General features: G+C 32.7%; 7 protein-coding genes and 1 pseudogene across 22 annotated transcripts in view; 5 read left to right on the forward strand and 3 right to left on the reverse strand.

Annotated features, from left to right (window-relative positions):
• Positions 1 to 5978: 5978 nt before the first annotated feature.
• On the forward strand, positions 5979 to 10809 carry LOC146909403 (uncharacterized). The gene is made up of 10 exons (XM_085730997.1): positions 5979 to 6133; positions 6698 to 6920; positions 7022 to 7179; positions 7290 to 7435; positions 7526 to 7588; positions 7688 to 7780; positions 8335 to 8499; positions 8881 to 8972; positions 9438 to 9619; positions 10280 to 10809. Exons 1-10 carry the CDS (start codon positions 6001 to 6003, stop codon positions 10591 to 10593), a joined length of 1569 nt encoding a protein of 522 aa, XP_085587123.1. The 5' UTR covers positions 5979 to 6000; the 3' UTR covers positions 10594 to 10809.
• Positions 10810 to 11592: 783 nt separating this feature from the next.
• On the forward strand, positions 11593 to 15282 carry LOC146909404 (Ribosomal protein L25/Gln-tRNA synthetase, anti-codon-binding domain-containing protein). The gene is made up of 3 exons (XM_085730998.1): positions 11593 to 12357; positions 12442 to 12571; positions 14752 to 15282. Exons 1-3 carry the CDS (start codon positions 11914 to 11916, stop codon positions 14976 to 14978), a joined length of 801 nt encoding a protein of 266 aa, XP_085587124.1. The 5' UTR covers positions 11593 to 11913; the 3' UTR covers positions 14979 to 15282.
• Positions 15283 to 24372: 9090 nt separating this feature from the next.
• Positions 24373 to 36320, forward strand: LOC146909405 (BTB/POZ and MATH domain-containing protein 4-like). Its single transcript, XM_085730999.1, has 4 exons — positions 24373 to 24830; positions 25789 to 26134; positions 26294 to 26573; positions 35642 to 36320. Exons 1-4 carry the CDS (start codon positions 24460 to 24462, stop codon positions 35911 to 35913), a joined length of 1269 nt encoding a protein of 422 aa, XP_085587125.1. The 5' UTR covers positions 24373 to 24459; the 3' UTR covers positions 35914 to 36320.
• Positions 36321 to 37330: 1010 nt separating this feature from the next.
• On the forward strand, positions 37331 to 44287 carry LOC146909406 (plasma membrane ATPase 2-like). Of its 8 annotated transcripts, none has more exons than XR_015020685.1 (11): positions 37331 to 39780; positions 39866 to 39976; positions 40101 to 40244; positions 40507 to 40900; positions 41025 to 41119; positions 41507 to 41621; positions 41806 to 41962; positions 42151 to 42290; positions 43061 to 43131; positions 43204 to 43278; positions 43977 to 44287. XR_015020685.1 is itself a non-coding variant. In XM_085731002.1 (11 exons), exons 8-10 carry the CDS (start codon positions 41842 to 41844, stop codon positions 43240 to 43242), a joined length of 300 nt encoding a protein of 99 aa, XP_085587128.1. In that variant the 5' UTR covers positions 37331 to 37888; positions 39717 to 39780; positions 39866 to 39976; positions 40101 to 40244; positions 40507 to 40900; positions 41025 to 41119; positions 41507 to 41621; positions 41806 to 41841; the 3' UTR covers positions 43243 to 43278; positions 43977 to 44287. The 8 variants fall into 8 exon arrangements, 4 of the variants coding, with proteins under 4 accessions (XP_085587128.1, XP_085587127.1, XP_085587126.1 ...); XR_015020686.1 differs by having other exon boundaries at positions 37331 to 37888; XM_085731002.1 differs by lacking the exon at positions 43061 to 43131 and having other exon boundaries at positions 37331 to 37888; positions 39717 to 39780.
• On the forward strand, positions 40024 to 40814 carry LOC146909407 (ATPase 2, plasma membrane-type pseudogene; annotated as a pseudogene).
• Positions 44288 to 46117: 1830 nt separating the features above from the next.
• LOC146909408 (uncharacterized) lies at positions 46118 to 51052 on the reverse strand. Of its 9 annotated transcripts, none has more exons than XM_085731010.1 (6): positions 50785 to 51052; positions 50525 to 50698; positions 48725 to 48772; positions 48437 to 48607; positions 46732 to 46806; positions 46118 to 46649 (listed from the first exon to the last, which is right to left on the reverse strand). In XM_085731010.1, exons 1-6 carry the CDS (start codon positions 50989 to 50991, stop codon positions 46356 to 46358), a joined length of 969 nt encoding a protein of 322 aa, XP_085587136.1. In that variant the 5' UTR covers positions 50992 to 51052; the 3' UTR covers positions 46118 to 46355. The 9 variants fall into 9 exon arrangements, with proteins under 9 accessions (XP_085587136.1, XP_085587135.1, XP_085587134.1 ...); XM_085731009.1 differs by having other exon boundaries at positions 48437 to 48610; XM_085731008.1 differs by having other exon boundaries at positions 48437 to 48616.
• A 10150-nt stretch (positions 51053 to 61202) lies between these two features.
• LOC146909409 (uncharacterized) lies at positions 61203 to 62621 on the reverse strand. The gene has a single exon (XM_085729351.1). It carries the CDS (start codon positions 62619 to 62621, stop codon positions 61203 to 61205), a length of 1419 nt encoding a protein of 472 aa, XP_085585477.1.
• A 7615-nt stretch (positions 62622 to 70236) lies between these two features.
• The window catches only part of LOC146909410 (uncharacterized), a 2372-nt gene continuing 1341 nt past the window's right edge, over positions 70237 to 71267 (reverse strand). Inside the window, exon 3 of the mRNA XM_085722968.1 lies at positions 70237 to 70559. The gene's annotated coding sequence lies outside the window, so the exon portion shown is untranslated. The remainder of the gene's footprint in view (positions 70560 to 71267) is intronic.

Genomic DNA, 71267 nt, shown 5'->3' on the forward strand with positions numbered 1-71267 from the left:
TTACTTTTTTAGACTTTGGATATTTTAAGATTAAACCATATCTAAGCAATCCTTCTCTCAAAAATTAATCAATCTTATAATAGTTAAATGCTGGAAAATTAGAAAAATATAATTAATATTGTATGAAGAATGAGAAAATACGAGTGATTTTACAAAAATAGGAAAAAAGATTGTATGATAAATAGTAAGGGTATAATATGAAGGAAAAAAAAACTTTAATGTATCATTGATATTGTATTAGACATATAATTTAAGACAAGCATATTTTGTTAAGATGACGTATATTTTGGAACATAAACAATATTATATTTGAATTGTGTGTGATTTATAAATAAACTATTTAAAAATATTTTATTCAAATCCACAAATCTTAGTACGTGTTTGGCCAAGCGGTGTGTTAAATGTTGCAGCCGACGATGCTACTTTTCACGATGACTGGTCGTACGCCACTCATCTTCTCTCTCACTTTTATGTTCATGACATGCAATAATGAACTAAACAATGAATGTATGTTCGTTTTAGCGCCTCTTGGATGTAAGAATGATGATACAATTGATACCAAATACTAAATTCATTAAAAAAACATAAAACCACGTTGAAAGAATGACAAGATCTTAAACAAAAACAACTTGCGCACAACTGAAAACAAAACTAAGAAACACAATTAGGTTTTGTGATATCATTCAGCAATTCTCATCATGGCTGAATCCTTGCATCAATTAATTTTTTGGATCGCATCATGATTGAATTGAGTCGGTCTTCACCTTGGAAACGGGGTCCAACAAATTTGCAGTTTTCATCATAACAATCTATTTCCTTGTCGCTCTTTCCTTTCATGAAGCTTAGTCGTACGATGAACATACACATACACGATGGTGAACAAAGTAGACAAGAATCAATGTCAGTAATATTTTGGCCGTCACGACAAATCATTTTAGCTGTATTAATATGTTTTTTGTCTTCATAGTAGAGTTGGACATTACAAGAAAATAGAACGCGTTTTCTCGTTATGAGGGAATAAAAAGCCTTGAATGACCTCCAACCGAAAGCAGCCATAATTCGTGATAAGACTATTTCTCTTTTACTAGATAAGGGAGTTTCTTTAGCAAAGGGTATTTTGATCATTTAACCATATTCTTGGGAGCGTGACTAGAAGAAGAAAAAAATGGAGGGGCGTGACTAGTTAACATAAATCTCAAAGGGTAAATAAGGATATAAAAGTAATCAAAAATTTATATATTTAAAGTTTTGTCAATTATTTTTAAAAGAAAACATTAATGAACTAGTCATTTTATTAGTTTTAAGAATACGAACTCTAGATCTCGTTTAAAATTTCTTGTGTGATTCTTGAAATGATTATGCTCGTTTCACTAGGAACTATATTCGAGCAGTAGTGATGCTGATCAAATTTAGGATTAGCGACCGTCCAAGTCTCCGTACTTGATGGACCAATCTTTTAGTAATATATTTAAAAATATTTAGATACTTTTTATAACATTAGTAAATAGTTGGAGAGTACCAACTTTTATTTTATTATTACTAGCAAGGTATCCGTGCATTTGGATAAGTGTTATTTATTTCTAGTGTTAATTAAGTAATGATCTCTATAAATATTAAAATTCTTTTTTTAATCCATACAAAAATAGCCCTTTTGGTTCTGTAAAATTTTCGGTCCAACATTTTTAATTTTTGTAAAAAATTTCATCACCATTTCTTGTTCCTGTAAAAGTCTTCGTCAACTTTTTTGGTCCCTAAATTGTTAAAGAAAAATGTCACATGGACTAAAAAGTTCAATTTTATTTTGTATGAATTAATTATTATTTTTTATATTCATAAGGATTATTTACTTAATTAATTTGTATTTTTATATATATGTGCAAAACAAAGAATGAAAGAAAAAGAAATACAGAATAATAGATGAAGATAAACGAGATCAAAGAAACAATTAATATTAATGATGTTTCTCATCTAAGTTTAAAGTTGTACTCCCTCCGTTTCAAAATGAGTGTCGTTTTAGGTGTTTACACACATATTAAGAAATGCAATGATTAAAAGAAAGAGAATGGTTATTTTACCAAATCATCCTTATTAACTATTGGTTAGTTTTAAAAGTAATACTTTGGAAGTAGCGTGCAGAGTATTAATTGGAGGGTACAATTGAAAAGAAAAAGTTATTATTGCATTGGAAACTCAAAGTGACATTCATTTTGAAACAAATTTTTTTGGCTAAAGCGACACTCATTTTGAAACAGATGGAGTAATTTATTAAATATATATTTTTCCATAGAACATTACAAAATTTATGTGATTATTTTAGAGAGAGAAAAAAAAGTTATTTGATAAATAATTGAAACATGATGCATAAATGCAACAAAGGTTAGAATTTACGACCACTTTTTATGTCTAACATATACCACTATAATATTAACTCTCATATGACATGAATGATTCTAAGAGTCATATTTAATAGATGAAAACGACGGATGTTCATGTATGTAGTTGGTGGTGTTCTTGGTGATAAATATTTATGAATCTAATAATCATTTTTAAAACATGAGAGTCAGAGAGAATAAATAGCCTATGATTTAACTAATATTTAACATTGATTTTTTAATTTAAAATTATTTATATATTTTTGAAGAGGCAAAATTAATTATATATTAATTGTGTTTTTATTCTTAATTATGTATTAATTGATGTACTTCCAAAGCTTGATACTTAAAGTTAAGGGACATCAATTGTTTATTGATATGTATAAATATTTAGGCGGACGTCAATTGATTTTAATAGTATATTAGTAAGAGCATAACTAGAGTACCAACCATCCCTCGAAAAAAACTAGAGTACCAACTTTTATTTTATCACTAACTAAGTACGTGTGCATTTTGACAGGTGCCATTTACTTGTATGCATACGTGCAAAGAGAAAAACAAAAGAAAAAGAGGAAAAAATACAAAAAATAAATGAAGAGAAATAAGTGATTAAAAAAATAATTAATGTTGACGATGTTTCTCGTCTAAGTTCAAAGTGATAACTTATTAAATTTATAATTTGTCCAAAAAAACGCAGCAAAATTTATGTGATAATTTTATAATTTTTGTTAGAAAGTTATTATCCTAAGTGAAAAAAATTAGTTAATTGATAGATAGTAGAAATATAAAACATAAATACAACAAATAATAAATTTTACAATCACTTGTTATGTCTTTACTTAAAAAAAATCATTTGTTTTGTCTAATATATATATATATATATATATATATATATATATATATATATATATATATATATATATAATATTCATCCTAGCAAAACATAACATGCATGATTTTAATAGTCATATTTAATATATGAAAATGAGAGAGAATCGTATATGTAGTTGATGGTGTGATTTCAATATCATGTTTAAAACATGAGAGTCATGAAAAATCTATGATTTAACTAATATTCAATATTGATTTTAATTTGAAATAATTCAATCTTAATTTTGCCTTTATCCTTTATTTAATTAAAATTAGTAAATCTTAAAATCTTATTTTAAATTAAAACTAAATTTTCAATTTTAGATTATGTTAAAGTTAAATTCTCTTTTAGGAGTGTTCAAGTTTGATGTTTAATTTGAATAATATTTGATAGGTTTTTTTTTTTTGGGGTAAATAGAGATGCATCGCATTAACCAAACCCGATATTACAAACTTCATGGCAACAAGAAACTAAAAAAATAAGGAATCTCACGCCAAGCTATAACAAAACAAGGATAGCCTAGAGCCTTACAAACTTAACACTAGGTTACATTATTAGATTGCAACCCTATAATGTAGACAATCAATTTGATTTAGTGAAGGAGCTCCTACATTGACTGATGCAAGTTTTGAAATTGCGATCGCTGCATACACAATTTGATTTTGAATCTCCTCACAGAGGTACAGCTTAAACCTTTAATCAAAAACCAATTGATTGTAAGAGAGTAAATTGATTGTAAGAGAGTAAACAAACAAAAAAAGATTGTCGTGTATTGTTATTGTGGGAATTTTCAAGAACAACGCAAGAGCGTCCTTCACCATTTGTACGAATACATCTAGTGGTTTTGAGGGAGGCAGAATAAACATTAGATCTGGTGGACAATCCGTCTTGACAGGGAAGCAAAAACAAGTGGTAAGTGGGTAAGGAGTCGCAACGATTGACAGTTGTAGAGAGAAGGGGAGCAGCGAGTATGGATCTAGATGACTGTTGGGGTGGAGTGATTTTCATCACTATCGTTGAGGGATGCCAAGGCACTAAGCCCCGCCGAATAGAGTGTTGGTGATTTTCAAAATAATGGAATCACTTTAGAACCAAAAGTTGTAACTCTTCACCAAGAGTTGTAAACTCTTCATGAGAATCTTTCATTTACATTGGAACCTTTGGCAAATGAGTGCTTAATGAACATTTGCATTGATTCAAGTATATATGATCATAACCTTTGGCAAAATGGTACTTAATGAACCATAACATTGATTCAAGTCAAAGGGGTGCTTTCTCTCATGTGAAGGGTTATATAATGCACTATAAATGCTTGGCATTTGGGCATTAATTTGGACAAAACAACAACAAGACACAGAACAAGAACTTTGTTGCATTAACAACATAGTTCTCCCTCATTCTCTTACTCTAAATCATCCATCAATTCTCTAATGCACGAGTGAACTGCTGGAACCATAAATCTGTAAAATACTATTAAGAGATACGCTTGGTGTGGTTGTGCAATACACGTCAAGGAACTCATAGTATCCTGAAGGGGATTCGCCGGTCATTCCTTATTGCATCCAATATACAGTTATTGGTGGAGGCGAATCAAACCAAAAGGTTAGTGTGACAACCCCATACGCTTTGAGTTTTACATGCACAACCATTAAACTTTTCAGGTTTCAAGTGCAACAGCTTATTCCCAGCAATCAAGATATACAACAACCTTTGGAATTTATGTGCACACTTCATCATATTCATCTTCGTCATCTTCTTGATCAAGTTATTGCAGCAGACCCCCAACACAAGTTCTAACATAGAGAGAAGTGATATCGTCAAGAGGGAGAACACAAATGACGATGGCGAGGCAAGGAGGCTAAGGATTTGAATAGATGTGTACTCGTAAAGTTAAGAAGAAATGAAGAAGCACACAAGAGAAAAACAAGTAACAAAGAACCGCTTGAAGGGGAGAGAAGCACATAAGATAAAAACGAGTAACAAACAACCGCTTGAAGGGGAGAGAAGCACCAAAATAGGGAATGAAATGCTCTATAAGCCGACAACTATACTAGGGTGAAGACACTAGCAGAGCGGCACAAGGAACTTTTTCACATTCCCCGTTTTATTATATTCTATTCTATCATTGTAGTGTCAATTTTTTATTTTAGACTAAAGATATAATTCGATCACTCGTAATTTTCTTTTAACTCAATTTAGTTTGGACAAAAAATAAATGTATATTAGTCCCCGACAGAATTATACTGGAATAAATAATCTTTAAATCATTATAAAAAATAGATAGATTAATTTATCCCGAATACAAAATATGGTGGATTGTCCCTGTGAGCTTAACTCACCTGGTAAGAGGATAATACATATTTTATGTAGGGGTCGGGGTTTGAACCCCGGACACCCTACTTATTTACCTTTAAAGTGAATTTCTCTAATTGTTAGACTACCTGACAAAAGGAAAAATAAGGTGGATTAACTTGAATTTAAAATAGTGAAAGAGCAAATTAAATGGAAAGAAATTGGATTTTGATTTCCTTATTTGTTGGTTTTGGCCGTTGCATGGGCAAATGAAACGAGTTGGAGAAAGATTGATTAACAATGATGGGGCCGCGTAAGAAAAGGAAAATGAAAATTTCATAAAAATGTTGCCTTAAAAAAACGCGACGCTGCGGAAAAAAAATAACAACAAAAATGAAATCGATCGCGTATATAAAGTAACAACTAGAGTGATGAGGTGGAGTAAAACAAAAAAAATCAAATTCGATGGGAAGAAGCGCCATCAGCAAATTCAAGGGTTGCTTCTCTCTCAACCTCAACCTTGTTCTTTTTCTCTTCTTTCTCTCCTTCACTTCTTCACTCGCCAACAATGATCAATCTTCTCCTATCACGCTCAAAGGTAACAACCTTCTTCTTCTTCTTCAATTTTCTCCAATGCATTTCTTCTTTTCACTGTCTTCTTTCTAGGGTACCGCTAATTCATTTTTCCTAGGGTTTCTTTCTCCATTTTTTTTTAAAATTGATTTGTTTCGTTGCACTTTAGGGTTTTCTTCACCAGCAAAAAGCTATAATTTTCGTATCTTCGTTTCTCACTTGTGAATTCTTTATTTTTATTTTTTTTTATTTTTTATGTTTTAGTTTCTTTATGTGATTCTATTGGGTTTGGTTTATGATTAATATTAAACATTTGAAGATTTATATGAGCTGGTTGATCTTCATTTGTCGGCTGGGAACTGCGACTATTTCAAGATTTATATGGAAATAGTAAATGTTGATATATGATTGTTTAGTGCAGTATAAAAAATTGTTGATTATGTTCTTGTTTCCTAGATAGTAATTGGTGTCACTAATCCTTTTGTCTTATTATGTTTTACTGATTTCCATCAATTATCCAAATGTGTGCAAGTTATGTTTCTTTCTTTTGCATTTGAAAATGATCTCAGTGCGTGCGTTACACAAGCAGGTGTTGATATTGAAAGTCCAACTTTGGGTCTATCTCCTTCCTTACTTTTGGGGCAGTCTGATACTCAAGGTGCTAAAAACATTATGCGATGTGAGCGCGTTCAAGTTTCTGGTATCTCAAGATTGAAGCTCGGAAGTTATGCTAATTCATTGCATGTTACTTTGGCTCCATCTGTTGCAATTCCTGAGAGATTGCATAACAAAATTAAGGTTTGTTTTCATAGGTAAGTGCATAACACCTTCCTATCGGCATCTGGGAGCATACACGCTTTTAGTTCTGACTTCTATTGAATTTTGTCAAAATTGCTCTGTTTCTTATGTGCAGGAATAATACTCTTGGATGGTGTCAGTGTGAAAAGGATGACTGGAGGGGTGTACAGAAAGGGATTTGGAGTGCAGTCATGTCACCTTATGAAACTAGATATGTTGATGTCAAGATCGATTGTGAAATACCGGGTTCAGTTACAGTTGCACTTAAAGAAGGTTTGTTTCTTCCGTGTCAGAAAATGGGAAATATTATTCTATTGTTTTCTCTTACTGTGATTTTTTAAATTTTAAGTGCTAATTTATCCGTTCTACAACAATTCGTGCAGATTTTCAGCAATGGCGCCTCATTAGTCTTGCAGTTGGATTGATACTGCTGCTGTTGGCTCCAATTGTTAGCAGTTGGGTTCCATTTTATTATAGCAGTTCAATGGCTATAGGAATCTTTCTTGTCATTATAATCATTCTTTTTCAGGTATATAATTACCTTTGTATTATACATGGATTTCATCTTTTCTTTGTTGCCTCCAATTTTTCTAACCAGTTTCTTCCTACTGTGATGCAGGGTATGAAATTATTGCCAACTGGAAGAAAAAATTTCCTGTACATTACCATATATGGATCAGTGGTGAGTTTGGTTCATTTTTGGCTGATGTTCATTTGCAGCTCTTCATGTTTCGTGCACATATCATTTCACTCCTAATATTACTATTGTGTTATGTTTTAGCTTGGAGCTGGGTCAATCCTTTTGCACCAATTCTCTATGATCGTAAATTCAATTCTTCAGAGTCTTGGGATGAGTGAAGAGATGCACAATCCGGTAAGTGTACCTGTCTATTTTTTTGTTAGATAAATTGTTGCATTTTTTATGGTGTCTTACAGTTACAATTAATGCTAAACTGCTTAAGATCTATTATGCACATCTGCCTTAACATCTATATTGAACATCTAGGTTCCCAATCCTTTTGGTTGGTTTTTTCTTCAGATCGATATATGTATATCTTATATACGGTGAGCTAAATTTTTGGGACACTTTTGAAACAATTTACGTTTGCAGTCAATGCGTCACTCTTCTAAGTTTTGTCCACCATGCGATCTTTGAAATATAATAAGGTTTTCTCTTTGGGTTAAAAAGAAAATTTTCCAGTCAGCAGAGAATAGCTGCTAAGGTGGTCGAAATGACTTCCCCTTTCAGTATATAATAATTTAATTTTGCGTATCAAACTCAACAATCTACATGTGCCCTGATGCTTGCTGGCCATATTTGCTTGTCCGCTAGGCAAGAATTGTCAACTGTCTTCCATCATATGGAATTTGGTGTGTCAACCAGCCGTCAATTCTTCTTATGAAATACTTTACCTCTATGATTTGCAGGTTGCTCTTTCTGTACTACTGGGTATCATCTTGGCTGGAGCTGCTTTAGGCTACTGGATTGTCAGGAGATTTGTTATTTCAAAAGAAGATGGCAGTGTAGATGCCGGGGTTGCTCAGTTTGTGAAATGGGCAATGCGCGTTATTGGAACTACTTTTGTTTTGCAGGTTTGCATTTTTGTTAACACTAAATGAAATGCAATGCAGCATAGCTGATATAACTAGTCCTGTCATATGTGACATGTTTTGCTAGGTCACTTGTATCATAATAGAATAAACTGTAAATCACAATAAAATAATTAAACAACTATTCTGAAAAAATAAAAAATAAAATGTAAATTAGTAAAAATAGCTTTTTAAAAATGTCTGCATTAATTGAAGTTAGAAAAAGACATATATTGGTATTGGTAATGATTCTGAAAGTGGCGTAGCTTGGTAATATTTTTGATGCAGCTGCACGGTGTTGTACAAATCCATTTCTTTATTTATTTGGTTGTATTGTGAAGTTGCCCCTATTTATTCTGATTTTTTTTTTTGTTTCTCTATCAGAGCACTCTTGATAATACTCTTGCAGTTGGAGCCTTGGTCTTTTGTGGAGCTGTTTGCAAGCTTATTTCTTCAATACAATTGCTTCATGAATGGTAACTATGACTTATCCTTTCAGCTTTATTAATACTTTACTTTAAGCAATGAAATTGTTCTGCATTTGCATAGTCATTTTAGGTTTTTCTTGTCCAAGGAAGCAGTAGATGAAATGGTTTTCATGGTGCTAACAACTTGCTACTAAGGGATGAATTGGTTTTATTTTTTCTTTTATAGAATTTAAAGCACAGAATCTTATTATAGGAAATCGCAATGATTAGCGTAATTTAAAATTATAACGATTTTTTTCATTTTTACATAATATAGGAACTAGAGTGTGATCTACCCATATGCTGTTTTTACTGTTTTGATGTCTGTCATGAAAGTGTGAAACTTTACCTGTGTTATTTTATCATTATTTTTTACCCTTTTGTCGTGACCCATCAAAGATCATTCATTCAAGGCATTCAAGGCTTCAAGTTGTTCGCTTCAAAATATGTTATTGAAGTTTGTAATTTATGCAGGTATGAAACTTCAGAGAATGATGATTATTCACTAGAATGGGTGAGAGGAACCCGTGGTCGGGCAGAATTCCTTAGCAAGTCACCTCCTAAAGGAAAAATGTGGAATAGCCCTAAAAGTGGCTCTAAAGCAACAATGTGGAACAACCCTAAAAGGACGTCATGGTCTGACTCTCCTGTGAGAGGTATGTCTTTCCAATCTTGTTGATATGTGATAATGTATACTGCATGTTATTGGCCAAGCAAGATTTTGTCTACCAAAATATGGGTATTCTGTCTTTTTCTTCCCGAAAATTATGCCTACTGAATGTAACCAGAATCATTTTTTATATTTTTCAACTGAAGTAAAAAAAAATTGTCAAAAAAAAAACTGAAGTGGTAAAATTTCTTCCAGTATGCATATGCCCTGAATTCTGATCCACTATAAAGCACTTTGATGTCCATAACTCAGCTTCTATAATTGCAAATCTTCCATTCAGATAGATGGATAAAGTGAGAAAAAGAAAAAAATAATTTAATCATAGTTAAAATTTTGTTGATTGTAATGGTGCCTATGATATTATTTGATTCTTCTGGATTTTGTTTGCTAGTTTTAAGATTTTTTAAAATTTCTTGGACATACTGTTTCTGATTTCTTGACCTCTGGGTCTGGCTTGTGGTGATTCATATGCTGAATTTTTTGCAGTTTCAGTTTTTTTTTTCATTTTTGTCACGTGAAATATTTATTTCATTCAGAGATTTATGTTTGTGCTATTACTGAAAACAAGTGGAAGTTTCTGAAGCATTACTTTACTCGCTGAAAAAATGCGTTGAATATTTTTTTTAATTCACTTTCTCTGTTTCAGGTGTTGTATCACCATCTTCTGGGTTTTCGCCACAAACTTCTGGGACTCAATTAGGGGAAAATTATTATTCAACATTCCACAAGACCGGCAACAGAAAGAAGTTCACAAAGGAAGAATGGGATGACTTCACAAGAGACTCCACAAAGCAAGCTTTAGCTGAATGGGCAGCATCTCCAGAATTCACTGACTGGATTGTTGACCATGCAGATCGGATAAAACTGCTTCCGAGCGAGAGTTCGGACGAGACAATGGAGAGTGAATCGGATTCCACAGAGGCAGGAAGTGGAAATGGATTTTGGCTTTTTAATTGGTAGTGAGTTGAGTATGATTGAGAATGTACTGACCAGCAGAAATTGATTTCTTTTCATAGGGTTAGGCAACAGTAACGAATGTAATTTAGGTAGAAATTCACGTTCTCTTGTTCTAAGTTCTAACCAACATGTAGATATTTTTCTTACTTAGCCTGGATTTTCCAAACTGTAAGCCTGAACAATCATGTCAAATCTATGGTTATTGAATCGTTTTCTTTTTGCCCCTTTTGTTGCTTTTCTTGTTCTACTTCGTCAATTTGTAGTAGTTTCAAATTCTTCTTCCACTCGTATGATGGGATTTCAATTTACAGTAGTTTTGTATTCTTCTTGCACTTGCACTTAAGTTATCCGTTGCATGTAATTCGTACTTGATAAAATAATAGAGTTAAGCAATTGTAATATTCGTCAAAAGCGTTCATGGCAGTCTTCTCAAGACTTTATTTAGCAATTGTAATATTCTTCTCTACATCAAAATAATGAAGAGACACGACAAAGCTAAACTCATGCTTGACCAGGACGGCTGCCATCTAATTTGCTTCCCTGAAAATATGATGCCGACGAATTTCGCAATTTACCCTTGATAAAGATAAAATACAAGAAAAAGGGATAATAAAGATGATCCAGTCCTTCACATTATGATGATATTCCAAAATAATCCCTAAAATTACATTTTTTTAAATCCCTTTATTATTGTTATTTGGTGGAACTAAAATGACATTAAATTGACAAGTGTGGTAGTATTTGCAAAAACACAAGCAATCTAGTCCATCCGTCTCACAATAATTGTCTTTTTACAATTTTTTCTTTTTCTCAAGATAATTGTCACTTTAGAATACTAATGCAGCATTTATTATTTTTTGGAAAATGTTAACTTGTGCCCTTAGGGCATAAAATAAGGATCTTAAAATAGAATTAAACAATAAATATTGTATTGAAAAGATAAATTTTTAAGCTTTTAAAGTTGTGAATGCACAATTTTCAAGGTTAAATTTCTTTATTTAGTTTCTTATCTTGTGACCTTTATTATACCCTTATTTATTGAATTTCATTCAACTTCACTACTCCACTAACTACAATTAATGAGGATGTTTTAGTAAATGATACTAATTTTATCATTAAAATCAACACAGTTAATCATTTTCTTAATAATCGTGCACAAACCTTAAACACTATTATTTATTTAGAGACAGGGAGTAAACAAATGATTCAGTTAACTCAAATCCTGAGCGTAGTATTGAAGAGCGCACATAACAGTGTAACATAACCCTCTCCTCTCAACTTTCCTCACTACCGCAAAACCCAAAACCCTTTCTCTTCACTACAATGCATCTCCCCCGCACACTCCTCCGCCCCTGCCTCCACCGCCGCCACTTCTCCGCCATCGCAACCGCCTTAATCCACACTCCAGAGCCAGACCACATACTACAACCCCTAACCTATCTCGACGGCTTTCCAAAACCTAACCCAAAGTACGACGAAACCATCCTCGCCATTCCCCGCAAAGATTCCGGCAAAAACATCTCCGCCAAGGAACGTAAAGTCGGCCGCGTTCCGAGCATCGTCTTCGAACAGGAAGACGGTCAGCACGGTGGCAACAAACGCCTCATTTCCGTTCGTTCCGATCAGATCAGGAAACTCGTTAACCATCTCGGCCGTTCCTTCTTCCTCTCACGCCTCTTCCATCTTCAAGTTCTTCACCAATTTGATTCAGATTCAAATCCTAATGAGGAAGACATCATCGAAAACGTTCGCGTTTTACCTCGCAGTGTATGCATTTGAGTTCAACCCTTTTGATTTGTGAGTTTAATCTTTGAATAATTGAATTGATGGATTGTATTGGAAATTTGACAGATTCATTTGAAAGCTGGAACAGATGCACCTTTGAATGTTACATTTATAAGGGCTCCTTCAGATGCTTGGTTGAAAGTGGACGTTCCTATTGTATTCAGAGGTGATGATATATCTCCTGGACTCAAGAAAGGTTAGATTTTTCCCCTAATTTTTGACATTTTTGGTGTAACAGTGTGCTGGTTAATATTCTGCTTGATTCGCATGATTAGGTGATTAGTTTTCTGTTTGTTGTTAGTTATTGATACAATTAGTAAGTTACTGGGTGTTAGTTAGTTGCTACCAACAATTTTCGTTTGTATTTTCTCTATCAGTGTCAACTGAAAATGAAACCTCTTTAGAGTTAAATACTCCTGCTTTTGGTCTTTCCTTCCGTTCACTATTGTGACAAACAAGAACAGTTAATCATAGCAGCTTGGGCGGTTGGATAGCTCAATTGGTTTGAGCTAATGAATTAAAGGAGTTGGGCAGTTAAAGTCCAGCTTTCAAGTCTGGCAGGGAGAAAAAAATTATTAATATAACAATTAACACCAACATTTGCCATTCAATAAAATAAAAAAATAAAAGAAATCATAGCGGTTGAATTATAGTAAACTAAGGTTAATGGTTTAAATTATTTTATATTAGCGACCATAATTGAGCTTTACTGAATTACAAAATCTAATATCCCTTTGGCAAACAAATAGGAGGGTCCCTCCTACCATGTTTACAATTTTTCCTTCTTATGATCGTTGCTTTAGGAAGTCATAGTTACAGCCGTTGAGAATGAAAAAAAATCAATTAATTATAATTTTATGGATGAAAGTTGTTGTCTAATATCGAAATACTATTTGCCAAATGCCAATGGATTCATTTGTAAGATTTGTCATGGCACTAGTAGATGATTGAATGAATACCATTGACGTATCATTTTGCGATGGTGGTGCTGAACCGCAATGCCCGATATTTTTTATAATGATGATTAGCATTTGGTAAATAGGTTTAAGACTTTGGATGTGTTTTGCTAAACAGCTTAATTAAGCTCTTATTCAATAACCATTTAATGTATGAGTGGTTATAGATAAGCTGTTTAATGCTTACAGGGTTTTATGCTAGGTGGTATGTGCAATGGGTTTTAATTTTTATGAGAAAGTTTCAAGTTCTCTGTTCCATATGGCTATTCATAGGAAAGCGTGGTACATGTACAATTCTATGCTCAATATTTTTTTATCATGATAGTTAGTATTTGGTAAATAAATAGGTCTAAGACTTTGGAGGTGTTTGGATAAACAACTTAATTAAGCTGATATTCAATAATCATTTAATGTTTGAATGGTTATAGATAAGCTGTTTCTACAAACGAAAATAAAAGTGAGAGAGATCTCCGCATGATCTTTGTATAAACTATTCTAGAGTTTGTGAAACTGAGGTGTAAACAGTGTATGGGGATATTATAAACAGTTTTTATAAGCTCTTCCAAACATATAAACAAGGACTTATATGATAACATATAGTATGTATTGTAGGATACAAAGTAAGATTTGTATCGGTGAAGGGTGTTTTCTTATCGTATCACGATACATATTGATATCGTATCGTAAGATACTTACTACACTGAGATAAACCTCAATAAGCTCTTCCGAACGCTCCTTTTGCGTTTTATTGACTAAATATAAAAGCTCAACTACTGTAAACAAGAATACTCCAGTCACCACTGTGGGGTTTAGTGAGAGTTTAATGTACATAACCTTACCATGAGCGTCAGGTTGTTTCTACAGCTGAAAAGCCATGACCGCTAGGTTACAAGGCATCAAATAACATTACTATCATTACACTCAATATTATTTCAGAAGAAAAGTCTCCACTATTAATGTTTTCATTATTAAATTGTATCCTCTGAATTTTAGAATGCTGCTCTGTATTGGGATGACAAGGTTAAGATGTTCAGCTCCATGCAATTTTGTTTGTTGTCTTATTAAGTGCCTGTTGTGCTAGTTATTGTTACAAGAATAGAAGATTAGTTCTGTTGAAAACCTGAGTTTATGTGATGGGGTAGACGGTAGTATGAAGATTCAAAAATTGATTTCCTTATGGAGTTTTTCACTATTCATGTTGTAAGATTTATGCCTATGTTGATGGTGCAAAGTGACTGGCCATTATTGAACATTTCTGACTTGTCTGTATGACCCCTGCTCTAACTGATATGGACGCCTTGGTATGGATATTAATATCTTGACAGTATTAACAATAACAAAGCATTTTATTTTAATCAATGTTTATGCTTACAATAGTCTTTACTTGGCTGAGTAGTACTCATCACCACAATTTTTGCAGGTGCTTCCTTGAATACCATCAAAAGGACTGTTAAGTATCTATGCCCTGCAGACATTATTCCCCCATATATTGATGTGGATTTAAGTGAGTTGGATGTGGGCCAGAAGGTGCTCATGGGTGATCTCAATGTTCATCCTGCATTAAAACTTCTTCACCCAAAAGATGAAGCTGTTTGTAAAATTATGGGCCAAAGGGTTTCTGAAACACAACCAAAGAAAACCAAGTAACTACTTATTGTATCTTTGGTGGTTGCTATTGCTGCACTGAAGCATTTTTTAACTCACATGTAACATTTGCAGCCATCTTATTAGTTGATTCTTGGCAGCAGTGAAGTGATTTGTAGTAATGCCTAGTTTTGTTCACAATAACTGTTTTGCATTTGACATTCGTGTCATGTAATTTACATTGCTAAGCCTGAGTTACACAAAGCTCTACATAAGTTATGTTATGAAATGTCTCTACCGACCTTGTATGTTTATCGGATATGTTCTTTTATAGCTTAGAAAATAAGCAGAAGCAAATTTAACTTAAGAGATAGCCAAACATTTATATTGAGCAAGTTTTTATATTGACTGTGATCATTTGTGATTTAACCTAAGAGATAGCCAAACATTTATTTTGATCAGGTTTTTATATTGTCTGTGATCGTTTGTGTCATGGTAATGTATGTTGGTGTGGTGTGTTCATTTGTTCGACCTCTTATCAATTAGGTAGCTCAAACATTGTCCCAAAATGCTCCCAAAAACTAGCTTTGCTACAAGTCGATCAAGCTTGGGCACACCCATTATGCCTACATGGATTTGCATGTCTTAAATTCATTGCATCAAACTCATTAAAGACAAACACATTACATTAAAACCAATCACAAGTCCTATTACCTAATTCTCCTCAAACATACATCATAATTACCCAATTCTCCTCAAGCATCATAAAATATGCAAAGAACATAAACCAAGACAGCATCAACAACACGGTGAACAATATCCCCTTCATCATCAACAACACGGTGAACAATATCTCCTTCATCTCGTCATTTGTCTGTGTCAAAGTCTTTCATGGTGTCAATTACAAGCTTATAACATTTACAACCACATGATGGTTGCAATATAACTTATTGTGAAGCATCAACGCTAGCATCAATAAATATGAACCGTGACAAAGAACATTCAACGTTTAACCTATTAATGTAGGTTAAATGTTTTTTTTTTTTAAGAATGTAGTTTAAATTTCAATTCAGCCATGATAAAAAAAATATAGTAGAATATATATACGTTAACATAATAGAAAAAGTAAACAGATGAGCAGAGGAGTGTTCGTCTGCATATATTATGAATATCAAAACAACAAAAAAATGAAAAAATTGTAAACCAATACACTCATATTTTAAATTAGTATGATTTTTTTGTTGTTCTTCAAGTAGCCTATTGGCTAAGAATTCACCTTTATAAAGTGAATAAGTGGGGTGTCCGGGACACAAACCTCTACATGTATTATGCAATATCCCCACCAACTGAGTTAGGCTAATGAGAACTGAAATTTATTTTTTAAATGTAAAGATATTTATTTTTATTTTTTTTGGGTACAAAAGAGGGTAAAGATATTTATTTAAATATATTTAATAAACATGCTATTCAAAATTAAATAATATTTTATGTTACATACCGTTAAAAAGTAGTATTACCTTTAGAATAGTTATATTACTTCGTTATTTTAAAATATTATTGAGACATATTCGTTTTTTATTTTCTTGCAAATGGTAAGAACTACTTTATGTAATGCCTAAGGTAGAACTACTTCGCATTTTGTTGAAATTACGTTACAATACTCTGTCTTTCTTCTACTCATTTGAAAGCCATACGTTTTTAAGACTTGTCTCCAAGTTTCCGACATCCCATTCAATTCCTCCCTCGACGCTTCTAAGGGGTATCACATCAAAGAGATTGTTGATGAAAATTATTTAAAATCTCTTGTTGGCTCTATTACAAATATTATAGATAAAAAAAATACTGACAAATAAAAAAACAAATACATCAATGAATAAAAGATAAGATAGGGTATGCGATCATTTTCTAAAAGAATTAAGAAAGAGCAAAATATTAGGAAGGAAATTTGCAACAATTCTTTTTGCTCCAAAAAAGTTGTCTAAGAGACTTAAAAACTTTTATATATAAATATGAGATGATTTTTTAAAAAACAAAAAAAAAAACAAAAAATTAGGAACGAAATTTACAACAACTTTTTTTGTTCCAAAAACTTGTCTAAAAGACTTAAAAACTTTTATATATAAGATAAGATATGCGATCATTTAAAAAATGGGTCTTGCTAACAAGTGGGCACTTGTTAAGGATCCAAAAATGAAAACAATTGATGAATTTCATGTAAATAAAGTTGTTTTTTTTTTATTGTTTCAAGGTGTTGAATGCATAAATTCTAAAATAAAATTTCTACTTTAAGCTTCTTATCAAGTGTCCTAAGGGCACTTGTTAGCATTTCCCTTAAAAAAATATATAAAGAAAGAGAAAAAAAAACTAATGACATGCAAGCTAACCTAATAAATATCAACATAGTGCAACACGTGACACAAGTGGTAGATGCATGAGTATTTTAACCACTAGTTTAGTTTAGGATTTTGATTTTATAGTTTTTTAGCAAATATGTGTTAAGAGAGATCACTCCATTAAATAAAAACTAATCTAACCATTAATTAACCAATTAATTAAGTTAGCTTCACATTATTTCACACCGGTCTGTGGCTAGTTTTTTTCCCACCTACCTACTCCTAGAAGGTTACAATGATCCATTTGTATTAAACTTATGACCACATTTCGCACATGTATATCCCAGTAAGATACCCTTAATATGGAGATAAGATCATCATAAAGTTCAATGATTGTCTACTTGGAGATTCACGTAATGATATAAGAGTGAAAGAGGTCCTTTATCAATTGGCTTATATTAGAATATTTGTATCATATAACTGAAGCTGCAACAATCTCATGCATACTTGATTCTCACTCTTACATAGGATATATGATATCTGCAACAATCTCATGCTTACTTGATTCTCACTCAGGTTGCAGCCGACAGTGCTACTTTTCACGATGACTGGTCGTACGCCACTCATCTTCTCTCTCACATTTATGTTCATGCAATAATGAATTAAACAATGCATATATGTTCGTTTAACCGCCTCTTGGATCACAGAAATAGTAATAATGATGTTACAATTGATACTCAAATACTTAAATTCATTAAAATAACAGTAAAACCACACAGAAAAAATGACAAAATCTCAAACAAACTAGTATTAGAAAACAAAACCAAAACAACTTGCATATAACAAAAAACAAAACTAAGAAAAAACAAATAGGTTTTGTGATATCATTCAACAATGGTTGAACTTGCATCAATTAGTTCTTCAGATCCTTTCATAATTGAATTGAGTCGGTCTTCACATTGAAACGTGGTCCAACAAATTTGCAGTTTTCATCGTAACAATCATTGTGGTCGCTATTTCCAAAAGAATCGATGGTCAGTAATAACTTGGCCGTCATGAAGGACAAATCATTTTAGCCGTATTAACAACATACTATGTTTTTTGTCTTTAAAGGCAATCAAAAAGTCGTAGTAGTGCTGCCTTTTTGTTCCTGTTCCCTTTGTTGGGACTTGAATGACCTCCAACTAGAAGCCATAATTCGTGATGAGACTATTCCTCTTCTACTAGATAAGGGAGTGAGTTTCACTTGAGTGCAAGTGATGTTCGCTAGCTTTGCCACCATTTGAAGGAAGAGAATTGATCTTCCACGCCATTTGAATCAAGATCAAACACGAAATCAAACCAATCATAAATAATAAACAAAATAAACAACTCAAATTTTATTTTTAGACCCTCTAAGAATTTCTGAAAAGTTTTGGTTCTCCAAGTGTTTTGAGTCGGTGTTTTACGCAAACTAAGTTTCCATACATTTACGTAAACTGAGTTTGCAAAAGTTTACAACAATGGAGTTTGTAGAAGCTTAAGTAAACTAAGTTTATCTTCACTCTGCGACAAAAAATCCAGAAAATAAAAACTTGCAAAAGAAAAAACTTTTTTTTCGTACTTCAAACCCAACACAAATAATCAACAATAGAAAATATAAAATTACATAAAATCATAATCTTGAACACTTTATCTTGCAAAAATTTGGGGAATTGTATTTATGTTACACCCTTTTTAAGGAATTTAATTACAATTTAATGGTATTTTGGTCATTTCAATGCCTAACCAAAAAATCTTCCATAAATCGCAAAATAAATGAAGGATATGAATGTAATCAAAACAATTGATACATTTTAAAAATAAATCTATTATTTTTAAAGGAAAATGTTAATAAATTAGTGATTATATAAGTTTTATGAACACAGACTATTTCTATTAGTTTTAATAAATTATGTTAATAAATTTCTAATCATCTCTATTTGAATCATGCCATTATGTGTCTTAGGGAACAACTTAAGGAACTAAAAATGAAAATATGAAATACATTTTGAATTGAAAATATGAATGTTTACAAATTTGTAACATAGAAGACACAAATTTCAAGAAAATACTTCTCTTTTTAGCCTCTCAACTTCTGATTCAAGGACACAAATTAACATTTATCTTTCTGTTATAGATATAAAAAAAATCAGTAATTTGATAGATGATAAAAATATAATGCATAAATGTAACAAGAGTTTAGAATTTATAATCACTTTTTATGTTTAACATATACAATATTCATCCTCACGTGACATGCATGATTATACGAGTCATGTTTAATAGATGAAAAAGAGGGAAAATCATGGAAGTAGTTGATGGTGTTCTTGAAGATAGATATGCATGATTTCAATAATCATATTTAAAAAAAATTTGTAAAAAATAATAATCATATTTAAAACATGAGAGTCATGCAAAATCTAACGTGCATGATTTAACTAATATTCAATATTGATTTTCTAATTTAAAATTATCAAATCTTAATTTCAATTTTATCCTTTATTCAATTAAAATTAGTAAATCTGTCCTCGCGAGCTTAGCTCAGTTGGTATGGACAATGCATAAAAAAATATGCAAAGGTCTGGGGTTCAAACCCCGGCCACCACAAAAAAATTAAAATTAGTAAATCTAAAAATTTTAAATTAAAATTATAGATTATGTTCAAAATTAAATTTTCGATAAGGAGTATCCAAGTTTAGTATCTTATTTGAACAATATTTGATAGGTTTTCGATAAGGAGTATCCAAGTTTAGTATCTTATTTGAACAATATTTGATAGGTTTTACTTACCGACAAATTGAATGTTAGATTACATACGTTTGTTTCCCTCGTAATTCAAAGTGTAAGACAAAACCTTAAATATATATCTAACATTCAAAATTTAATATAATATCACTACAAAATGTAAAAGAATTAAAAAAAAATTAGCAATTTTTAAAAAAAATATTCAATCAAAATAACAAAAAATAATATCAATCATATGAAAGACCGTAAGGCAAAATGTTTTGATCAAATTTCTAATTATGTAGTATCCTAGTCGCTTTAATATTTTCTTAATCTTTAACTCTCACTGTCCTTGTGAGCGTAGCTCAGTTGGTAAGGATAATGCATAATATATGCAAGGTCCGGCGGTGAAGCTAGCATAAATTTTATGCAGGGGCCAAATTTAAAGAAAAAATAAAATATTTTAAAAATCAACATATTAAATTTAAAGAAAAATTTAATTTTAGTCCAATAAATTATAACTTTTTAAGTTTCGTCACTACAAAAAAATTATTCAATTTTGCTTAAACAATGAGTGTTTTTGGTCATTTAATCTTGATAAGAGAAAATTAAAAACTAAAATTAAATAAAATCTTAGGAACTTAACTTAAAAATCGAGACCAATTTAACCCTAAACTCAACTGAGATGTTAAAAAAACACATTAATGTAAATTAAAGCAATAACAAAGAAAATAAAAATTGACAATAACTATTTAAAAAAGTTGGGCACAACACGTTTTAAAAAGTTAATTTTATTCATAATTGATTGTACGCTAAATAGACTAATAATGTCATTTTCAATGTAAACAAATAAGTTATTTGCAAAAAAACTCATTATATGTTTAATTTGTTTCTGACTATTGTTTTGCCAATTTTTATTCTTACAAAAGTTTTCTCCAAACTTGTTATTGAGACTGAAAGTGTTAAACTAATACAAATAAATCTATCAGTCTCATAGTAATTTCTTAACTTTCTTATTTATGCTGATTTTTAACAAATAAATTTGTTTGGAGTAGCTAAATATTTTTTATTTGGGGTAGCTAAATATAAAAACATACCAACCTATTCAAGAATATTAATTTTTTTGGGGTTACCATGGCTACCTCATGCTAACAAAGGGAACCGCCCCTGTCCGGGGTTCAAACCTCGGCCACTACAAAAAAAAATCTTTAACTCTCACTAGTTTTTTTTTTCTCTCGGTATGGAGGATCATCAATCTAAAAGAATCTCATTATACAAGTCTGTATCAATCAATCTATTTTTTTTATTCATTTGTTATATTCTCTTTCTATTATGGTAATCGTATTTTTTTTTTCTATGGATCTTAATTATAAAATGTTGAGAAGTCTTTTAGGAAAAGTTTAAACAATAAAAAACATATGTACAAATGTAGTGATAGAATCAATGGAAGGTTTGTTTAAGGGATCTAACTCCTCTAAACTGAGCAACTCACTTGATTGTGTTCAATGTAGTAACAATTATGAGGATAACATCCATATTCTTATTGAGTGTCCTAAAGGTGTTCAAGTATGGAGAGATGCGAATTTATGGGACACAATTGATAGGGTGCTTCGGCAAGACTATAATATTCATGCTCTTATATTTACTTTTTTGCAGAATTTTTCTTCAGGGCATTGTGAACTTATGGCCACGATTATGTGGAGTCTTTGGAAGAGCCGAAACATGAAACTTTGGCAGCATCAGAATGAAACTAATGTGCAGGTTCTTCAACGTGCAACTCACTTACTAGAAGAATGGAGAGCAGCCCAAGACATCAGGTCTCGCAATAACAACCACAATACCACACCACAGGTGCGCAACACAAGTATAGAAGAGGATCATTGGAAGAAGCCGACACCTGGCAGGTATAAATGCAACATTGATGCATCCTTTTCCACTTCTCTTAACAGGGTTGGACTGGGCATGTGCCTTAGAGATGATGATGGTGCATTTGTTCTTGCAAGAACAGATTGATTTTCTCCGCTTTGTGATGTAGAGGTGGGAGAGGCGGTTGGTTTGCATACAGCCTTGGATTGGATCTCTAATCAACAATTTGATAATGTCGATTTTGTACTTGATTGTAAAAGAGTTGTTGATTGTGTCAATTCTACTTTAGATGATAGCAGCGAATTTGGGTGTATTATTACTGCTTGTAAACAGTTGCTAGAGGATAGATTTCAGAACTCTCATGTTGAGTTCAAGAGGAGGCAACCAAATAGGGTAGCTCACGAGTTAGCTCAGGCAGCCCTGTCTAATCCTAGCCCCCATATTATTGATGATGTACATACATGTATTCGGCATATTTTAGCAAATGAAATGCAATTAATTTATTCCTTCAAAAAAAAAAATCAACTGTTAATTAATAAATGAAAGGTAAATATTATAGGTACATCATAATAAATTATGAGTTTGTTACAATAACAACCTTTGATTTTCTCACTTTATATTTTACTCGCTTGAGAGTTTTTTTTTTTTTTGAGGGATCGCTTGAGAGGTTCTTCACCTTTTTTTAAGTACCTAGATATATTATTGATGTGCATGTAGATCATATTCAAATTTGCATGATTCAAAACTTAGAGGTTGTTTGATGGGAGATACTTGCAATGGGACGTCTCACTGCCTTTTGAAACTTGTTGCAATGTACAATTGTTACGTATTTTGCTTAAATAATTATATAGTATGGACATGATGCTATGATCGTGTATTTTGGTTATCTAAAACTTAAGGTGGTCATGTATTTTGGTTATGAAGTACATGTCTATATCTTTTGGCTACGTGGGAGAAGTTCAAACCATATGATGAATTGGTAATATAATTTTAGAATCGAATGTATTTACAAATTGTAATCTAAAACTTTTGGTTATGAAGTTATGGTTATTCCCATTATTTGAAATTGTGTTTGGTTAAAACCATACACTTAATGAGCACTTGTGACAGGGTAAAATATACAACCATTAGTCGAGACAACTCAATCAACATTTTTCATTAATAAAAAAGTTAGGTAGAACATTACAAATAAACTTCTTACATCTAACATTCATTATATCAAACTCGTTATATACAAACACATGACAAAATAATGAACTACAATCTTTCAAAAAAATAAAATAATGAACTACAAAGTTCCCATTATCCAATTCCCCCGGAAAAATATATCATAAAATATGCAAAGAAAATAAACCAAGACAACATTAGCAACACCCTGAACAATTTCCACTTCTCTTTTATCGTCAAGCTTCATCTTCTCATTTTTATGTGTCAAACTCTTTCATAATGTCTTTCACAAGCTTATGACATCTACAACCACATGATTGTTGCACTACACCTAATTGTGAAATATCAACCAAAGTATTCACTCTTCATCTGGGTTCACTTGATATGGGCTGAACACGTATGGATTTGAGATCAAGTTCATCATCCCATATGAAAAATTGACAACTTAATTTTATATAAAAAAAAAAAAACAAAAAGCAACACCAATAAATATAAGCCCTAACCATGAACATTCAAAATGAAAAACATCATATTAAAAAATGAGTTTAGATTTGGCGATAATTTCTCACATTTCAATTTAGACATTTCCAAAATGTCGTTTAAAGTTTTCATTGGTGTTGGATATGAATATCCACATTATTTGTTTGCAACCACACTCTAATAATTAAAATCAGGTCGAAGTTATAACATACGGGAACGACATAGTCACATGAAAAGAGAGTTGCAAATATGAGCAAACACGAAGAAAATAAGGTTGTAGGAAGGAGAAATAAGGAAGAAGAGGGATGAAATTGAAAAAATTGGAGTTTTTTTGGATTTCATCCTCATATATACAACCCAACTCAATTTTTTTACCACATCATCATCTATCACATTATTAGTAACAAGTGTAACTCTTAACCACCTCCTCGTTTTCTTACTATCCACTAACATTAAGGACCAAAGCTAAACCATTATGATTGAAGGATTCATATAAAAAAAACACATGAACTAAAATAAATAAATAAATAAAATCATATTTTCATGGACAAACATCATACTTAAGTTTTTTGGGCAGTAAGAATAATCCAAACATAAACTTGTTCAAAAATAATTCAAACATAAATAAAAAAAATCTCAAAACTAACATTTTAATAAATAACTTGAAAATTTGAGGTTCGAATCCGACTCTTACAGACTACATTATACCTACCTACTGAGTCGTTATGCTTTTCGACTGCAATCTTCACACTAATTTATCATTGATTAATAAATAATTTATAACTTTATATGGAAAATCTCTCAAAAAAAAACTTTATATGGAAAAAAAAAATTATTATTAAAATAAAGATTAGAACGATCTACACAAACTTTGAGTTTTTCCAGCAAAATCCATTTCCCTTCAAAAAATCAAAAACCTAACCAGAAGCAACAATAGCACCACTACCATCACCATGAGCATTCTGTCATCACGAACAAGTTCCCGTTCCGTAACAGAAACGGTAAACGGTTCACACAAGTTCGTAATCAAAGGCTACTCACTTGCTAAAGGAATGGGAGTTGGTAAACACATAGCCAGCGAGACTTTCACCGTCGGTGGTTACCAATGGGCAATTTACTTCTACCCCGACGGTAAAAACCCAGAAGATAATTCTGCTTATGTTTCTGTTTTCATTGCTCTCGCTTCCGAAGGTACCGATGTTAGAGCTCTTTTTGAACTCACTTTGCTTGATCAGAGTCCTAATGGCAAACATAAAGTTCATAGTCATTTTGATCGTTCTCTTGAGAGTGGTCCTTATACTCTTAAGTATCGCGGCAGCATGTGGTGAGTTTCGATTTTCATGCTTATTGCCAATTTTAATTCAATTGTGTAGTTAGAGTTGTAACTAGTTTGAATTTTGGATTAGGTTTTCATTTCTAGGTTTAAATATGATTTTAATCTCTGCGATTCAGTCCGTGCAAAATTGAGATGTGGAGGTTGATTTCAACTCAGAGTGAAAGTTTATCCCAACTAGCTTTAGTGTATGTTTTGTGTGGGTGGTGAGTTTATCAAAATCGCGGTGGCAGAAGCTCCAAAGTGTAGCTTTTACTGAAATTGGACTGGTTCGCAGTGATTCTGACAATTCCACCTGCCAATTAAACATGCACTTATGCGGTTTTATTATGACAGGGTTTGGGTTGATTCATTATGAACTTTAACTCCTTCGAAAAAGTTATTCTAATCTAAAGTCAGTTTGTTGGTAAATTGCACCAATTAAGATGTTTTGTGTCCTTGAATTTTAGCGAGTTAACATTACAATGTACATTGAATTGAATCAAGGGTGTGATTGTGTATCCCTACTTAGTGGGATAAGGCTTGGTTGTTGTTGTTGTTGTTGTGTGACAGCGTATATGATATATCCTCGCTTGTATACTTTTCACCGAAGCTAAGCGATGTATTCTAATGTTTTAACCTGATGTCGAGATTTAAATTGTACTATTTGCTACGTGGGTTGCTCTTTATTCTTCTTTAATTTTTTACTTTATTATCTTGATTCGTAGTCATGTTTCTCCATCGAGTTATTTCCTTCTGGACATATGTTTATTCTTGATTGATTTTTGTTTAAAAATTAAATGAAGTATGGCTTTAATCCTATTACATGGTGATTTTCTTATTCTAACACTCCCATGAAAAACTCTTGATGTTGTGATATGATTTATGTGTAATTAGGAGTAGTTAGTTATTCCATCCATTTTGTTGTATACTTTGTGAACTAACCAATGATACACTGCTTTTGTGTTAGGGGGTATAAGCGGTTTTTCAAACGTGCTCAACTCGAGGCGTCGTCCTTCCTTAAGGATGACTGTTTGAAGATAAACTGCACCGTTGGTGTTGTTGTGTCGTCCATAGATTGCTCTAAATTGACCACCATACATGTTCCTGAATCTGACATTGGATCTCATTTTGGCATGCTGTTAGAGAATGAGGAAGGATCTGATGTTACTTTCTCTGTTGGCGGTGAAAGGTTTCATGCACACAAGCTTGTTATGGCAGCCCGGTCAACTGCATTTGAAACTGAATTTTTCAATAGTATGGAGGAAGATGACCGTGATGTAGTTGTTACGGACATGGAACCTAAGGTTTTCAAGGTAGCCCTTTTCCTCTAACGTGTCATTTTCCCTCCGTCCTTTTGTAGCTATCTTTTATTCCATGCTCCATGTCGACATGCTTGTGCTGATAAAATTAATCAAGTGTTGCATATTATTTGCTTGGTTATCTGATGTTTCTTGAATTCTATTGTTGAGCAGGCTTTGCTTCATTTTATTTATCGAGACACTCTTATAGAAGATGAAGATTTCTTCATGTCAAGTTCATCGTTCCTGCCTTCAATATCTGAAACATTTGCAGCAAAATTATTAGCTGCTGCGGAAAAGTATGATTTGCCTAGACTTAAGTTGATGTGCGAGTCTGTACTTTGCAAAGATATATCTATAGATTCTGTTGCCTATATTCTGGCTCTTGCTGATCGCTATCATGCCACGGAGTTAAAGTCCATCTGTCTACAATTTTCTGCTGAAAACCTTGTTGGTGAGTTTGTTTATTTCCCACAAAAGTATAGTCAGCTACTTTGAACTTATAGTATATCGATATCACTTTGTTTATCTGAGTCATTTTATGTCAGGTTTCTATGCAGTGTATCTACGAAATAAATATTATCATCTTCCAAAATATAAATATTTTTACATTATACTATAGCGTAGGAAATGGAAGAGTGGTTAAAAAATGACACTCATTTGATCAACCAGTCCTAGCTCTTGTGTTACATATGTCATTGGAATATTTTCTGGCCTAGCTATTGGGTTTGATAATGGTAAATGATATTGAAGATCTTTCGTCTTGTTTTTATAATAATTGTGGAAGAAATATCCTTTTCTAGACTCAGATGCAAACAATCTTTATTTTCCGGGTGTTTGTTGGATCAACCATATCTTGATCCATTTTGTAGTGGGAAAAAGATTGCATAGTTTGGAAGCCTATACACACACAAATGTATAGAAACTATAAACACTTATATAAATGCACAATATATATAAATAGATATTATTAATTTCTCTTTCATGCATGATGATATTTGTATATAATTATCATAATAGAAATTAGAAAAGTAGAGATACATATCTTCGCTACCCATATTAGAATATATTCTTTCTCTACAAAGTTGTCGCAAAATTTTCATATTTTTGTCCAACCCAATGTCACAAGAAACATCATTAGTCCTATTCCAAAATGTCTCAATTCTATACAACTGCCATCATTTACCATTTGATCCTTATTGTATCGTTCTTGTTTTGTCAATCCCACTGTCCAAAAAAAACATAGTTTTTATGCCTAGTTCGTCAAGAGACAACACTATGCATTGTTCGTCAAGTGACAGGTCTGCCAATTTAAGAAGCCCACACCATCACCAAGCGGATCATGTGCTTCTCCACTTATGTCCCATCAACGTTGTTAAATAGCGGCCATAGTGATGCTATAGTGCTTAGCATTGCGAAATTTGAACAAATCACTATTGTTACGGGATATGCTATTTAATACAAAATGTTGTCAAATAGTGGTTATATTGGTGCTATAACACTGTTTTGTAACTGAATTTGAACAGACTGTTATTTTCTTCGATCCGCGATTGAAAATACTGTGTCCCACAACTTCATCTCTGCATTAGCATATCCTTCATCTTTCACTAGCAAAAGTCAAGTGTTGGAATGCAAACAAAATCCTCTATACTTTTCGGATTCATATTGTTTCTCTTCAAAGAATAGATAAAGGATTATGTATTCCAATTCCTCTCAGTTCTCACTGCATGACGACAAACAAAGTTGTACTAGAAGCTTTAAGGCCAATCTTTGGAACCATGTCCCAAATTTACTGGTCAATTTCATAAAAATAACTGAGTTGAAGGATACTTCCTAGATTCATATGTAGGCATTTCACATGTGTTTTAGTGTTGGATACTCTGAAAACTTGAGTTTAAATTGGGCCTAACTCATCCTTACTAAACTGGTTTGTAAGGTTAGCATTTTTATAGGCACTAAATAGATCATAACTCTAGGTCAGGACTAAACCCAACTCCTCAACTCAGCTCAATGGTGGTGCGAGGCTGCAACGGAGGCAACCAAAATGCCACAATTAACGTGACTAGGGTCAGACCGCAATTAAGGCAGAATTTCCAACACTCCCCTCATGCCCAAGCCCAGTGGATCTAGAGTGTGGCCAATGCGGGAAGCCCAATAACGGATCTAGGATAAACTCTAATATTATCTTAGAATTTGGGTTTGGATTGGGCCTAAGTAACCCGTAAAAAATCGGTTTGTAAGGTGAAGACATCCAAAGCTTTTATAAGCACTACATAGGTCCGATCGCTAGGTGATGTGGGACTATACCAATCCCTCACACCTAGCTCTGTTGGGAGCTGCAATGAAGGCAACTTAAATGCCGCAATTAAGGCAGAATTTCCAACAGATACGCTGATGACGCTAATACTTAACCAAAATTTGAAGTATCGGATCTTGAAGGAGAGGTACCAATATAATATTTTTACTACCGATGACTTTCGTTTCCTATTTAATTCAATGTTCTACCTTTGGACTTTTCTGTCGAAAAAATTATCAGTTTCTTCTTGTGCTTGCATGTCTTTCATTTTGTATTTAGTTGAGGAGGTCACGACTAGGGCGCATAGAAAGTTTTTTAAAAAAAATGGAATTGCCATCAATTTTACTAAAATTAGAAAAAAATCGAAAACCTAAGCTAGACAATGGTGGTTAAAACAACAAAGGTTGGGAATTGATTTTTAAAAGAGAAGGATGGAGACCTAAGTCTTATAAAACCTCCAACATCCTGATAGTCTTATAAAACCTCCAACAGCCTGATTTTAAGACGATTACCTTGAATTTTGCGTTCTTTGAAAGTTTAGTTTACCTATTTGGACAAAAAACCTTTGAATTTTTTGTTAGTTGAATAGGAATTACAAGAGAAGTAATTATATAAATTAGGTATTCAATATTTGGTTGACTAAAGCCACTATTTCTACTATAGCCGAAGAGTAATTGAAAATTTATAAAAAAGTATGCCAATGAATAAAAACAAAATGTAAGAAAAGATATGTATCCGTCAAAATCTTCTTATAATCAGTAAAATTTAATAGGAAAATGGTTCGCACACAGTAGTCATGCCTCTACCCTTATAACCTGCCAAACAAACCTAAAACTTCTTTCTTTTCTACACATGGAAGTCACAAGGGTTGCCTGAAATTTCCGCCAACTAACTTTTAAAATTTGGTCTTAGGCTTTACTCCACACTCCATAGACTTGCTCTAGAGGTACAGATTTCCAAAGCCTTATAAGGATTAATTTGGCCATTGTAGTTGAGGTGGGATTTTAACAAGTCCCCACACTAATATTGGGTAAATTTTTGGATTTGTTGGCATTCAGTCGGTGGCGGAGCATAGTCGGGACAGGGGTTGGTCAAACACCAAATTTTTTCCCTTAATAGGGGTGTGTGTGTGTGTGTATACATTGATATATCAAATGCTCTATACTATCTATTGAAAAGAAATATAATGGGAGAATGCTTTTTTATGTATTATTCCTCAGCCAAGGACTGGTTTTTATAGAGAGGATACATTTAATGCTCTCCTAGACTAGCCTACAATACAATTAATGCAGGATATAACTAATGCTCTCCTAGACTAGCCCACAATACAATTAATGCTCTCCTAGACTAGAATAGAAAATAATAACATAGGGAACAACATCATAAATGAGTAATTAATGTATTTTCCAACACCCCCCTCAAGTTGGTGCATAGATATCTATCATGCCCAACTTGTCTATTAAATGCTCAAAGGTTGGTCTTGCCAAGCTTTTGGTCAAGATATCTGCAGTTTGCTGACTCGAAGTCACAAAAGGTAGACATATGATTCCAGCGTCTAACTTCTCTTTTATGAAATGTCGATCAATCTCAATATGTTTGGTTCTATCATGTTGAACTGGGTTATGAGCTATGCTAATAGCGGCTTTACTGTCAGAGTATAGCTTTAATGGAAGCTCAATTTTCATCTTAAGTTCTTCTAGGACTCTTTGGATCCATAATCCTTCACAAATTCCATGAGCCATAGCTCTAAACTCTGCTTCTGCACTACTTCTTGCTACAACTCCTTGTTTCTTGCTTCTCCATGTCACAAGATTACCCCAAACATAGGTACAATATCCAGAGGTTGATCTTCTGTCTGTGACTGAACCTGCCCAATCAGCATCGGTGAAGATAGACACATTTCTTTCACTAGTCTTCTTAAAAAGTAAGCCTTTTCCGGGATTTCCCTTCAAATATCTCAGTATCCTATAGACTGCCTCAAGATGTTCCTCAAAAGGAGAATGCATGAACTGACTTACAACACTAACTGAGAAGGCAATATCAGGTCTGGTGTGCGACAAATAAATCAATTTCCCAACCAATCTCTGGTATCTTCCAATATCAATAGGGGTATCTGCTGGACGACATCCACTCATTCCTGTTTCTTTCAATAAGTCCAGGATGTATTTCTGCTGAGAAACCACAATACCCTTCTTTGATCGAGCAACCTCCATACCAAGAAAATATCTCATGGATCCCAAGTCCTTGATTTCAAAGTCTACTGCTAATTTCTCTTTTACTCTTGCCATTTCTACTGTATCATCTCCAGTAAGGACAATATCATCAACATAAACAATCAGGACAGCGATTTTTCCATCGCGGGAGAACTTTGTGAACAAGGTGTGGTCAGCCTGTCCTTGAATGTACCCTTGTTTTTCCATGGATTGAGTGAATTTTTCAAACCAAGCTCTTGGTGACTGCTTTAATCCATACAAAGACTTATTTAGTTTGCATACATTTGATCCAGATTTGTTTTCAAAACCAGGAGGAATGTCCATATATACCTCTTCTTCTAGATTGCCATTGAGAAAGGCATTCTTAACATCCAACTGATGTAGAGGCCAATCTAGATTAGCAGCAAGAGACAAGAGAATTCTGACAGTGTTCAATTTTGCAACAGGAGCAAATGTCTCAGAGTAGTCTATACCATAGGTTTGAGTAAAGCCCTTAGCCACCAAGCGAGCCTTGTACCTTTAAATTGACCCATCTGAATTATACTTCACAGTAAATACCCATTTACATCCAACCGTCTTCTTGCCATCTGGTAATGTCGTGACACTCCAGGTTTTGTTCTTTTCAAGAGCTTTCATCTCCTCAAGTACAGCTTCCCTCCACTTTGGAATTTCTAGAGCAACCTGTACATTTTTTGGAATTTCTACACTAGACAACTTTGAGGTGAAGGCAGACAAGGATGAAGACAATTTTGAATATGATATAAAATTGGACATAGGGTGTTTAGTGCAAGATCTAACCGGTTTTCTAATGGCAATAGGATCATCTATATCAGGATACAAAATATGACTCTCAGAAACAGAGATAGACTTACCTTTCCTTTTCTTAGGAGGTTGATCATTCCCCGGTTCAGATTCATGACAGTGTTGAGATGTGGACTCATCCCTTTCTTTGTGGTGCTTTTTCACAAAAACTTCCCCTTTCCAAATCCCGTTTCCTAGTTCAAATCTGTTCTCTTTAAGTGACTCATTATTTTGTGGCATTTCAATTAGATCATCATTATCAAGTGCTTCAAGATTCTCATTGTTTTCTACATGAGAAAATGTAGGTTCAGATTCACCAAGTTCCTTACTCATAACAGGAGTAGGATCAGATAAAGAATCATGTCCATTTTCTATTGGTGCAGAAGTATAAGTCTCAGAACTTTGTGATACAGGCAAAGACAAATTATTTAAAAAACTCATGTCCTCAGTTTGAAATGAGTCTTCCTTTATATCCCCCCCTTGAAGATGAGTGTCATCAAAAAAAGGTTTATTTTCAAAAAATGTAACGTCCATAGTAACAAACATTTTCTTGTTTTTTGGATCAAAACATTTATATCCCTTTTGGGTCGGAGAATATCCAACAAAAACACATTTTATAGCACGTGGTTCAAGTTTTCCAACATTTTTATGTTCATGAACAAAGGCTGTGCAACCAAAGATTTTTAATGTCAAGTCAGTTGAAACACGAGTACTAGGAAAACATTCTTTGAAAGTATTAATTGGGGTTTGAAAGTTGAGAACTTTGGAAGGCATTCTATTAATTAAATATGTAGCTGTTAAAACAGCTTCGCCCCACAAGTAGTTTGGTACTTTACTTGAGAAAAGTAAGGCTCTAGCAACCTCTAATAAATGCCTATTTTTCCTTTCAGCAACTCCATTTTGTTGAGGAGTATTGGGACATGAACTTTGATGTACAATCCCATTTTTAAGAAAAAAATCATCCAAAATAGTGTTAAAATATTCTTTGCCATTATCACTTCTAAAGACTTTAATATTTGTTTGAAATTGGTTTTGCACCATTGTAATAAAATCCTTTACAGCCTGACAAACATCGGATTTCCCCTTTAACAAGTACACCCAACATACTCTAGAATGGTCATCTATAAATGTGATAAACCATTTTTTGAGAGAAAGTGTACTTGTACGGTTAGGGCCCCAAACATCACTGTGAATAACAGAAAAAGGTTTTGATGGTTTATAAGGCTGTATTGGAAATTGGGAACGATGATGCTTTGCAAATTCACATGCTTCACATTTAAACAAAGAAAAGTTCTTATTATGAAATAACTTAGGAAACAAGTGTTTTAGTAATGAAAACTAGGATGACCTAATCGTAAATGCCACAACATAACGTCGTCATCATTATTATTCAAAACAAGAAAAGATTCAAAGCAAGAACTTATTGGTTTTGACGGTAGTTGTGATGCAGATCCAATGTCAAGGTAGTAGAGTCCTCCACTTTTCTTACCACTGCCAATAATCTTCCCCGAGTTCAAATCCTGAAAGACACAGTGAGATCGAAAAAAAATCGTTTGACAATTTGTATCTTCAATTAATTTACTGACAGACATTAAATTACATGATAATTTTGGAACATGAAGAACATTTTCAAGAGTTAACACTGGAGACAACACAACTGACCCTTTACCTGCAATGGCCGAAAAAGAGCCATCTGCAATTTTTATTTTTTGATTACCTGCACATGGACTATATGAAGAAAACAAAGTGGACTCACCTGTCATGTGATCAAAGGCACCTGAATCTACTATCCAAGCATGACTAGGACTGACACTAAGAAGAGCAGAATTACCTTTTGTTGCTATAGAGCAAGAAAGAGTTGGATACTTGAGGAGTTTGTACAAATTGTCTAGTTGTTCCGTAGTGAGTTGAAGCTGAGTTGAAGAGGATTGCTGCCCTTGATCAGAATTACTGGCCTGAAATGCACAATCACCTTTCTTCTTCCAGTTATGAGGTTTGCCTTTGAGCTTCCAACATTTTTCACGCGTATGCCATTCGCGTTTACAGTAATCACACCAAGGATTGTTTAACATTTTATCATTAATAACCTCTGCCATCTCCAGTTATGAATTTTGACTGCTCAAATAGAACAGAAAAGCGCCGACGAAATGGCAGTCGAACAAAGGATGGTGATCGGACACAGGGATGATATATTTGGTAATAGAGGTACAACACAAGTACCTATAATTACAGTGGCTTAATTAGAGGAGTTTTCTTTTTTATGGCAGGGACTGCTGCTGAACAGAAAAAAAAAAAAAAAAAAGCAGGTCAGCAGTGCTGACAGCAGGGAAACTACACTGCTGGCCGAGCCTGTCAACACACCACAGCAGGGACTGCTGCTGAACAGAAAAAACAGCAGGTCATCAGTGCAGGGACTGCTGCTGAACAGAAAAAACAGCAGGGAAACTACACTGCTGGCTGAGCCTGTCAACACAAACAGAGGGCTCTGATACCATATTGAAAAGAAATATAATGGGAGAATGCTTTTTTTATGTATTATTCCTCAGCCAAGGACTGGTTTTTATAGAGAGGATACATTTAATGCTCTCCTAGACTAGCCTACAATACAATTAATGCAGGATATAATTAATGCTCTCCTAGACTAGCCCACAATACAATTAATGCTCTCCTAGACTAGAATAGAAAATAATAACATAGGGAACAACATCATAAATGAGTAATTAATGTATTTTCCAACACTATTTTACAATGTTTGTGGTGGGCCAGTGGTTATGCGCGCCGCTGCGACTCGAAAGATACAGGATCGAATCTGTTTGACAACATTTTAGCATTTCAATTGTATTTTTAGTGTAAACATAAAAAAAGGCAATGATAAGATTCGAACTGCGGTCAATATAACAAAAACAACCGAATCTTACCACTGCACCACATAGAACTCTTTAAACTTTTGACTTTGGCCCCCTCCGAAAATCCAACCCAATCTCCCTACTGTAATGAGTCAGACTTGCAAAATTGGGATCTAACTCGCAATTCCTAGCAAGTTTGCACAGTTCACCTGAGTTAGCATCGTGGGAGTTTAGTAGACATGATTGGTATCCAAAATGGAATTATTTTGAAACAGGAGTGAAGGCTTGATTGGTACCCATCAGAATTGAATCGTCGACTTCCAACACCAATATTGGTACCCATCAAAATGACACGAGATACAAAACACCAATATTTGACTTCAAGGTTGTCATTAGAGTTGTAGGCTTGATGTTAGCTTTCAAATAGCACCGTTCACATGACCCTTTCAATCCCATAGATGAGTCGAATAGTGGCGACATGGTTTATGGTTTTAGCTTCATGGCTTTTGTGCTATTTCTGGGAAATTTTAAGTCCTTAATAACTTTATTTAGGTCTTTGGTCTCTTCAATTGTGGCATGGATGTTAGCTTTTAAATGGCTCATTTCAAATTGACTTTACACTCCAGATATGTGTTCATTAGTGTGCCTAGATCATGTTTCCAGTGTCAGGAATATTTGCGCTGCTTTTGAGCATTTTTAACATGTTAGTATTCAAGTCGTAAACTCTCCTATATATTCTACCATGTTCTGTTTTTTTTGTTGTTGAGATGACCAACTTGATCATAAAAAAATACAATCAGATTAATCTTCAGTATTCCACTTCTTTCTTCCTTTTGTTTTCAAGTCTAAGGAAACATGATTGACAAAATATTGTATGGAAGAACTTACGTATATGAGGGAGTAAGAGGTCTAGCAGTTGGTTTCGACAGTGCTTAAATTCAATCCCTTTATAAAACATATACTTTTTTGTGTTTTTGCTCTTATTTATCTGTCTTTTATTTTTGTTTCTGAAATATGAAAAAGAATATTTGATCAAAAGGTGTTCAATGACCTGTTTGTCCCAGGCAGTAGTCATATAAATGGGTCCAAAAACGGAAGAAAGAATGTTTACTCAGCCACCCAGTTTCGGTTATATTTGTGCTGTAGTTACTGTTAAATAATTGCCTCTGTAGACTTATCAATTGTGCTCATCAATTTGCACTTCCAATATTTTTCAGCGGCACCTCATCCTGGATAATATCTGTTTATCTTCTGTGATTTTCATTTTCAGTGGTTGCCTAAAAATCAGGAAACAACCAAGTAGTGTCCCTCAGTTGTATAACAATTGATTCTAATGTCATTTTTTTCTTTATTCTGTTTATTGCAGCTGTGATGCAATCTGATGGTTTTGAGTATCTAAAAGAAAACTGTCCGTTGCTGCAATCAGAACTGCTTAAGACAGTTGCAGGAGGAGAAGAGGAATTTAGTGGTGAAGGAAAATGCCGAAGTGTGTGGGCCCAAGTTTCTGATGGCGGTGAGACTAATGATAGGAGCGTAAGACAACAAACCTGGGAAAACGGAGTGGAAAGAGGTCAGAATTTATGGGTTAACCTTTCTGATGGGGTTAACAATGATCGGAGTCCAGGGCAAGAAGCTTGACAAAGTAAGCTTCCATTCCTTGTTAGTTAGGCTCAAATATAGATTACACTCCATTGCAGAGACAACAATAAGTCCCCTATTTGGATGGAGAAGGGGGGAGGAATGCAAAACAATGTAAAAAAAGGAGGCTGAGATACGCCACCACTGTAACAAAACCATTGTTGTTTTTCTTTTGATTTTTGATTATATGATTACAAGGATTGAGTGGTCGCAATAAGTAATGACGTTGACCATTGTATGGAAGCTTGTCTAGTACATTATCATGAAGAACTGGTATTGGTTTACTTGATAGTTGTGTTTCTTAAAGAATATTTTCAGGCTTTAAAAATTTATGTCAATGTGCAGTGTTATTGTATGATACTTGGTTTATTTCTTCAATTCAATTCAGAAATGATGAGATCCATAAACCGTTGGATGCAGATTTTCGTTAGAACAACTTTGATGGGTTAGTGGTACCCATACCAGCCTGCAGTTCTTCCCTTAGTATTTGTTTTTTCTTTTCCCGACATTTTTCTGTATTCATTTAATTTTGTAACTTCAGTCATGCATTTTTTAATCATTTTCTAGCTTCGTGGTTTAAAAGATGAGATTTTGTGTAATATCTGAGGTACTCCACCTCCTTACCATTGAATATAGGGCCGGTCTTCAGATTTTTTATGTCCTGGACAAACCAATGATTCAACTGGTCGCTCGCAATCACGTAAGGAATGAACTATGCATCACAGGTGTAGGTTTTTAACTTCTCCAAAGAGTTTCAAGGACACATTGTTGGAATTTTTTTAGTACTATAAAAATAAACTACAGAAAACATAGGTAAATAAAAGATATTTTAGCTACTCGTTACATATTTAGAAACCAAAATGACTATTATCCGTGTATAAAACGCTTCAACAAGTTAAATATCATGACTGTGATTGGCTAACTTTGTGATATATTGAGTGTAAATGTAGTTTTACACTGAGGTTGAACTTTGTGATACACTGAGGTTGTCGATGCCCATGATGATGTTGAACTTCTTCCTCCTCCACATGGTATCATCACGTCACCCTCCTAAACCCTATTTCCCCAATTCAATTTAGTTTAGTTCATCTATTCTTCTGACACAAATAAACACCTCAGTTAACACTAATTTGAAGTATTTGAATACTAACAAATCCAAATGCTGATATCAACCAGTAAACATGAAATCTACTAACTTATTCTAAACAAAACAAGGTCTTGGTAATTACATTTTTGCCCTCATTTTGGGCACTTTAGGGGCATTCAGGTAATTTCTTTATTGGTGCATTTTCTTTAGTGTCACCTCATTATTTCCACTAACTATTTATTTAATATAAAAATGTTTTTTAAAGAAGGATAAACTGGTAATTTTACCTAAGAATTATATATATATATGTCAAACCACATTTTTTCTCTCATTTTCTCTACTCTTCCTCTCTCTAGAAATCAGATTCTCTTCCTTCTCTCTAAACATCTCACGCCTTCCCTCATTCTTCCACCCCAATCCATCAAACTTAGCCAAATTTTAATGGAAATCAACATGCAAGCTTCAAATATTGATCCTTGGAACAATTTAATCCTTATGCAGGATTAAAATTCTTCTTTCCTTTCCTCTTTTCCCTCCTAGCTGAACTCAATCACAAGCTCACAAGTTTTGAACTGTTGCCATCAGATTGTTTATAGAGTAGCAATTAAGTTGTTGTGCTGATTATGACTTGAATTGATGATTAGAAGTAAGAAACAAGGAAGAATGAGGCTAGGGTTTGGTTGTTCTGCTGGAAGAGTGGGTAGGTATGTGTGAATATTTATCCATTGTGATTTGGTTTGGCAATAGAAACAAGAAATTTGCAGAAAAAGGATTACTGAAAGTTTGGGTCAAAGCTGGATTTTGAAGAGTTGAGTAGAGAAATTGAAGTTTTGCAGAAGACAGAAACTATGAGCTGGAGATAAGCTTAATCTGATTCAGAAGGTTATGGTAAGTTCTCTATTAAACTTGAATTTGATTATATAGAGAAGGATTTGTTAGTTGGTTATGGTATAATTTTAAGAAATGTTGGTTAAAATTCGTATAGACCTACTGTTAGAAAAACGGTCATAAATATTTGTGCTGACATCGTTTTTGAGTGAAAATTGAACCATTGGAAAATAGACAAAATTTAACACGAAATAGGCTCTGGAAGAACTTAATTATGTTATTCTATGACTGAGAAAATTGAGTTAGAAGTTTGAGCTGCTTAAGTAAAAATCTGAAGTGTTGTTGTTGGAATGTTCTGTCATATCTCTCTGTTCATGCACTTGATTGAATTTGGCAAGGATGTTAAAGTTAATATTATTAGTGAATAATACTATTATACCATTGTATCATAGTAATAATGTCTTAGATTAAGAAAGTATATGTAGAATCAATTGAGTAAGTTAAAGAGAGAATAGATTGAAAATTCTGCAATTTGCAGCTTGGCTACACTGTTAGTAAATTGATCATACATTTTTATACATAGATCATTTGAGAGTGAAACTTGAACCTTTGTAAAGTAGACAAAAATACCTACAGAATAGGCTCAAGAATCGTTGAATTTCATTGAGTAAAGTATGAGAAATTCATGTTGTAAGTTGAGTAAAAGTTTATGCCCTGTTTCTGTACCTGTATATGTTCTTTAGGAAAACTGTACAAATTGGAGAATTAAACACCAAAACTAAAATTATATTTATAATCTTTGCATTCTAAGCTTTCCAAGGAATGTTCGTTTAGTCAATTCGGACGTCGTTTGATATTTTAATTAAATTGACAAAGTTGAAATCTGTCTACTAACAAAACTGAATTTTTGGATTGGTTCTGTCATATCTCTCTGTTCATGCACTTGATTGAATTTGGCAAGGATGTTAAATTTAATATTATTAGCGAATAATACTGTTATACCATTGTATCATATTAATAATGTCTTAGATTAAGAAAGTATATGTAGAATGAATTGAGTAAGTTAAAGAGAGAATAGATTGAAAATTCTGCAATTTGCAGCTTGGCTACCCTGTTAGTAAATTGATCATACATTTTTATACATAGATCATTTGAGAGTGAAACTTGAACCTTTGTAAAGTAGACAAAAATACCTACAGAATAGGCTCAAGAATCGTTGAATTTCATTGAGTAAAGTATGAGAAATTCATGTTGTAAGTTGAGTAAAAGTTTATGCCCTGTTTCTGTACCTGTACATGTTCTTTAGGAAAACTGTACAAATTGGAGAATTAAACACCAAAACTAAAATTATATTTATAATCTTTGCATTCTAAGCTTTCCAAGGAATGTTCGTTTAGTCAATTCGGACGTCGTTTGATATTTTAATTAAATTGACAAAGTTGAAATCTGTCTACTAACAAAACTGAATTTTTGGATTGGTTTTGTAGAATTGTACGCACGTATGATGTTTGATGAAATGCTAATACTCTAACACAGATGGTTTTTTGGCATAATTGATGACATAGAAAATTGATTGCCTGTTTAGTTATATCATTTGTACATGTATGTTTAGTAACTAAGCTAGCTGGTAATTAATTATTTATCTGTTGTATGTATAACTTCATAAACATTTATATTTTTAGTGCATCCTTTTATGTTTAGTAACTAAGCTAGCTGGTAATTAATGGCAAATAGTGCATTGTGTTCTATGAAAATTTATCATTGCATATTACTTACCATAAGGGAGAGGAACTTTTCTAATGGCATCTTCAGGATCTGAATCTTCTGATCTCTGAGTGATTGATAATCATTTAGCGTTACCAAATTCATTATGCATATTGTTGCGCAGGAGATTATGTTTGAACCAAATGTCATGTGTGAGCCTCTTGACAAGAAATTAACATTTGAAGAAAGTGAGATTTAGTACATACCCAGTTGGTGCACACTAAGTTACAGTATAATTGGCTTTTTTATTGATTTGTTTTTCCATGAATACAGTTATAAAATGGTGATATTATAGCCTTTCAGAAAGCTTCTACTAAGGTTAATGAGAAACATTTTGACTATCCTCATGTGCCTTTATACTTGGAATATGTGCACAATCGCTAGGTATTTTCTTTTTGATGTTTAATTAAAAGCAATTAGTTTCATCGAACATGATGAGAATTGCCAGGTATTATTTTTGTGTTTGTAAAATTGACTAAAATTGGTGATGCATGAATTGTTTACCAAGAACCCTAGTCATGAAGTCTACTCCGGCTCTATTGTAAAGCAAGGAGAACTCGAGGCGATTGTAATTGCTACTGGTGTGCACATCTTCTTTGGTAAGGCTGCTCATTTGGTCGACAGCACTAACCAAATTGGTCATTTCCAAAAGGTACTTAACTCTTACTCTTCTGACTTCAATAATGTTGCAAAATTTGTTCATTAATATATGCTGATCACTACTAAAAAAGGTTGAATTAATGACGAAAAATTAGTACATAAGTGTATTTTGCTTAATATATCAAAAAAGTTGGATCGACGTCGAAATGTGATTCTAATGTTTCTTTAATATGATTTTGCTTTTGCTTATTTTTGTTGCACTTTTAGTACTAAACTGCAATTTTATGTCCATGGCTATGATCATGTGTTGACAGCCATCGGTAACTTCTGCATTTGCTCAATTGCTTTGGGAATGATCATCGAGATTGTTGTCATGTATCCTATTCAGTGCCGCAAGTATAGGAGTGGAATTGACAATCTATTGGTGCTTCTGATTGGAGGAATTCCTATTGCAATGCCAACAGTTTTGTCACTTACAATGGCTATTGGTTCACATAGGTTGTCTCAGCAAGGTGCTATCACAAAGAGAATGATAGCCATTGAGGAAATGGCTACAATGGTGGCTGCAATGGATTGTTTTCGTTGTCAGACTCTGAATCCACATGATCCAACCTTAGTATAACTGTTGTTGGAGCATTTGGAGACCTTGCCAAAAAGAAGATTTTTCCAGCACTCTTTGCTCTTTTCTATGAAGATTGGTTACCCGAGGTCTGAATTGTGATAGTATTCAGTTTAATTCATCAGCTTGAACATCATCTAAATGCGTTTCTGTAGATGATTTAAATGTTTGGAACAATATATCTAAGGCTCTATAGTTGTAATGTTTATGCAGAATTTTATTGTGTTTGGATATGCTCGGACCAAAATGACTGATGAAGAGTTAAGGAACATGATTAGCCAGACTTTAACATGCAGAATCAACAAGAGGTAAGTGTTATAGGAGCAATTCTCTTTGGAATGAAAGTATTTGTACAAAAGTTGCTAAAAAGGTCATATAACGAACTATTCATGATAGTAGAGGGAAAAAAGATTTCAGGTTTGAAAATAAGAGTTGTCATTTTGACGCAACTTGACACCAAATTGTAATATTCATTAACCATCCACATGCACTTGAAAATCCCCTATTTGCCAATTGTCATTTCACGAAAATTCAATTGGTAATTGGCAAATATTTAACAAAATTCTTTGACCTTTTTTAAGTCGTTAGTAAGACTCATCGGTATCAATTCACATTTTTCATGTTATTATGGCAGCATGATGTAAAACCTTCTATCTTACTTTTCCCCTATACTGATGAGTTCTTTTGAATTGTAGGGCAAATTGTGCAGATAAAATGGATCAATTCTTGAAAAGATGCTTTTAGCATTCTTGTCCGTACAACTCTGAGGAAGACTTTCTAGATTTGGATTCCAGGCTAAAAGAGAAAGAGGTAATGCTTGAGGAAAAAAAAAACATATTTGATCTTTTATGCTATTTGATTCACAAATTTGACATAAATGATAAAAAAAAAAAACTGAGATAACACTAAACAATAATTGTTTTCTCAAAATAGTCCCTGTATGTAATATTCTTTCAATCTCGGAGTAAATGTTAAGATGATTACCGGTGATCAGGTCTGTATTGGCAAGGAAACTGGTCGCAGACTCGGCATGGGAAGTAACATGTATCCATCATCCTCCCTCCTTGGCAAGCACAAGGATGCATCGATTGCTTCACCTCCGGTCGATGAACTTATTGAGAAGGCTGATGGATTTGTTGGTGTCTTCCCTGGTAATATATACATACAATTTGTATTATCAATTTACTCTGGACTCATAAATAAGCAAAAATGTACATGTATCTGGTCTAAAAAAAATACATGTATACACATACTTTTTTGCTTATAAGTCCAGAGGGAAAGTGAGACAAGAGTACTAATGTATTTGAGTTTGAATAATGTGAACTAATATGAAATGCAGAACATAAATATGAGATTGTAAAGAGACTCCATGATAGGAAACACATAGTTGGGATGACAGGAGATGGTGTGGCTGATGCAACTGATGTAGCTCGAGGTGCATCTGACATAGTCCTCACAGAGCCTGGATTGAGTGTTATTGTGAGTGCCGTCCTCACAAGCAGGGCTATTTTTCAAAAAAACATAAACAGCTGATTGAATGAACTTGACTGCTTAATATTAATTTTCAAAGACCTTAAGCAAACTTTATTGCTCAAATGTCACTTTGGTTAATTAAAAGTTAAGAATGGTACTAAGTAAGTAAGTACTAACCACATTTTGAATTTATCAGTTATGATCACAATCACATTAACAATGATAGTGATAAATGTAAAAAAATGGAAAAAGTAATTTGTTTTTATTGTGAAGTGAGGTTGAAGAGGAAAGTGATGAGTGAGTTTGTTTGAGAGAGAGAGAGAGAGAGAGAGAGAGAGGGAGGGAGGGAGGGAGGGAGGGAGCATGGAATGGGAATGGTGTTGTTTGTTTGTTTGTACTTTGTAGTACTATTGTATTGACTACTATGACTCTGAACAGTTTATGGTGCAGTTTTTTGAAATTACTTTTCATCTAAATTATGGTATAGCCTTAGGATTCAATATAATCCAGAAAGATATAATATGATTATATGATTGAATAAGTTATGTGTTATACAGTTCACAATGGTATTTCGAGGTTGATTTATGTTGTGCTTTCATTGATTTATGTTTAGATTTTCATACAAAATTCTCATGATAAGTCAGGTAGTTCCAGAATTAGATCATTTTAAGACTCTATTAGAATGATAGTAACTGAAGTCAAATGAATTTGAATTGTTGGGACTTGGGACTAATTGGGAACATTTTGGATGTGTTTTTTTGGGTACTTTTATGCAGAAAATGTGCAGCTGCAAGTGACACTGTTAACTCATGCTCAATGCAAACTTGGGGGTCGATATTATGTGCATGTATTCTTTTTGTCGATAGTTTGGTCGTGTATCATTTAATTCACGTTAATTTTTTCAACAACTATTTTGCAGATAATGCAACAATTGGTCAGGTTCAAGGTTACTTATTAACTTAAAGCATCCGGTTGTCGAGAAGTATAAGACTAAGTGAGTTTGCTTTGGGCTACGACTGATGCATATTCAAATAGTTGGAAGTTGTTGTTTTCTCTTGCATTTTATTCATGTTTTTTTTATCGTTTTTTATCATAAATGTCAGATATCTGGTCTATTACTCTCTGCAAGTTGCACACTTCAGCTGGCTTTTTCATATATATTTGTGTTGACAATCTCTCTTCTATAGTAAACATTTCATTTTGCTTTATGCTTTCCTGAAGAAGTGCTTATAGGTTTACATTGATGGTTTTTTCTTTCAAAGCAATTTCTTCCAGTATTGAAGTAATTTGAACAATATTATAACAGTTTCTTACAATTATAAATCGTGTCTTTTTGCAACTACCATCCAATGATTCCTTCTAGGTTTAATAAATATGATTCATGAATATTTTTTGTCGAAAGCAATTCAACAGAAAAGAAGAAACGTAGTTGGTATAACAATTCTAGGCTTGCTTGGGCAATAGTTTGTCCTTGATTCATAACCCAGATAAGGTCAAGGCAAATGCTTTCAATTTGAAAATTTAACTTCAATAGCACTCAATTCATAGAAGCATGGCTCTAATAAGATATTGGCATAGTCCTCATTTCTGTTGTTTATTTTGACTTGAATGCGTGGCTTATATCTTTGATGGCATCATTCGGTTATGTTTGATGATGAACCTGAGACCATTACATGATTTTTTCTGTTGCAGAGTGGAAACTGTTATGAATAGATAAGGGAAATATGGCGTTGAGCAGTAGGATACTGGTTTTATGCCTGCTCATGCACTCTATAGAACTATGAAGACTACTGAACTCATGTTTAAAGGGAATGCTACGTTCATTTTGTCGATAATATGAAACTAATATTTCAATTCCTCCTCTGCTTAGTATTTTCCAGATGAGGCGTCAAGAACTATTTTGTTGGTTCCTTTAATGGTTTCAGTTAATATTATGTAAATTATAATGTTGTTTTCTCAAAATGTAATATGCTCTTCTAATGCATCAAGATTTTATGATTAAATGGCGGGTATTTACTAAAATGATGCAACTATTATCCGCAATTTGAACACTTTTTCCTTGGAACGAAATTTCTATAAAATCTGCAAATTTAACCCGTGCGAAGCACGGGTTTGTAACTAGTTAACCTAAAAAGAAGAATCATAAGAATCCAAGGAATTAGAATGAATAGTTTGATAATAAAACAACTAGGGATCCACAACAGCAAAATTGGAATCGATTAACAGCTATGAAGCGAGAAAGGAAACTGCAATCGATTAACAGTTATGGATTTGGGGTTTAAGTTTTGAAGGTTTAGAATTTTTGTTTGAGAAGTTTAACATAATCATGTTTCACTCTTTTTTTACATGATTCAAAACATGAGTGAAACATGATTATGTAAATAAACATGATTCATTCTTATATAAAGGAGGTTCATTTGATGCATTTTGGTTGAATCATAGAGAGAAGTTTTTTGCTGTCAAGAATGAATCAAATGTTGACATTATTTCGGAACTTACGATCCGAAGATAAGTGTTTTCATAATTTAGGATCTGAAGCTGTGTTTATTTCGGTATTTACAATCCAAAGCAAACTAAGGCCAAAATCAGAGATATTTTCAGGTTTTAGGGGGGCCTGGGGATATATAGGGGAGCCTAAAGAGCAAGTTTCAAAACTAAAAAAACTACGGCCCACAAAAATTACCAAAGTAAAAACTCCACATCACTCCAAGGCCCAAACTCGAAAAAACACCATGGAACACCCCTCAGCCACACAAGAAACCCCTCTCAGCAGCAATAGAGGCTAAAATCGCAACGCAACGGAAATTAACGACATCACCTTTGCATACACACCACTGAACATACAGTAAAACTTAAAAAGATTAGACTACTCTTAATTAATTATTATAAAAAAATTCAATAATGTATATTATCTAATATTATCTCTCATGATGTATTAACGGCACAACTTATTGTCCGTCTAAATAATATATTCTATCTAATACTCCTCAATTTCTTTCGTCTACCATTTTCCATTGTTGACTCAAACATAAAAAATTTACTTTCCAAAAACGTGCAACAAAAATATATCTGAAAAATGAATCCACAACTAATGAATCCACAACTAGATCTGAAAATTCTTGCAACAAAAATAGAACCCATCTCATCAACGACCACAGGAACTCTCGACCAAGACATTGATGGTCACCGGAGCTTACAACAAAGAAAATATGGTGGCAGCTAACATAAACGAGATGAGTCAAGTTGTACCTTGCGAGAAAGATGCCGAGCTTGCACAATACAAATCAGAAAGAGTCAAAGAGTCATGGACAGATCGAATGGGAAGGAGCCATGGACAAATTAGAAGGAAGAAGCCCTGGAACAATGGGGAGAAAGACGATTTACAGTTTATTTTTAAAAAATAAAAATTAAAAAAATTGTTGTTTAGCAACTTGTACTTTCGATTAACAGGTAAAGAAAAATTAAAATTGAATGACATGGCTAATTATGATTGGTGTGTTAAAGAAGGTGTGTCCCTAGCCCTACTCTATTGAGATTTATGGTGGACCATATGCAAATTTGATTCACCTAATACATTTGGTGTTAAAAACTAACGGAGAAGACTATATTGCGACTAACGGTCATATAGTTAAAGGACCAAAACATAACTTTTTTTCTTTAACGGTCATATATTAGAAAGCATACAAACATTAGATGTATCAATGTTGAGAAGAGTAGAGACAATGTATTTCGAATGGCTGGAAACTTTTGTTTTTCTTAAGAACATGTTATCCCTTACATTGATATGCTTGATTGAAAAATAAAAATACTGAAGATAAAAAAAATACATATGATAAGGTTCCAAACTCAGAAAGGTAAATTAATTCAGATCAAAAGAAAATGGCCACAAAAAATAATGTTTCACATCATAACAAAATAATGTTTCACATCGCAATAAAGCATAGTAAAACTGACTCAATTAAGACACAAACATATTAAAACATAAAAAACTGAGTTCAATACGACAGAAACATAGTAAAATACGGCAACAGACAACGGTAAACACGTCAAAACAGGACAGACATAAACACATTAATCCAATTTTTCCATACGAGCAAGCTTCTGAATTTTATTTGTTGCAGACAAAGCACCCCCATCAGCATAGTCACCACTCTCATTAGGCCTTTTTCCCAAAGTCTTGCTTGTGGGAGTATCCACCAAGTCATTAGCATTGATGTCATCTTTCGTCGAACCAACTCCTTCAACAATATCAGCATAATCACCACTCTCATTAGGCCTTTTTCCCAAAGTCTTGCTTGTGGGAGTATCCACCGAGTCATTAGCATTGATGTCATCTTTGGTCGAGCAAACCCCATCAACAAAATCCTATAAATACAATAAAATATCAAATGATTAATATAGTGAAAAAAGCATTTAACAAAGTATATGAGAAATCAAGAATGACTACCATGATTACACCTCCAGCTTCAGCTTGGCTACATAGATCAACACCTCCAGCATCAACATGTTTACCATCCTCTCCCTATATATGAGAAATCAAGAAAATTAAGTTAGAACTGAAAATTAATATATATATATATATATATATATATATATATATATATATATATATATTGGGGGCCATTGGTTGATATGTTAACATGACAAACAAGTTGAACTTTTTCTCTCACTGCAGTTTGAGTTACCCGAGGTTGAACATTAAAGAACCATAAGAACTGATTTTGATCACCATATGGATAATAAAAATAAAAGAGCATACCTGCTCAGAAACGTTCTGCAAGTTAATAGAAATTTCTTGAGTAATCAAATTCAAACTCTATTTTGTCCTACACAACAAATCAGATTCCAATTTTCAATGGTGAACACTATGATTACAGGAACTCTCAAATGGAAACCATCTTTGTCTCTCAAGATCTATGGGATGTAGTCGAAGAAGGGTATGCAGAACGCCCAAGTCAGAAAAATGTTTCCTGGACTGACGATAAAGAAAAAGCATACAAAAGAAGAATGTGAAGAAAAAAGCTACAGCATTGAGATTTATCCAGCAAGGTGTGAGTAAAGCCATTTATCCTACAATATTTGGTGTTAAGAAGGCCAAAGATGCATGGGAAATTCTTAAGATTTCTTCTCTAGAGTTACAGAGATTGGAATCAAATTAAGAGTTATGGAGATGAAGTTCCATTAAAAAAGTGGTTGAGAAAATATTGTGAAGCCACCCTAAAAAATTTGAGCATGTTGTTGCTGTTATTGAAGAAACAAAGGACCTTACAAAACTCGAACTCGCACAATATGAACTCATGGGGTGAACAGAGAATGAATAGATACAACAATCAACCATTGGAGAATGTTTTTCAAGCAAAGATGAATATCCGGAGTTCTAACCCGCAACAAGAAGGAAGACGGGACTCATTTCGTGGACAACCTTCTAATAGAGGACATGGAAAGCATTCTGGAAACAGAGGCAGAGGAGAAAGGAGACAAGGTAATTATAATTCATATTTGCCTTATTTGCAAAAAACCTGGACATGAATCAAAAGATTGTCGTTTTAGATGTACTAGATGCAAAATTACCAATCATTCCGATAGAGATGGTTGGCATAAGAAGAAAGAAGGTGATGAAAGAATGAAGGGGATTACTTTTTCTGCAGAAGATGATGCACATAAATTATTCTCTACTGTGATTAATGATAAAAAATCTGGTGAGATATGGTTTTTGGATAGTGGTTGGCATGGACATCACACTATATGTGCAGGAGCCGGGGTTCAAACCCCGGGCACTCTACTCATTCATCTAAAGGTGGATTTTCTGGCCACCCACTAGGTTACTTGACCCAAAAAAAACTCTTCTCATGTTGAACTTGGTGACGGAAACCATGTGAAAATTGAAGGAAAAGGCATTGTAGTCTTGTAGAAACTTTTTAGGGTAACCCTGTAGACTAGCTCTTCAAGCCACCCATTACATAATAGATAATACATATTACATTAGCTCCGCAATAACTAATGTTGTAGATTTTGATTTAATGTGATATGTTAACATGACATACAAGTTGAACTTTTTCTCTCACTGCAGTATGAGTTACCCAAAGTTGAACATTAAAGGACCATAAGAACTGATTTTGATCACCATGGATGATAAAAATACAAGAGCATACCTGCTCAGAAACGTTCTGCAAGTTAATAGAAGTTTCTTGAGTAATCAAATTCTTCAGAGACTTTTCATCATCATTGTGCGCATAACAAATCTTCTTAGATGCAGGTAACTGAGTCATTTCTTTGTTTACTGTAGTAGTAGCAGCAGCAGCAGTAGCAGCAGAGTCAGGGGCCTGCTGCACCTTGAATTTAAAATGGATGCAACACAATCGATAAAATTAGTGAGAAAAATGATATAAAATAAAAATGTGATGCAAAATCAAACACATTACAGAAGAATTATGCTTTACTTTATCATGTGGTGGAGCTGGTGAAGCCGTTTCATTGTCCTCCGCCAACTGCATATACAGATTAGAAAATAGGCTAAAATATGGTTTTGATCCCTGCAAAATAGGCCAGTTTTGGTTTTAGTCCCTGCAAAAAATTTTTATAGCTTTTGGTCCCTGCAAAAATAGGTCAGTTTTGGTTTTAGTCCCTGCAAAAAAAAATTTATAGCTTTTGGTCCCTGCAAAAATAGGTCAGTTTTGGTTTTAGTCCCTACAATTTTTTTTTATAGTTTTTGATCCCTACAAAATTATGCCAGATTTGCTTTTAGTCCCTGCAAATCTTTTATAATTTTTTTTATAAATTAAAAAATTATGGAAAATTGAAAAATTAATAAAAAAATTAAAAAAATTCTGGAAAAATTAAAAATTAATAAAAAATTGAAAAAAATATTAAAAAATTTTGGAAAATCGAAAAATAAATAAAAAAATTTAAAAAAAATCTGGAAAAATTAAAAATTAATAAAAAAATATTAAAAAATTCTGGAAAAATGAAAAATCAATAAAAAAATTGAAAAAAAATAATAAAAAATTCTGGAAAATTGAAAAATTAATAAAAATGAAAAATATTGAAAAAAACGGAAAAAATTAAAAAAATCTGGAAAAATTAATAAAAATAAAAAATGATTAAAAAAATAAAATAATCTATTTAAATGAAAAATAATGAAAAAATTCTGGAAAATAAAAAATATTCTGATTAGTATATATGTCGAGCTTAGGTTTTTTCAGTGTATTTTTCCCTTATTCTCGGTTTATAAATACCCAAAAGTTCCCGCTTTATAAATACACAAAAATTCCCGGAAAAAATACTAATGAAAATTTCGAAAATTTTTCATTAAAATTTCATTTTTCAAGAATTTCACTTTTATTTTCGAAAATTTAAAATTTCATTAAAATTTATTTTCCAGACTTTCATTAAAATTTAAAATTTCGAAAATTTCATTTTTCCAGAATTTTAATATTTTTAGAAAATTTTTGAAATTTTATTTTTTCCAGAATTTTTTAATCTTTTTTATTTTTTCCAGATTTTTTTAATTTTTTCCTTTTTTTTCATTTTTATTAATTTTTCAATTTTCCAGAATTTTTTTATATTTTTTTCAATTTTTTATTATTTTTTTCAGATTTTTTATTGATTTTTCATTTTTCCAGAATTTTTTAATATTTATTTTCAATTTTTTATTAATTTTTAGTTTTTCCAGAATTTTTAAATTTTTTTATTAATTTTTCGATTTTTCAGAATTTTTTTCAATTTTTTAATAATTTTTAATTTTTCCATAATTTTTTTATTAATTTTTCAATTTTCCAGAATTTTTTAATTTATAAAAAAAATTATAAAAGATTTGCAGGGACTAAAAGCAAAACTAGCATAATTTTGCAGGGACCAAAAACTATAAAAAAAAAATTGCAGAGACTAAAACCAAAACTGACCTATTTTTGCAAGGACCAAAAGCTATAAAAAAATTATGCAGGGACTAAAACCAAAACTGACTTATTTTTGCAGGGACCAAAAACTATAAAAAAAATTTGCAGGGACTAAAACCAAAACTGGCTTATTTTGCAGGGATCAAAACCATATTTTAGCCTAGAAAATATTATCAACAAGTTGCTTACAACACAATCCTAAAGGGATCCATTTGCTAATTTAGTAAGATCTATCCTAATTTCAAACAATTGGTATCCGAATTTGAAACAAAACATAAGTCAAAAATCACTTGGATGGATTGACATGAAACAAGTGATTTTGAATAGAACTATACTATACTATACCTGAAGACGGTTTGTTAGTTGATTCAAGGTTTCTTGAGCAATGGAATCCTTCAAATTCCCCAACACTTTTGTTAGAATTTGTCGATCAAGATGATGAACGTCACAAATCTTCTTTGATGCAGGTGACTGAATAAATTCTTCCAAAACCTTGTTTACTGCATCAGCGTCCTGCGCCTGCATTATCGATTTTAAACAGATTATTAGAAAATCTAAAAAAAAAAAAAAAAAAACAAAAAACAAATTGAAATATGCATATATACCTGTCGAGGATCTTTTATTTCTTCGAAATCTTGTTCATCATCATCGGTATCGGGTATACTTTCATCGGACCTGATATCCTCCTCGTGCATTACCTTAGCGTAAAATTCTCTGTTTTTCTTTAGCTCTTCACGATCCTCCTCCGTAACCACCCCGTCCTCCCTGCCATATCCTTCAAACAGCATATCGAAAGTCAATAAGCGTGCCATCGTCCAAATCTCTCTTCTCTTCTCTTCTCTTCTCTTCTCAATTTCAATTCTACTAGGGTTTTCTTTCACTTTAATTCAATTGAATAAATAAATAAATAACCCAAAAAGGCATCCGCTCGTGTCTCTCTAGCCGATAGATCAGATGTATCCAACGGTTGCATAAGAACCTGTATCCAAAGGGCCAAAAATATACAGTTTCAATTTTTTTTAAACAAATATGGTTTTGGTCCCTGCAAAATATGCCAGTTTTGGTTTTAGTCCCTGCAAAAAAAAATTATAGCTTTTGGTCCCTGCAAAAATAGGCCAATTTTGGTTTTAGTCCCTGCAAATTTTTTTTATAGTTTTTGGTCCCAGCAAAAATATGCCAGTTTTGCTTTTAGTCCCTGCAAATCTTTTATAATTTTTTTATAGAATTAAAAAATTCTGGAAAATTGAAAAATTAATAAAAAAATTAAAAAATTTCTGGGAAAATTAAAAATTAATAAAAAATTGAAAAAAATATTAAAAAATTCGGGAAAATCGAAAAATTAATAAAAAAATTCTGGAAAAATTAAAAATTAATAAATAAATTGAAAAATATTAAAAAATTCTGGAAAATTGAAAAATTAATAAAAATGAAAAAATTTGAAAAAAACGGAAAAAATAAAAAAAATCTGGAAAAATTAATAAAAGTAAAAAATGTTTAAAAAAATAAAATAATCTAATAAAATGAAAAATAATGAAAAAATTCTAGAAAATAAAAAATATTCTGATTAGTATATATGTCGAAATTTCGAAATTCTGGAAAAAATGTATTTTTTGAAATTTCGAAATTTTGATTAGTATATATGTCGAGCTTAGGTTTTTTCAGTGTATTTTTTCCCTTATTCTCGGTTTATAAATACACAAAAGTTCCCGCTTTATAAATACACAAAAATTCCCGGAAAAAATACTAATGAAAATTTCGAAATTTCGAAAAATACATAAAAAACCTAAGCTCGGTTTATAAATACACATATTTTTTCTTTTATTCTCGGTTTATAAATACACAAAAATTCCTGGAAAATTTTTGAGAAATACTAATGAAAATTTCAAAAATTTCGAAAATTTTTCATTAAAATTTCATTTTTCCAGAATTTCATTTTTATTTTCGAAAATTTAAAATTTCATTAAAATTTATTTTCCAGAATTTCATTAAATTTTAAAATTTCGAAAATTTCATTTTTCCAGAATTTTAATTTTTTTGGAAAATTTTCGAAATTTTATTTTTTTCAGAATTTTTTTAATCTTTTTTATTTTTTCCAGATTTTTTTAATTTTTTCCGTTTTTTTTTTCAATTTTCCAGAATTTTTTAATATTTTTTTTCAATTTTTTAATTAATTTTTAATTTTTCCAGAATTTTTTTATATTTTTTATTAATTTTAAATTTTTCCAGAATTTTTTTTATTTTTTTTATTAATTTTTCAATTTTCCAGAATTTTTAATTTTTTTTTAAAAAAAAATTATAAAAGATTTGCAGGGACTAAAACCAAAACTGGCCTATTTTTGCAGGGACCAAAAGCTATAAAAAATTTTGCAGGGACTAAAACCAAAACTGGCCTATTTTTGCAGGGACCAAAAGCTATAAAAAATTTTTGCAGGGACTAAAACCAAAACTGATCTATTTTGCAGGGACCAAAACCATATTTTAGCCTTTTCCCTCACTATTGTTTTTTTATCATTAATTTTTTTTTTAGCTGATTTGTTTTCTTGTTGTTGTTAGCAGATTTTTTTCCCTCACTGTTAATATTTTGTTGTTGTTAAATATTACACTACTGTGCAACGTTTTGTTATTATTATTGTTAGTACTATCAATATTATATTATATTTTATTTTATTTTTATTTTGAGTAACTCGTTATTATTATAATTATTATTAGTCAATTTCATATTATAAGTTCATAATTTTTTTCATTCACTCTTGTCATTTTGATTTTTTTTCTTAAAAATCCATGTGATTCTCACAAATCTTAAAATTCCATAAAGTCTATTGAAATCTTTGCATATCTGAGCAACAAGTCCATTAAAATCATGTGTTAAAATCCTGATTGTAAAAAGTCATTTAAAAAAAGTCTTTTAAAATCTTATAAAATCAATATAATCTCACAAAGTCTTTTAAAATCGGTAGGATTTTGTTTGCCAAAACAATCTTTTAAAATCTCAATCCAATACACCCCCCTTAATCATAAATTAATACTACAAGAATTTTATTTTGAATGAAAATGATATGCATTGATACTAATTGATTACATAATATTTATGGTCAAAGATAATTCATAACACATTTACCTTCAATTCCTTAATGGTGATCATCATTACATTCAATTCCTTTTTCCTCTAAGAAATAATTCATTCAATTCCTTCAACATGATAAATGGATGATTTGTGTTTTTAATACTATGTTTAATGTTCAATAATTTGCTAGCCTTTTCCTTATATATACTTGATCAATCGTACATCATTTTCACTTGCTTATTCATTTCGTATAATTTTATTAACTTTAAAAATAACTGCATTGGCACCAATATCTCTTATATCGGTCCGATCAAAGAATTCTATAGCATAGTCATGTCAGTTGTACGTGTTTGGTTCATTCTTTATGAAACATAGTTTTGATGGATGCATCCGTATGTAATTCATAAAAATCCAAGTTTTGTAAGTATAATTTGTGTTTTATATTTATTTTGAATTGAGTCTTTTTAGTTATATCGATCATTCATGTTCATGTTCATATTCATATATAGATGTGAATCCCTACAAAAATATGCAATGAAATTCATACCATCGTACGTAAACATTTTTTATTCATTTGTTAATGATTATTTCTTATTTATATTTGTATTTATTTATTTGTATATTCAGGATAATAAAATGTAGTCGTCGTGTACGACGTTGATATATAAAATTTGAGAAAGACATGAAAGACGATGATATAAACATTTACCATATAGTTACCCCTTTCTTTTGCATGTTTTGGGTAGATGTGATGGTTTTTTAGCGGTAGTAAAGAAGTAAAAATAATAATATGAATCCAATTTTTATTTGCTAGGACTGTAAATTTTGTAATAATACCTTAGAAATTAGTACGATAACAATCAACTTTTTGACAGAACTATGTTAAGGCTATATATATGCTATCAATCATGACACTCCTATACATCTGAATTTGCAATTTTTGTGATTTTTATTCAGACTAGCATTCATCACTCAAGGTGTCCGGACTTTGCACTTATTGACCTAAAAAACTTAATTTTTAACTTAGGCTACTTGACAAAAACAACATTATGGCTCAAACATAAGTTTTTTTAGGTAGATGCTCACGGTGGTTTTTATTTATTTATTTCAGTTTTTTTTTTTGCTTTTAGTTATTTATGTAAATGAATTTATCGTAATGCATAAATGTTTTAACAGGACCGGCCCAATGTATTTGTAGGCATAAAGCAAAATTTAAATAGAAATTTTTTAAGTGTGTTTGACAAAGAATAATACAAAAAATAATAAATTTGTTCCATAGGATCTCTTAATTGAAATTAATTATTTTATGTGTGTTGGACACAAAATGTGGATGCCATGTCAATCAAAAATCAAATTTTGGTTCATCATGTTGCGAGAGTCTACTTCCTTTCGCTAGAGTCAACCCCATCAAAATGATATTGACTTCCAACACAAATATAAATTGCTTTTTATTATTGCAAACTTTGATTACACACTACCTATCTTAATATTTTCAACAACTAATATCAAATTAATTTGATAGAAATATGACGGAAAATAATTGAAGGTATGAATAACCAATAAAATATCTAACATTTGAATTAAACTTGCAACATGAACTACCACATGAGCTTGGTGTAAACATGTTTCTAAATTTGACATACGGACATATATTTAAAGCTAAAAATATTTGAGGCCTAATACTAGACGTAAAAAAATTGGGGGCTTAAAACCTTACTTTAGTAGCCACCCCCTTGGACCGAACCTGTACTTTAAAGAAGATTTCACCATAAAAAAAATGCTTTAAAGGGAATGATCTCCCAAATTTTGAATTAAAATACATTTAGGGAGAAATCTGAATTTTAGATGTTGAAAAAACATTTTGAATTAAAATACTCTTCTTCTCTCTCGGCTCTCATTCTCTCATAATTTATTTTTAATAGAAAATGCATTCCTCATTTAGTCCTAATTTTTTTTTTTGAATCATCACTTAGTCCTAATTAAATAACCTAATAAATGCATCTAATATATAGATTCTTGATAAATAAATTAAAGACATATTTTATTTGACCAACCAAAAGATTATTTCGATTTTAATAGTCACCAACTGACCATTATGCATATTATATTTTACTTTACAATTTTTAAAAAATTGCTTCTCGATCATCTTTTTTAATTTGTTTTGAATATAAGACACTTACATATAGGTACCAAACCAGGTCTTATTATTTTGATATAAGATGATAAATTGAATTTCAATTATATAGTCGTAGCTTTAACCCACTAGGGATGGTCTTGGGGGTGTCTGTTTGGGACCTTGAAGTATGTTTCTCCTTAAGATCTTATGTTCGATTCTATTTGGTACCAATTTGTATGAGTTAATTTAACTTCTTCAAAAAAAATAGTCATAACTTTTTCCTTTTATTTTTGTTTGAAGCCTCTTTCTTTTGAATTTTAGCTGTTTTAAGCACATCCCAATTTAAATTTCAAATCTAATAGTTCTAATTAATAATTTAAAATTTAAGGCTTGTCGCGTCATTTTTTGGAGATCAAGGCTATTTGATTAGCGTTTGACTCACTTTTTATTTCACGACTTTGAAAAAAAAAATTATTTAAATTGGGGGGTCCGGGGGTTGGTTATATTTAGGGAAGGTATTAGCACCCTAAATATTCGTAGTACTCTACGAGAACCTCTTGATTTTATTTAACTTTTTGTGCTATAAACTTGCTTGCTTTTTTTAAAAATGGAATTTTGAAATGATTAAAAAAAAGACCTAATTATCTACATTTTATTGATTTGGAAGGACGAGTGTCCTCTACCTACGTACCCGTGAGGGATCAAAACCTCGTAGTTCGGGGTTGAAATTGACGTTTGATTTATTTTATATTTTTTTATTAATTTTGAAAAAGGTTTTAAAATGAAAAAGCCAAGTGGCAAATGAGAATTGGTTTGTATTTTTTATATTGAAAGAAAATAAACTCAATGTAGAATTAAAATCGATTTGAAATTTGATTAAGAAAGAAAATAAAAAGAACGATCATTTGATTGAAAATCAAGGTTTATTATGAAAATATTTTTCTGATTTTTTGATTATTTGAATGTTTTTGTGGTTTTGGAATAATGAATGAAAATTAAACTAACGGAACAATGAAATTAAAAGCGCGTGGATTTTTGTAGTGACGTTGGATCACCACAAAATCCCTAATCTATTTTTTTGTATTTTTTGATATATATAAAGCGGTAAAGAAATAAAAGACACACACACACACACACTTTTTTCTCATTTATATTTACATTGGACCTAAATACATTCTAATTGCTGGAAAATAAATGACAATAATTAAAATGCTAAATAGAAATAAAAAAATGCTAAAAGAAATAAAAATGCAAGAAAATAAAAGAAAATAAAAGGAAGGGACAAACGAAGGGACAAAATTACCGAAGGGACAAAATTCCGAAGGGACTTATTCCGAAGGGACAGAAAAAAGAGAGAGAAGAAAAGAATAGCTCGTCAACACAAGCTAAATGAGGGAGAAGAGAGAAAAGTTCTTTGACAACTCAAGAGAACTTTTGGTGTGTGAAATTGTGAAGGATGAGAGCTCTATTTATAGGTTCTAAGGTTGATGAAAAATGGAAAATTGGTTTAATGCACTTTGATGGGGATTTGAATGAGTTTGATGGTTTTGGAATGTGATTTGAATGATTTTTCAAATGGGAGAGTTGACATGTAAAAATGGCATGATTGGTGGCACACTTGAGAAAGAAAAAAATTGGACCTTGACACTATATTTTTTGACAATTTTTGGACTCATTAAAAAAAGTTAATAAAAACCTAAAGAAGTAATTAAACGAAAAAAATAAAAACAAAATGGTAAAATGGAAAATATAAAAATCAAGACTGAATAAAAATGAAAGATAAAAAATCAAAACTAAAAGTTTAAAAAAAAATGACTAATAAATTAAAAAAGTGAGAAGAGGTATTGATGATGAAACGCGTTCCTGATGAAAAATGGGAAGAAAGTTTTGACTCTGCACTGATTATGGCATGGCTTGGAGGAAAAATATTTTGGACCCCTGGACACTTAATTTTGAACTCATTGACACTTTGGTTTTTTTTACTTGGACAATAAAATAAAAGTGACTAAAATAAAATATGAAAAATGACTAATTAAAAGCTAAAATAAAAATTGGAAATAAAAACTAAAATTATAAAATTAAATAAAAGATGGAAATTAAAGAGTAAATAACAAATAATAAAAAAATAAAGAAAACTAAAATTATAAAAATATAAAGAGCGAAGAGGGCCCGACTCGGAACCAAACATGAGGTATTTTAAGATACCTTTATGCTGAAATTTCCTTTGAAAAGTCAAAGACTATTCAGGGTCAGACAATGTATGAATGTAGGATGTTAGGTCAAAAATTGGGGTATGACAGATGCCCCTATTTAAGTTTTCTTCGTCTGGAGATTCGAAGATGAAATCTTTGAGTTGATGGGACGAAGAGACTTAAATACAAAAGTACACCAATTTTTGACCTAAGATGTTGTGAAATGCTCATGATGCAATTATGAATGCAGGACGGCAAAGATGATTTGACTGGGACGAGAAACAAACAACGGGATACCCAATTTGTTAAAGAAAGGGATCCGACTCCGCTGGGGAATTGCAGTTTCATTGGGGAAGAGATTGTCTACTACCGTATCGGTTTGGAACGATAGCTTAATGAAAACAAAACATTGTTAGCGACATCACTTGAACAGCTAAGCTGGGGATGACACTAGAGAAAATAAAATGTGATTTCAAACTGTTCATTGGTTGGAACTGACCATTACGAAAGGTAAACTCAAGCGGTCCGTTGTTTAGGACTGGCATCTTGAAACAAGACAAAAGGTAAACTCAAGTGGTCCGTTGTTTAGGACTAGCAGCTTGAAAAAAGACAAAAGGTAAACTCAAGCGGTCCGTTGTTTAGGACTGACAGCCTGAAACAAGACAAAATGTAGACACAAGCGGTCCGTTGTTTTGGACTAGCAGCTTGAAACAAGACAAAAAAAGGTAAACTCAAGCGGTCCGTTGTTTAGGACTGGCAGCTTGAAACAAGACAAAAAGGTAAACTCAAGCGGTCCGTTGTTTTGGACTGGCGGCTTGAAACAAGATTAAAAGGTAAACACAAGCGGTCCGTTGTTTAGGACTAGCAGCTTGAAACAAGGTAAACGTTTGCGAGAATCCACCCGGCTTTTGATGAACATTTGCGAGAATCCACTCGGCTTTTGATAAGGTTTGCGAGAATCCACTCGGCTTTTGCGAGAACTCGGCTTGGTAAACATATGCGAGAATCCACTCGGCTTTTGCGAGAATCCACTCGGCTTGGTAAACATATGCGAGAATCCACTCGGCTTTTGCGAGAATCCACTCGGCTTTTGCGAGAATCCACTCGACTTGGTAAATATATGCGAGAATCCACTCGGCTTTTGCGAGAATCCACTCGGCTTTTGCAAGGTTGTGCCGGAATCCACCAGGCTTTGTAAAAGATTGCCGGAATCCACCGGGCTTTGTAAGAGTTGGCCGGAATCCACCGGGCTTATAATGAGTGACATCTCTGGACCAGACACACTGGGGATGACACTTTTGATGATAAGAAGGTAAATGTCAGATGTTCATGTGTAGAAACTTGCGGCTTGACACAATGATAAGTAAAGACCGAACTGAAGAGACACGACCGAAACAAGATTTTGGTGGCTAATTCGATCATGTGTGATTGATGTCGTGTATATGTTGTGTATGCATGAGTGTATGAACATGTGACAGTATTAATGTATGAATGTATGATTGTATGAATGCATGAATGTATGGATGTAGCTTGTACGACTGTATAAATTGGATATGACAAGCGACTCGATGAAACGAGACAAGATATGTAGGATGGGAGGCGGACATACATCACAGTACAAACACTCGGCAAACTTCCTTGGAGATGATGTGATTGAACAAATCAAGTCGTTGGCGGTGTAAAACCCGGCACAAGGTAGCAACTGATGCCTCTTGGGGAGAGAGCCCATTGTTTAACCAAAAGCCTAGAAGAAGTCGCCATTTGTGAACCGACGCATAGTGTACTTCTATCGGCATGCTTCCGCAGTCATGTTTTTTTCTTTTTTTGAAAATCCCTAACTTTTGCCTGGACCGCCCTTTCGGGTTTTCAGTCCACCCGGAGTATATTCTTTTTTGTGCCCCTAATTTTTGCCTGGACCGCCCTTTAGGGTTTTCAGTCCACCGGGACGCTCTCTATTGCCTAAGCCGCCCTTTCGGGTTTTCAACTTAGCGAGCTTTTATTTTTTGTATATTTTTTTATTTTTAGACTGTGAAAGCATCTTGTTCGAAGCAGAGGTCCTCTCCATAGTGCTTAGCCATGTTTCTCTTCCGGAATGTAACCGTTCTCGAGGCGGATGTTGATGTACGCTTCAACTACTCACGAGTTCAAAGAGAGTGTGTTTGTTGTTCACACTTTTCAAAAGATGTAAAAAAAAGTTTTGCATTTTGAAAATTTTTGCTTCAAGTATTGCCATCAAAAATAGAAGAAATTTGACAAACAGGATAAATAAGAGTTCCAAGTAAATGGCACAGGCTCAAATTTGATGAATTGAGTGGTGGCCTACCAATGGCATGGCTCCACGGATCTTTGAAAATTTTGGAAAATGGTAAACATATGGGAAGGTACATTGAACACAATAACCGTTATACTCTCTGACAACTTTGAATGCCCCAGTTCCGAGTCTTTGATCTGCAGATGCTTCGAATCGGAGGTTTTTTTGACGACTGGATGCCCCAAGTGGACTGTGCTGGCTGATGCAGTTACTTTGTCATGATCCTTAACTTTTGCATAGATCTCCCTTTTGGGTTTCAACCTATCAGGATAATCATTTTTGTTCATGTCTCTAATTTTTGCCTGGACCGCCCTTTCGGGTTTTCAGTCCACCGAGACGCTCATTTTTGCCTAAGCCACTTTTTAAGGTTCGCGACTTATCGAGCTCATATTTTGACAGAGTATTTATTGACTGCACCAGCATTCATAGGACGTGTGAGTTTGTTGCCGTCCATAATTTGTAAAAGTCATTGCACATGGGCCTTCGTAACTAGGCATCCACTTGCCCCTGGAGTCTGGTTGAAAAGATAGTACCTTTTCAAGGGGACGAACCTTCTTGTTGGAAGTTTGTTTCAAGTTATAAGGTCGTCATGCATTTAAAGTTCAACCAAGCTGAGATTTCAGCAGAACTCCTATTGACGGGACTTTGACCTCCACGGGAAGCACGAACTCCATGTTGCATACTGGGGAAGGAGGGGGGTTGCCCCTGTTGAAATTTGTACTGAAGTACGATATCTGAGCAAAGCGAAAGGTAGCACCCCGAGCCTGTCTTCGTAATCGAATGTCATCTTCTGGACAATCTCCTTGATATTTTGTTTGCAGCTTCCATGACTAAGATGCCCCAATATGTGAGAGATCTCGTCGGGAATCTCTTCATTTTCCTTCATCAGCTTCGGACACAGGGAACTCACGGTTGGAAGAGAGTACATGATTAATGTGTTCAACGGGTTTATTAATGCATGATTTGATTATTAATTTTGACAAGTTAGTATAAGTTATGATTATGCAGATATTTGAGAATGATTTTATTTTTTTGGTTTTTTGTATTACCATTTTTTCCAGAAAAAAGCACAAAATAAAAAACAAAGTCGGGATCAAAACGACTTTTTTATTAATGATGACAATGCAAGAAGCAAAATGCCCTACACAAGTTCACTTTCGTCTCGGGCGGAACGAAAGGATTTTTTTGAAAAGCAGTAAACAATAAACATATCATTTAAACAAATCGAGTAGCGGAAGAAAACATCAACATCAACTCAATTGCAGCTAATCCCTCTTTGTGTTGCAACATTAGATACCATGATTTAGTAGTAGATTGGCTTGCACATTTGGAGTCAAGACTTAGAAAGTCAGGCGATTGGTCCGGATCAAATTCTGGACTTCTTTCTTCAGTGCATTACAATGTTCAATATCATGGCCAGGTGCCCCTTGATGGAAGTTACAGGAAAGGTCAGGTCTATACCATGCTGGCAATCTTGCTGGCACCGGAGGAGGCGCCTTGGTCTGGACTAGATTCTTTTCGAGCAACTGTGGAAGCAAAACCGCATATTTCATGGGAATTGGGGCAAATTGTGCCCTTGAGGCCTGTTGTCGAGGCTGCTGTTGCTGATACGGTTGTTGAGGATATTGTGGCCGAGGGTGTTCTTTCACCATACTAACCTCCTGCTCTTTCTTTTTCAAACTGCTAGCGGGAACACTTTCTTTGATCAATCGTCCTTCTCGGACTCCTTCTTCCAACTGTACACCTATAGCAACCATCTCAGCAAAGTTATTGGGCGTACTTCCGACCATATTCACGTAATAGAACTGATTGAGAGTCTTTAAGAAAAGTTTGGTCATCTCCTTCCCTTCCACACGTGGGCTGACTTGGGTCGCGATATTTCTCCACCGCTGAGCATATTCCTTGAATGTTTCTTTGTCTCCCTGTGTCATAGCCTGAAGATCGCTTCGGTCTGGGGCCATATCCACATTGTAACTGTATTGTTCCACAAAAGTATCACACAGATCATGGAAAGTTCGGATCTTTGTTTTGTCAAGATTCATGTACCATTTTGAGGCAGGACTAGCCAAACTCTCTTGAAAGAAATAGATAAGGACTGGATCATCCTTGGCATAGGCAGACATCTTTCTCACATACATTGTTAGATGTTCCTCAGGACAGGAGTTCCCTTTATACTTCTCGAAATCTGGGACCTTGAACTTGTGGGGTATCTGGACGTTCGGCACCAAACAGAGATCATAAGCAGTCTTCCCAAACACTTTCTTCCCATGGAGGGCTCTCACATCTCGCTGAATTTCATCATATTTTTGTTGTAAGTCATTGACTCTATCATAGGCTTCCATATCCCCTGAATGGTAGATGGGTTCTTCATCTTGTGGAATGGTATGCATCACAGGTGCTGAATAGGTCATAGCGACTGGAGGAGCTCTCATAGGAGGTGGAGGAACATGAGCTACATATTGATGGGTAGGCATCTGAGCTTCACAAGCAATGGGACGGAGTATTTCGCCAGCAGTAAGAGGCGGGAAACAAGGCACGGAACGTTGTGGAGCAGAGTACTCCGGAGTATCGGCACAAAACATCCATTCAGGGCCAGTAGAAACAATTTCGGCTTGAGTCCTGATAGGAGGAGGAGGAGGAGGTGGAGGTGCTTGGGCAACCGTCAGTGTTTTCATCAATTCAGTCATTTCGTCCATTTTAGTCTGCATGGCGGCCATTTCCTCCCTGAGCAATTGATTTTCTTGCTCGAGAAACTCCATCTTCTCTTTATGATTGCTCGAGTGTTGTAAATGCGAGTTGGTTTCGGACGAGGACGCCATGACACTTTTGAGGTGGATTGACCTTTGTGGAAAAGAAAATTTGTGTGAGACTCGGACTTTGAAACTATGAATGCGAAATGATGCATGATGCTTATGCAAAAATAGACACATTTTTTTATTTGAAGGACTTGTCAAAGTAATTGTAAACATTGTAAGGAACATTGTTTCATTTGATTTCCTTAAGAGCAAAAGCAAAATCAAGGAAAGAGACCCCAACAAAAGCTAAGGTCTGGATAAGACTTTTGAAAATGTATTTCTCGGTATTCCTTTTACAAGGTTCATATCTCTGATGTTTATAAAAACTTATCGAAGTCCTTCAGTATTTAATAAGAAAAAGTTTATGAATGTATGCATGTATGCATGATTATGCAACAAGAACGGTGAAAACATGGTGAGGTTCAAGTCCATATGTCGGAGTCAAGGGTAAACACGCCGTATGGTAAGGACTATGGTTTCATATGTACCTGTAACAAGGGTTCTACCAAGTTCCCAAAGTCCATCCCCCTCCGAATTTTATTGGATACCGAGACAACACGCGGTCCAACAACGTTCGTAGGAAAGTCTCGTTTGAGTGTAGCATCGCGTGTCGACTAATTCCGAGACAACACTCGGTTAGCCACCGCACTACGTCCTAAAAGGCCAAGATGGGTTAAGGGTTACTAAAGGTCCTTAGCGTTCAACGGAAACTTAAGAGTAATAAAGTCTAAACGTGACAACACATGCCGACATATATTACTTCAAGGTCCTCCGCTAAGTGTGGCCATATCACATGCGTCAAGACACGAGAATACTCTCGGTATGCCACTATGATTCTACCACTCCTATCTTATATTTCTCTCAAGCCCGGGTTAGGACTTATCTCACCACTCATGTTAAGAAAGGAGAAAGAAGAAGGAAGAACAAATATACACGTAATTTCCATCTTTTATTTTTTGATTTTTTTTTTAAAGCAAGTTTAAAGCACAAAATTTTAAACAAAGCTAAGTTAGGCTTAACCCTCTTAGGGACATTCCCCAGTGAAGTCGCCATTTCTGTCGCGTCATTTTTTGGAGATCAAGGCTATTTGATTAGCGTTTGACTCACTTTTTATTTCACGACTTTGAAAAAAAAATTATTTAAATTGGGGGGTCCGGGGGTTGGTTATATTTAGGGAAGGTATTAGCACCCTAAATATTCGTAGTACTCTACGAGAACCTCTTGATTTTATTTAACTTTTTGTGCTATAAACTTGCTTGCTTTTTTTAAAAATGGAATTTTGAAATGATTAAAAAAAAGACCTAATTATCTATATTTTATTGATTTGGAAGGACGAGTGTCCTCTGCCTACGTACCCGTGAGGGATCAAAACCTCGTGGTTCGGGGTTGAAATTGACGTTTGATTTATTTTATATTTTTTTATTAATTTTGAAAAAGGTTTTAAAATGAAAAAGCCAAGTGGCAAATGAGAATTGGTTTGTATTTTTTATATTGAAAGAAAATAAACTCAAAGTAGAATTAAAATCGATTTGAAATTTGATTAAGAAAGAAAATAAAAAGAACGATCATTTGATTGAAAATCAAGGTTTATTATGAAAATATTTTTCTGATTTTTTGATTATTTGAATGTTTTTGTGGTTTTGGAATAATGAATGAAAATTAAACTAACGGAGCAATGAAATTAAAAGCGCGTGGATTTTTGTAGTGACGTTGGATCACCACAAAATCCCTAATCTATTTTTTTGTATTTTTTGATATATATAAAGCGGTAAAGAAATAAAAGACACACACACACACACACACACACACACTTTTTTCTCATTTATATTTACATTGGACCTAAATACATTCTAATTGCTGGAAAATAAATGACAATAATTAAAATGCTAAATAGAAATAAAAAAATGCTAAAAGAAATAAAAATGCAAGAAAATAAAAGAAAATAAAAGGAAGGGACAAACGAAGGGACAAAATTACCGAATGGACAAAATTCCGAAGGGACTTATTCCGAAGGGACAGAAAAAAGAGAGAGAAGAAAAGAATAGCTCGTCAACACAAGCTAAATGAGGGAGAAGAGAGAAAAGTTCTTTGACAACTCAAGAGAACTTTTGGTGTGTGAAATTGTGAAGGATGAGAGCTCTATTTATAGGTTCTAAGGTTGATGAAAAATGGAAAATTGGTTTAATGCACTTTGATGGGGATTTGAATGAGATTGATGGTTTTGGAATGTGATTTGAATGATTTTTCAAATGGGAGAGTTGACATGTAAAAATGGCATGATTGGTGGCACACTTGAGAAAGAAAAAAATTGGACCTTGACACTATATTTTTTGACAATTTTTGGACTCATTAAAAAAAGTTAATAAAAACCTAAAGAAGTAATTAAACGAAAAAAATAAAAACAAAATGGTAAAATGGAAAATATAAAAATCAAGACTGAATAAAAATGAAAGATAAAAAATCAAAACTAAAAGTTTAAAAAAAAATGACTAATAAATTAAAAAAGTGAGAAGAGGTATTGATGATGAAACGCGTTCCTGATGAAAAATGGGAAGAAAGTTTTGACTCTGCACTGATTATGGCATGGCTTGGAGGAAAAATATTTTGGACCCCTGGACACTTAATTTTGAACTCATTGACACTTTGGTTTTTTTTACTTGGACAATAAAATAAAAGTGACTAAAATAAAATATGAAAAATGACTAATTAAAAGCTAAAATAAAAATTGGAAATAAAAACTAAAATTATAAAATTAAATAAAAGATGGAAATTAAAGAGTAAATAACAAATAATAAAAAAATAAAGAAAACTAAAATTATAAAAATATAAAGAGCGAAGAGGGCCCGACTCGGAACCAAACATGTGGTATTTTAAGATACCTTTATGCTGAAATTTCCTTTGAAAAGTCAAAGACTATTCAGGGTCAGACAATGTATGAATGTAGGATGTTAGGTCAAAAATTGGGGTATGACAAGGCTGCCTATTTAAATTCGTTTTTTTAGATTACGAACCAGGATAAATTGCGAATAAAAATGATAGTTTGATTGTGTGCAAGGTTGTGAGTGATATATTGCGAGTAAAATGATAGTTTGATTGTGTGCAAGGTTGTAACAATTGGGTTTTAAATTGTTAACCTCCCAGTTTTTTTTTGTTTTTTTTTTTGTCTTAGATGAAGTGGTAATCCACTGAAAATAAACTCACATATAACTGTGAGGTCCCAGGTTCGAACCTGGGTGACGACTTCCGGCCTTGCAATTTCGGCACTTGCCAGTTAACCTCCCAATTTTATAGTCATGAATTTCGTGTTAGGCTGCATGTAAATTTGAATTTGGGTAAAATCACAATTAAAACATGAGTTCGTACGTGGTGAAATCGATTAAAAACGGGAGAATTCATTATTTACACAAGAGTTTGATACAACAAAATAAAAAGTAGTTGAAAATTAAGTGACTAACTGAACTATTAGTTACTACTGTAACAACTAACTAACCATGTGCCTATGACACAAGTCATCCAAATTGAATTATTATCAGCAAAAACTAGTCTTTAGCAATACACAAAACAAATGATTGTACAATACACACCTTTTTTTAGTTGATGTTCTCATGTGCACAAGTTTTAGGCTAGAACTCCATCCTATCATATTTATAAGCAAAATATTACTTTTTAGGTTCATTGAATACGTACTTGATATATATTAAAGATCAAATACATTAGTTATTTAATGAATCTAAAAAATAGGTTTTTTGCTTATAAATATAACCTAAAAAATAGGTTTTTTGCTTATAAATATAACAATAGAAAATATCTATTTAATCTTCTAGAATCATTTGCATTTTTATTAATATGATCGCTTACTAATTAAAAAATAGAAAGAAAGAAATACATGTTATCTTAACACATACATTTTCTTCTAAACTAACACATCCATGTAATGATGTAATATGTTTATTATTTTTCTTTGATTGATTAATTCTATGAACAATTTTTTAAAGAGACTGTAGAAACATTTTAAATTTAACCAACGAAAAGAGACTGTATTCCCTTCTAAAAAAGAAAAAGAGACAATATACCAAACAACACGTGACGTGATCGTATATGACAAGTATCTCTACAAAAAAATAAAATGAAAACCGTACATCGTGGGTATAAGCCCTACTTCATTAATGACGGGATAACTAGTATATTTGGCTTGGTGTGGAATTGATTATTGATTCTATGATTCAATCATTGCTCTGACTCTGGAAGTGGATATGGTTTTATCATTTTTCTACTAATATTGTGACCCAAAAGAATGGGTAGCGAAGTGAGTTATCCTGCAAACAACGACATTGTTTGTCATGTACATGATCCGTCAAGTGTGAGTAAATATAGTATTTTTATTTAAAAAATTTCAAGAATTTGTGTGAGTTTTATAAAAAAAACAAGTGAGACTCTGAGCGGAATATGAGTTAGATGATATGATTTATAAACTCTTTATCTTAAAGTTTTGAATAAACAAGTGCTGTAATATTTTCTCTGTGATTACTTTCATTTTAATGTGATGATTTCTATACCTCTATCATGATCCAACAAGTCTAGCAAGTCAGAATTTAGGCGACTTGTCATTGAAGAGTGTGTGATACATTATTATACTGGATTTTGAACAACCGCACAAATGATTTGAACACCATATAGCTTCACCTAACATTTTAATAAATTAAATATATATTTACTCACTTATATGCTGATATAACATCTATTGCTTCCTAACTAATAACCAATATGACTCTTCCTTAAAAAAGAAAAAAAACTAACATGAACTAGATTTTTGACCCGTGCTCCGCTTGGGTTTATTGTAAAAGGATTGACATATGAATAATAAAATGCAATATATAATAGATAACGGTGAAAAAATAACACGTGATAATCCATTGTAGATAAAATAAAACACTTCATAAAATGTATGACATCTGAAAATATTATAAAAGAAAATTCGGTAATCCTATCAATAATTCAGGTATATATAACCAAGTTTACATGGAAATTAGGGTAGCCGAAAAAAAGTATAAAATATAAGGCATCAAACGTGATCATTGATATGCTCATAGTTTCTAGAACAAACGTGCAGCATCAAATAAGTGTAGAAAATATTTTCTTCCAAAAAAAGGCAAGAAGATATGAATGAAATTGGTGCGATGCATTTTTTTTAGATGAAATTTGTTAGGTTAAATAATTGCAAACCTAATAAAACAAATGAACGGAAAAAAATTAGGTTAAATTGTTACCGACGTAACAAAATTAATAAATAAGTATATCTTAATACAACAACAAAATACGGCTGAGTCAAGCAAATCACATACCATTGTTGGATTTGGCCAATATACCCCTATAACTCAATAGAGGAAAGGCTAGCACATTGAGCAAAGACATAGCACATCCTTTGCAAGAACTCTGCATGTAACACTTGGAAATAATAATGATTTACTCTCTCTCTTGTATGTTTGCTCAGTGAAATCTAATTGGTCAATTTTTTGTTTTGTTTTCTCATCCGAACTAAAGAACGACTAAATGTAAACTTTTAGCAAAAATGTGTTTTCATTTTAGAAAAAATAAATATGGCTAAGGTTTTTTCTTACAAGATGACAAAAGTGCAATGCCATTGAGTTGGAAGTTGCAAAGGCATTATGATGTACTGAGACACAATTTAGAATTAATATAATTTTCTAGGCGAGTGTCATTCTTATTTGACCAAAATAAAAGTCAGAATTTTAAATCCTCTAGAATGGGTAATCTATAAAGTGATAAAGTAAAATATTGTTATTTTTTTCGAGGAAAAATTCAGGTGAGTTGAGTTTCGATAGTTCATCATGCTAAGGATTGATCTCAAGACTCAACGAGCGCTAACAAAGATACTTACATACTACCTCCGGTCCTATATATAAGAAAATTTTCAAAAAAATTGTTGGTCCTATTTATACGAAAATATCACAACTTTTAAGGTGTAGTTATTGCTTTAAAGGCTTTTCTACCCCTTATTTAATGTTTCTCCTTTTAATATTAGTGGATGTATTTAATGCTTCACAATTTTTTATGAGGGTATATTTGTAAAAATATTCAAAAAGTTACACTAATTAATGAGTGTATTGGTTTTGATGTTTTTTGGTTTTTCTTCTTATATTAAGGACCGGAGAGAGTATAACATAACAAAAAGATACTCACACAGATAACGTGAGTTGAATCCACGACTTTAAGTGTGAGTTAATTTATTTTAACAAATTCATGATTCCTTATAATGTATCTATAATATTTGGTTATGACTATATTGAGCAACTCACCTTTTTATCAATAAAATCATTAATTAACAATTCAAATGTAGGATATTGTAGATACATAGAAAAAAATCATGTGTTTGTTAAAATAATAACAATCCTTGATTTTTCTACTTTATACTTTAAAATCCTAATCCATATTAATTCTTCTTTGGGCAATATATTTTTATTTATCTATCTATTAATTGATAATTGATATTTCTTATTTTATATTTTAAAATGGGTCAAATATCACATGCGATCCTTTAAGTTATGTCTTTAGAACAAGTTAGTCCTTTAAAAAAAATTGTTATGAGTTAGTCATTAAAGTCAGAAAATATTTGCATCATTATCCCGTTTTCTTCAAACTCAATTAAGTTGGTATGTTCAAATTCACCGCTCTCAAAACTAGAGTTCTTAGATGTATTATTCAATTTTGATTTGAAACAAAATGATCAATTACTTTATTTATAATATTGTTGATCAACCATTTATCTGTAAAATTAAACTTGAATTAAAAAAAGAAGAAAATGTTAGTAAGTAATCATTTGATGTCATAAGATGCTGCTACCATCTCGATATTAAATGATTCATTAGCATTTTTTAAAGAAGTTGTCTAAATAGTTGATAGTAGTATAAATAATTTATGACTTAAAAAAAATCAATTTTTAACAAAAAAAACATAAAAATAAATTTATAACAAATTAAATTTAAAATTATAAAATTTAACTTAAGGAATCCCTAGGAGTGTGTTTGGATAGAGGATTTGAAAATTCAAAGGAATTCAAATGCTTCAATTGAATTCCTCTCATTTTCAAAATTCATTGTTTGGACTTTGGATAAAGTGAATGAATTCCTTCGTTCTCAAAATTCATTGTTTGGATGACAAAGTAATTGAATTCCTTTCTTTAATTAAATTTTATTTCTTATATTTTCTTCCATTTTTAAACTAATTAACTGAAAAACTCCTAAACAACTAATTAATTTAATTTTTTTTCTGTCATAATTTATTAAATTTCTTGACTCGATTTCGTTATTTTTTTTTGACAATCATGCACTTTTTTTTTTAAAGAATCATTCACTTCTTTTAATAACTGAAACAAAATAATTAATTTTTCTTCCCTAATAATTTCTTCTATTAAACATTTGGTATATTATACATGAATTATTAGCAAAATCATGTGAAATGGAAACGAATTTGGATTATTCTTTAAAACGTGACTTATAAGAATAGAAAAATATTTAAACAAAAAAAAAATCGCCAATATTTGTATTATAAGAGTTGTAAGTACACATATAATCCACGTGTATAATATTTTTCGCCACTTCGAAAATGACATTTAAAAAGATAACCAATGTATCTAGATGTTATTTTACTCATCGTAGACAATGTCTATACAAATATAGACTAGAAATAACTAATAAATGTAATAATCCCCACAACAAATGCGGTATACACAAGTATAGTAATTAAGTCCAATTATAGTCGTCATCCTTCCATTGCCACAAGTCCACCTATAGTCGTCATCCTTCCATTGCCACAAGTCCACCTATAGTCGTCATTCTTCCATTGTCACAAGTACACCTATAGTCGTCATCCTTCAATCATCAACTGCACAAATCAAAGCATAGTTAGAACCAATAGTACAGACCAAAGATATTTTCTGGAGCAAGTCTCAAACTACCCCAAACTAAGTCAAGTGACTCTTGGAAAGTTGGTCATTGTGAGTGATCCAGGACAGTTCATCAAAACTCATATAATTGAGATAATACAAAATATTATGGAATGATTGCAACTTAAAAAGATAGCCAACCAACAAAATTAAAAATCATGTCATGGCATCTCATGTATCAGATTACACATCAATAAATCTTGAGCAAGATGCATTATAAAGCATAATTCCAACTATAGCATAAATCTGGCACATCATACAATATAGAAAATAAATCTACAAATATCATTGAGACTATACACAATTTAACTGAATAATTGAGCCTATACACAATTTAACTGAATAATTGAGCCTATACACTATTTAACAGCATCATGGGCCTATACACTATTTAACTGAATCATTGAGCCTATGGACCCGATTTTAACCTATGGACCCATGATGCTGCAGTTGGAATTTAACAGAATAACTGATACATTTCATCAAATTCATTAGCGAATTAAAAACATAAGTAACACCAGCAATCAGAATAAGTAGTAACAAGGTTAATGAAATCTGTAACTCAACAGATCAGATGGAACACTCAACATATCTGATCACCCATGCTGCAGTTGCTGAAAACACCAACATCAACTTGCCTAATATCA

This window comes from Medicago sativa, chromosome 7 (assembly GCF_051527215.1).
Source record: "Medicago sativa cultivar Bolivia chromosome 7, Bolivia_mono, whole genome shotgun sequence".
In the NCBI taxonomy this organism is placed as follows: domain Eukaryota; kingdom Viridiplantae; phylum Streptophyta; class Magnoliopsida; order Fabales; family Fabaceae; genus Medicago; species Medicago sativa.

What these genes read in the sequence shown, in the direction of transcription:
- LOC146909403 (XM_085730997.1), top strand. Translation starts at nt 6,001, where the DNA reads ATGGGAAGAAGCGCCATCAGCAAATTCAAGGGTTGCTTCTCTCTCAAC. An exon ending in TACAGTTGCACTTAAAGAAG is followed by an intron (nt 7,180 to 7,289) that starts GTTTGTTTCTTC and finishes CAATTCGTGCAG; the next exon opens with ATTTTCAGCAATGGCGCCTC. An exon ending in ATACAATTGCTTCATGAATG is followed by an intron (nt 8,973 to 9,437) that starts GTAACTATGACT and finishes TAATTTATGCAG; the next exon opens with GTATGAAACTTCAGAGAATG.
- LOC146909404 (XM_085730998.1), top strand. Translation starts at nt 11,914, where the DNA reads ATGCATCTCCCCCGCACACTCCTCCGCCCCTGCCTCCACCGCCGCCAC. An exon ending in TTCGCGTTTTACCTCGCAGT is followed by an intron (nt 12,358 to 12,441) that starts GTATGCATTTGA and finishes GAAATTTGACAG; the next exon opens with ATTCATTTGAAAGCTGGAAC. An exon ending in ATCTCCTGGACTCAAGAAAG is followed by an intron (nt 12,572 to 14,751) that starts GTTAGATTTTTC and finishes CAATTTTTGCAG; the next exon opens with GTGCTTCCTTGAATACCATC.
- LOC146909405 (XM_085730999.1), top strand. Translation starts at nt 24,460, where the DNA reads ATGAGCATTCTGTCATCACGAACAAGTTCCCGTTCCGTAACAGAAACG. An exon ending in AAGTATCGCGGCAGCATGTG is followed by an intron (nt 24,831 to 25,788) that starts GTGAGTTTCGAT and finishes CTTTTGTGTTAG; the next exon opens with GGGGTATAAGCGGTTTTTCA. An exon ending in TGGAACCTAAGGTTTTCAAG is followed by an intron (nt 26,135 to 26,293) that starts GTAGCCCTTTTC and finishes ATTGTTGAGCAG; the next exon opens with GCTTTGCTTCATTTTATTTA.
- LOC146909406 (XM_085731000.1), top strand. Translation starts at nt 41,842, where the DNA reads ATGGGAAGTAACATGTATCCATCATCCTCCCTCCTTGGCAAGCACAAG. An exon ending in ATTTGTTGGTGTCTTCCCTG is followed by an intron (nt 41,963 to 42,150) that starts GTAATATATACA and finishes TATGAAATGCAG; the next exon opens with AACATAAATATGAGATTGTA. An exon ending in AGCCTGGATTGAGTGTTATT is followed by an intron (nt 42,291 to 43,203) that starts GTGAGTGCCGTC and finishes ACTATTTTGCAG; the next exon opens with ATAATGCAACAATTGGTCAG.
- LOC146909408 (XM_085731004.1), bottom strand. Translation starts at nt 50,991, where the DNA reads ATGGCACGCTTATTGACTTTCGATATGCTGTTTGAAGGATATGGCAGG. An exon ending in AACTAACAAACCGTCTTCAG is followed by an intron (nt 48,818 to 50,524) that starts GTATAGTATAGT and finishes CCTATTTTGCAG; the next exon opens with GGATCAAAACCATATTTTAG. An exon ending in AAGCTGGAGGTGTAATCATG is followed by an intron (nt 46,650 to 46,731) that starts GTAGTCATTCTT and finishes TTGTATTTATAG; the next exon opens with GATTTTGTTGATGGGGTTTG.
- LOC146909409 (XM_085729351.1), bottom strand. Translation starts at nt 62,621, where the DNA reads ATGGAGTTTCTCGAGCAAGAAAATCAATTGCTCAGGGAGGAAATGGCC.